The sequence below is a fragment of the Phaenicophaeus curvirostris genome, chromosome 7 (assembly GCF_032191515.1).
Source record: "Phaenicophaeus curvirostris isolate KB17595 chromosome 7, BPBGC_Pcur_1.0, whole genome shotgun sequence".
In the NCBI taxonomy this organism is placed as follows: domain Eukaryota; kingdom Metazoa; phylum Chordata; class Aves; order Cuculiformes; family Cuculidae; genus Phaenicophaeus; species Phaenicophaeus curvirostris.
The window spans coordinates 20,623,265-20,695,353 of NC_091398.1; the positions used below are offsets into that span (position 1 = coordinate 20,623,265).

The following is a 72,089-nucleotide window of genomic DNA, read 5'->3' on the forward strand; positions in this document are numbered from 1 at the left end:
CTGCTGTGACCCAAAGCAGATGTGAGACAGCACCCTCAGAAGACAACTAGTGGGACCTGCAGGATGGAAATCTCTCCTGGCTGTAGCTGTCCTTCCACAGGACTGAAGGGGGCCAGTGAGGCTGTGAAAACTGCCTAGCATGACTGGGTTTCACTGAACGTTTCTAAAATAATTTTATTTTATTACTGACTTGGGGGAAGAAAATAAAAGCACGAACACAAAGCAATTAATTACTGACTTGCACAGAAGATAGGCATCGAATCACATATGAAAAGATTTGAAATTATCATATTCCATTTATCACTGTGACAGTAACTTAGTAGACAGAGGATTATTGAATCTTCATTTTGTTCCACTACTCTGCTAGCATTATGGAGTTTTCCACTCGCTTTTATTGATTATCAAATGATTAAAACCGAACAAGCTGCAGATGACTCTGGTGTCTATACTTTGAAGTTTAGCCAGCTGAAGTTGTTGTGACAAGCCATCTGTATTTAAAGATTCTGAGATGATTTTTGGTTTTATTTATCTTATAAGCTCCAAATACGTAGCAAATTCCATTTCACTAGAAGAATGATGCTGGTTAAAACTCCCACAGAAATGCTATAGACCTTCAGGAATCTTCCCACGGAATTTACTTAAAATGGTCATAGAGTTTAGTCCTGAAATACAACTCAATAACAGGGGCCTTGGTTAGTAACCAACATTCACTATAAAAGCATTCAAAACACTGAACAGACAGTCTGACATTACAATAAATAAAATGGAAAATTCTTATAGATTAAAGGGATCTCATCATTTGACAGTCTATACACAATGTCAGAATTTCTTATATTCTGTAAGTTATTATTTTAAGGGCACTAGGATTTAAATGGAAGTGTCAACTAATATTTTCGTATTTTTTCTTTGGCTCACAAAGACACTAAAATACCATAAACATTATTTAGAACTTCAATAATATATAAATAGGATACATTACAAATGGAAGAAAATACAAGACAATTCTTCAGCATGGTAAATCTCTGCATATAAATAAGCAAATATTTCATATACCTACAATTCAACAGTTATTTTGCTGTAAAACTATTACATTTAAATCCTTTTACACAAAGTCATTTAACAATAATATACACAATCTACACAAATTAACTTCTAAAAATACAGCAATAATGTACCTGTTACAATGACTCTGCTACTATTATCCCCTGATGTGACACTAAAGAGGAAATACAACTATTTTACTCGAAGGTGCTGTTAGAGGTTGCTGTTTTGTATGTGAGAGAAGCACCAACAATAAAATTTAATACTGTTATACATTTTCTTTAGCTCCTAAGAATCTACATTTTAGAAATGTTTCTATATGCCTATTTTTACTGGGCAGAAAAATCTGTAGCACATTATCCACGTCATTAGTTGTTGAAGGAAAAGTTAATTCTCTTAAAGTGGAAAACATGCTGTGGCTTAGATCTAGGTTCATAACCACTTTATATATATATGTATGTATATATATATCATTATATATATTTATTTATACTGTACATATATACTGTGTAGAGTTCTTAACTTGCTATTTTAGTACTTACTAATTTCCTGCTGATTAGAATGAACAAGACCAACATAAGAGTCGATAGTACTTCAACTTCAAGATAATACGTTTTCCCTCAGTAATATGATCTACCAACACATAGTTCAGTAACCTATAGTTGTTTTTCTTAAGGATGTCTTAGGAGACTGGAACTTACAGAAAGAGAATTTCCTTAAAACACGTTCTGCAGAACTGGTTTGAAAAAATAGCCAGTGCTGGAAAACTGAATTAGAGAAATAAATTATCCAACCACTGTACTACAGCTCCTGCCCTAATCTCTCTATTTCCTCAATGAGGAAGTCAATGTCAGATTTAGTTGCTGCTGGGTTTGAGATGACCATTCGGAAGAAGTTGACTTTATCACCCTGAGGCTGATATCCAACCATGGTAGTACCTGACTCCATCATCAGTGCTTTGATTTTCGGTGCCACCTTTATCATTAAGAAGAAAAGAGAGAGAGAAGAGTAATTAAAAAATTATATTTTCTATGTATGTCGCATTTCTTAATTTGGAAAAAAATAAATGGACAGTTCAGAAGGGCGCTAGATTTTATAAAAAGATCTATAAGAGAAAAACCTTGAAAAACTAAATATGTATATTGGATATTTAAAGAAAAATTGACATTTATCCATCTTTTTTATTAGGAGACTAATAGCATCCTAGAGTATTCACTATGTAATAATTTTATACATTATGTGTACATGTCATTTCTCTGTGCTGCAGATTTTTGTAATGAAGAAATGTTTTCTGTGTTTTCATGAAAACCTACTCCAGAACCATGTTTTTAAGACTAATGAACGTTTAGAATATTATACGCTCTCAAAGTTGTTTTTGAGGGGTGGACAACAGAAATTTTTCAATGAGATCTATGTCATAAAAGAATATTTTCTCTTAGCATAAGCCATGGAAACTTTGCAGTAGCTTTGCGGCACTGTGCATTTAGTGCAATCTCACTTCCTCGGTTTAATTGACAAGGAATAATGTTCTGACAATCTTGGTATTTGGTATTGACTGAGCCCAGTTCTGCCATCCAGACCTTTCTGCTGCTTTACTCTCCGATTGCCAGAGTCAGATGTCCAGCTCTTTTACTGTTTTGTAGGATGCTTTATAATGTCCTCTGACATTTAACAATGTCAAGTCAAAGATTTTGTCCTTCCCAGTCTTATCTATCTTCCTCATCTCTCTTTTGTTGGCAGTTTCTTTGTCTAACTGGGTTGATCAAGGAATTTCTGTTCTCCTTCTCCAATGCAACACAGACATAAAATGTTCTACAAAATCCCAGGTTTGCCCATTCTCCTTTCTTCTCAATTAAAAAAAAAATCACAATTAAATTTGACAACTATAAAATAATTCTTTGGTCTCCTGAATGTATTTCCTCTTCTGATTGTCTAAAATGCTACTAGAAAATTAACATATTTCTCTTCCCTCAAGTCCTAAGTAACATGATACTTTCCCTGGTGGTGCCTCTACAATGCCTTCACTTCCCTGCACTATTTCTTCAAATAAATTCATCCCAAAGTCTTCCAAAGGGTATTAATTTTCACTGAACTGCATTAATGCATGACTAACCAAGCACATTTAAAATAAAAATAAAGACCTGAGGACTTACAGATTTCCATATCCTTTACCTGTCCCAGCATTTTCAAATAATTACCCTTCCATTTCTCTTGCTGTTATGCTGTCCTTTTCAAACAACACTGTGACATCTTTGTGCCTTGCTACTTTTTAAAGATTCGTAACACATTTGGGGCCATAGAAGGTATACAAACCAAAGAACAACTGACTAAGTTCTGCATCTGGTTCTAAAGGGGAAATGTGACTTCAGCCTCAGTACAAATAGGAGACAAAGCTCAATAAATATCAAGGTCATAAGAAGCAAACGGAGAACTGATGTCTCAGAATTTGCAATGTGTCAACACACAGACATATTACCTTTGATAAACAGAATACTTTGGGTTGAAAGAGTAGACTATATTTTTACATTTAACATAAGGCACATACCCTGTGTAACTTTTCTCTTCGCTCATCACAGTCCGGCATGCCCCTGAGACTTGGTGGAATAAACCAAAAACATACATTTGTATGCTCTGGCTGCAAAAAGAACCAAACACATACATCAATAAACGAAACGATACAGATCAATCACAAACCAAAGACTAGACAGTAGCATATTTTAGCACAGGTATGGAAGACAAAACATAGTATTAAATTTCCTAGTTCTGCATGTTAAGATAAATGGATTACAGTTCTGCTGGTTGCTTCTGCTGTCTTAGATTCCTTATACATTGTTCCATTTACTATGTTTTAGGGTGCTAGTGAAGTGAAAGTGCTTTTCACCTTCATGCAGTTTTAGGAGGAACTGTTTTCCAGCATCACAGCAAGGGCAATACAATTTTCTTTTTCTTAGTAAATACAAAGTATATTTGTTACACTACCAACCAAGAGCTTATGCAATGGCACTAGCAACAGAACATACATCAAAAATAACATTTCCTCAGCTATATATGTGATACTGTGGGATTTAAGCATGAGTAGATTGTATTAAAGTAGTCTTCACGCCCTGAACTGAGAAGTCCTGTGCAGAAGAGGAGGAGATAAATCTGACATTTGTTGTAAAAGAACACATGCATTTGGCCAAAAAAAAAATTGCCTAGATGCCAATAGTCACATAGGTCCCAGAAAATAAGAGCACTTTTGCATAGCTGACTCGAAGAATTATAAGAAGCGTATAGACTGTTTTGGAAATTCCATACAGATTTGTCTCCTACATGCAGGTTAAATGAAAGAAAACTTACCTCTCCTTCAAAAACCATCTCAAATTCTTCTCTATTTTTTATTTTAGTGTAGAGATATTCTGCCAGCTCCAGGCATTTGTTGATCTGATTTTCAAATCCTACTGTACCCTGTTTAAAAAGAAAATAAGTATTAATTATATGTAATTTTTCCTTTCTGAATACATTCATCTTTTCAGATAGGCTTCACTCTTAAATGTTTTCCATCGGACAACATTTAGTAGTATTATTTCTTGTAACTTAAAATTAAAGTGAATCAGCACTACAGAGGTGGCTAAATGTGGGTTAACCGTAATAATTTTTTGGCTTCGGTCTCGTTTTAAGATAATTTATTGTGATAGCAACAAGGGCTTTTGATGGATTATTTTTAGGGGTTTTTTTTTTTCAAATTCAAAAAATATTATGAATATTAATTCTTGACTTCTCAGCTCTTGCTGAAAGACTAGGAACATAGAATGGAAACTCGGTTGAAAGGGTAAGAGTTTGGAAGTAATTTATTTCATCTTGACAGTTTGCTAGAAACTTCCATTTAAAAAAGTCAGCAAACAAAAGCTTGATATATGTTTCCTAAAAGTCAGCTGTCCACCCACTTATCTTCTGTCCTATCTGATTTGTTTTGAAAGATCTTAATCTCAGGAAAAGGAGATGTATGTTGTCAATAAATAAAATCAGAAAAAAATGTTGTGGGGTTAGTTTTTTTTTAAAGAACACTTTTGTACATGAATGAAGAAGACAGACAGACAAGTATAGTCTTAAACTGCTGCATGTTTGGAGTAGGTTCTTTGTACTGAATAAACCGGCTGAAGGTAAAGTCACAAGAATGCTTCTGGATTTAGGCTGTATATTTCCACTATGAGGATGAGATTACGATCATTTGTGGTGGCTAATGCTGAAGGAAAAATCTACATAGCTGCTAATATTTTATTTTCTTAATATTTTTTTAAATATAATCGTGCAATATGCTAGAAAAAGATTCTGTGCAATATCTCAGAGAACTCAGGTCCAAGAAATCTTAGTCTGTCTCAAGACCCAAGAGAAATCCAAAGTAACCAATTTCTGTAGAAATTTAAATTCCAGATATACAAATCAACCTAGCAATGTAGTCTATACTATTTTTAAAAAAATCACATCCACAAATAACCAATTTCTGAATTTTAAAAATTATCCATGTCCGTTCTTGTTTCCACTGTATTGTTTTTCTTTATTGTGAAGTGTTCTTTAATGGATCAGCTTAGCAGGTGAATGTAACAGCAGAGGTGGAACCAGCATGGCAGTTTGGCTGAAATTTAGAGAAACATTCAGTCCATTCTTTAATGTCTGTAGTCAGTGCTTGGTAATTAGAACCATAAACAACACACTTCAAAGTTACTAGTCATAATCTGATTCTAATGTGTCATAAGCACTTTCAACATACTAGATTATGGTACCAAAATGACTTATTTTGGAGCAATAACCGAGTCTGAACCGAACTGTACTTAGCCTGGTAATCAAATACATCCTATTGCAAAAATAATTGTTACAAGTATTTTGTGTTGAAGTGTTGTTTTTTTTTCCTTTTCTAAAGAACTTTTTAAAATAAGCAATGACGACTCTACAATCTGTGTAAAAGTAATTTTATATCTAATGTTACTTTCTTCCCTTGGCCTTCAATATTGAGGAAATCTGCATGAAAACATCTTTAATCATCACAGATCATTTACTATTGCTGTCTAATGCTCTCCTAAAGTGAAAACTGTTTGATGAGTGTACATTTCACCATTAGATTTCATCACAGTTTTATAAAGAATAATGTATATTAGCTAGGGGACAGGTTACCCGACGGAATTCCCATTTGGTCAGCAGAAGAACAACAATAAGATGACTTGATAAAGAAATAAAAAAAAAAAATGTGTTTTCTTGACTAAATGGACCCTCATCTTTTGAACACGTGAGCTTGTATGTAAGCCCATGCTTAAATTCAGCCATCCAGGCAAACCATAATAGCACCAGGGGATCAACTGTTAAATCATCAGTTGAGCAAAGCTTCTTAAGAAAAAGGCTTTGTTTCTGAAGTTGCTTATAAAATCTATGCATTGAAACATGATGTTCAGAGGACACAATGTCCACTTTGCAGCTACTACAAGTAATCTGCCATGAAATACATATGGAAGTGTATAGAGTCACAACAAAAGACTATTTCTGCATTCTACCCCCACTGGTTTTACTGCAGGGCTCATCTAGTGACTCTACCTTTCTTCTGATTTCCAGCTGTATTTACTGGTGGCTAAAATTGTTCTACAATTCAGATGGATCATTTCTGACTTAATACTCAGATAACTGTGTGTTTAGAAATGGCAATTACACAAACATTAATGTCAAAAAAAGAGTGTTCTATTACACGAGACCTATAAATTAAATAAATGCATCTTTGATTTCTGAGGAAGTTTTATAATTTACCTTTGCCTTCCACATCAACCAGAATTTAAAAATGTCCACGTGCCGACCACACTGGATTGCTTTGTCTCCAGTGTCATAGGATACATCATACTGTTTGTCTTGCTGGAACAGGTAGCCTGCACACATTTGATTGCAGCCTTGAAGTATACCCTGTGATGAAAAGCACATACTTCAATGACTTATACGGCATATGTGCATCTGAAACTGTATGCATCAGTAATGTATTTCAAATATATATAGAAGAATTGTTCTTTAATTCATCAAATTATAAAATAATGACCTTGTTTTGTAAACCTGAGCCACAAAAATAATTTCATATCCTAAGATGGCTCTCTTAGAAGTCCCTGAGTACTCATACAGTTTTACACACCCACACCTGAAAAAACATTCTCAGATTAATTCATATTCTTAGTTTTTTATGCTAACTTTGTCCACTTCACTTTATAAGGCTATGTTTTTAAGACTTAAATTTTTGATGTATTACACACTAGAATAAAGCTGTGGTCTTTCAATGCGGCAGGTGGCTACAGCAAAGGAAGAAACAAAAAAGTAATTGAAGGTTTCAACTTTATCTATTATCCAGCTTTATAACACTTAACATTAGTCACAAATATAAGTTCTGATTACCTAAACCAGACGTTTTTTGCTTACAAATATACGTGGTCCACAGATCAATAGAAACTAACAAATTGCTGATAAACATCTCTAAAAGAAACACAGAGGAGCAAATTCCTGTCTGTTACACAGAAGTCTTGTGTGTGTGACATTTCCAAAATGGTTTGCATCTTCCTTAGAGTTTATTAGTGGTTCTTTGAAGAAGCTCAAAGACACTGGTGTATATGATAAATACAAAAACACCTATCAAAGTTACCATATAGAGAATAAAAAAATTGCCAAAATCCGGCAATTATTAGCAACTATTCCTTCCAAAAGAAGTTTTGAAATTAAATGGATTTTGCACTACCCTCTTAAAAAGTAGGGTGTGATATTTACATCTTTTTAAACTGCTTAGTTATTAAATACAAGGCAGACCTTCTCCCGGACAAGAATGGCAGAACATTGTAACAACACTCCCATCATCTTGTGTGGATTCCAAGTGACTGAGTTGGCTCTGCAAAAAAATTACACATTCAGATATGTCTGGAAGACAGAAACTTAACCTGAAGCAGACACCTTTGTTTTCTACTTTCAGCTGGAAACATGGCGTTTTGAGTATGATGATTTCACTATGTCTTTTTCCCCAGGATTTTTCATGTGTTGACACTGCAGTGTCAGACTTCTGATTAGTTTGTATTATTACTAATACCAGCTAGTTAGTATCAGACTACATTGATTAGCTGATATAGTAACTTCATCCCCCAAAGACTCCACTTCTAGAAATAGCACTAATAAAACTAACAAAATCAGCGTGACATGTCATATCAATTCACGGTACTGACTTGGGGAAGGGGGTGTCAGAGAATTAAGGAAATAATATGAATTCTGGGAGAATACAGTTCTTTAATGAACAGCCACTGGAAAAGCAGAAAGCAAAGGAAAAGACACTCCTCAGGCTTATCTGCTTTTCCAGTTAAAGCTACAAGAGACCTTTTCTGTACTAGCTTGTCAAGCCCATGGATGATTAAAAGGCCATAAAACTTTATATCACAATCCTACGATTCTGTATGTAAAGCTTAAAATTTTTTATGCGAAGAACAGGTGAATGTACAAGATCACCTAATTTACTAGCCAAACAGATGAGATATTCTGTATTTTTAACATATTATCCCAGACAGTAATAAATGTGCCAATGTTTCACATCTATTGTCCTTTTCACTCTTAGTAATTAATTACCAAATATCCTCTTGCTTTACTGTGTGTTCCAGAGGAGGAAAATGTATATTCATATTTCACAGACCATGCAGGTGTTCTGAGAATGCGACTGAAAAAGTTCAAAGATATTTCCTCTTCTTCCACATCCTACTCTCAGAGGACAAAGATACAACCACAGTTCCTCTGTTTTGAGCAGCATAATGACTCCTTCACCCCAGCCTGAGGACCACTAATTTCATAATGATTCCAGATAAATTCCAGCCTCTGTCTGCGCTAGGTTGGACCGTAGCAGCCCCAGACAAAAAACCAGCACAGCCTGTGCTGTACCTGTGGAACTCACCAGCCCTCTAAAATACCCTGCTTAAGCAGTGCAAAGCAGCAGGTAAATAGCTCAGACTTGGGAGGCAATTATCTTTTAAAAAAAAGTCACCAATATTTCAGATGGAGTAGTAAAGAAACAGGAATTTATGTCACAGCTAATTTCCTTTTGAGAGCACTAAGTTTAGCACATAACGATGACAATTTCAAGCACTTTCAGAAGGAGCACTAGGTTTATTTTGACACGGAGGTGTCACAGCCAGCCAGCCAGTGCCAGCGCTCACACTCACGCGTCACCAGGCAGTCCAAGTGTGACCCGAGTGTCAGCAACAGACCCCAGCTGGGGCCCGTGACACGCAGTTGCACAGGACACATGGGCTCCCTCTCAGGTTTGAAAAAACATATAGCTGATGAGAAAAGAAATAGTGTCACGCTTCGTGTCCTGCTGCTTTCTCTATTTGCTTAAGTTTACAGCCTTAATTAGCATCTCTTGGTTGACCTCAGGTCAAAAGAGGAGAGCCAGGCTGCTGCCATCAAACCTGTGTAGCTTAAGGAAATTATTTTACAATGCTGACCTCCTATTAGACATATTATCATCATGTGACTGACTTGCAGATTGGACTGGGCAGAGGTTGGTACAATTCTGCTGCCTCAGATTCTCCCACACCACACACTGTGGTAGAAGGGGACGCATGGTTTTCCCACCAGTCTTTCTGTACATTCCTCTTTATCTTGTACTTATTCTTCACGTACTGTGTGAGATGCCCACCCCTAGGAAGCTTTATTTTCCCTAAGAAAAATCACTGCCCACTGTTCTCATTTTACACATGTACACAGTGCCCACTTCCAGTGCAGTTGGCTCAAGTAAGCAGTTTTGTGCTAATTTGAGAGTACATGGGTGGAGCTTGTTTCAAATCTGTTTTGCTTCCCTGGAGGCTGATATCTGCAGTGATGGGAAAGATCACGTGTTTCTGGTTCTTCATTGTTTTTCTGATTTTTATTCAGACAGGCAGCCTTTTACAACAGAGCGTTTTCAGAGGAAATCTAGAAAAAACGCACCCACGGGGTTATAAAGCCAGCATCTTCTACAGACTACAGCCTTGTCTTTGTTGGATATGGGAAGGTCTGTGCCAAAGACTACACATGGGACGCCCGAGTCTGAATTGGAAGGGGTGGGGGCATGGTCGTGCTCTCACTCGGCTATCACTTCCAACATAAATGCTTCACCTTTTTAAATTTGATTCAGTTGATTGTTCAGTAAAGGCTGTCTTTTCATTTCAGTGGGTATCTTGGTAATGTGGGTTATGTGCCTGGGTGTAGGCACGTACTCTTTTCTGCTGACTGCACTCTAGCCTCTACAAGAGCTTTCTGCTTGCTTCGTATAATCTCTCCATGGCATGAACTCATAAGCCCCTTTACCCTGAGGCATGCTGAGTATCTGTGACTATTTCTGGCCTCCCTGTAAGTTCCCTCTGTCTGGCACTGTAGAACCATACCAGCTCTTTGTTACAATAGTCATAGAATCATAGAATGACCAGGTTGGAAGAGACCCACCGGATCATTTAGTCCAACCATTCCTATCAAACACTAAACCATGCCCCTTAGCACCTCGTCCACCCGTGCCTTAAACACCTCCAGGGAAGGTGACTCAAACCCCTCCCTGGGCAGCCTGTTCCAGTGCCCAATGACCCTTTCCGTGAAAAATTTTTTCCTAATGTCCAGCCTAAACCTCCCCTGGTGGAGCTTGAGGCCATTCCCTCTTGTCCTGTCCCCTGTCACTTGGGAGAAGAGGCCAGCTCCCTCCTCTCTACAACCTCCTTTCAGGTAGTTATAGAGAACAATGAGGTCTCCCCTCAGCCTCCTCTTCTCCAGGCTAAACAACCCCAGCTCTCTCAGCCGTTCCTCATAAGGCCTGTTCTCCAGCCCCTTCACCAGCTTCGTTGCTTTTCTCTGGACTCACTCCAGAGCCTCCACAACCTTCTTGTGGTGAGGGGCCCAGAACTGAACACAGTACTCGAGGAGCGGTCTCACCAGTGCCGAGTACAGGGGGAGAATAACCTCCCTGGACCTGCTGGTCACGCTGTTTCTGTTACAAGCCAAGATGCCATTGGCCTTCTTGGCCACCTGGGCACACTGCTGGCTTGTTCAGTTGCTGTCAACCAACACCCCCAGGACTTTCTCCTTCCAGTGTTACAGATACTCAAATTTGCCCTACAAAATGCTGTTAATTCAATATCTACCATGTGTTCCTCTCTTTGTTGTATACAAAGATACACACAGAGAGAGACACGAAAGTATGTAAGTAATACAAAAGCAAGCATGTATATATATAAAATTTCATTTACGTGAATACTCATTTTCAGGCAGAACATATGCTCATTATTTTCTGGAAATATATGTGAATACATTTCAGGAGAGAATTTCTACAAATTTCCACCATGTCACGGCTTCCCATCACAGACATTCATGCTCGAACGCCTTCGCTGGATTCATTTCACTCTGCTATTCTCAATCCTACGTTTCAGAGATTGTCTAGCTCACACAGTTCATTTTTTCCTCAAATCCTCCTTTACCCATTCCCAGACTTATGATCCCTTCAAAGCTATGCATAGAACAATCTCCCTTCCTTTTTGCCAAGCAATATCCTTGTCCACCTTCAAATCTGCTGAAAACTTACCTTTCACTCAGCTGTATGCCACTGTGTTCTTCTGTAGTATTGTTTTAGTCTTCCTAGGGTAAACCTTTCCTGTCTAGCTTGCTTTTGTTTAATTTAGTGTTTAAACTCCTTAACGCAGAAAATTTGTCTTTTCATGAGTTTGAGAAGTGTCATGTACCTTATGAAAGCACTTGAATAACAATATTACAAATAAGAACTGCGTAGTACCTTTCTATTCCATTCAATTTATGACGATGCTTTCGGGACATGAGGAGTCCACCGCCCCAGGCAGCCTGAAAGAGACAGAAAGAAGAGGAAGACTTGTTGTTTTGGGAAAGCCTAACATATTTTAATTTACCCGGGATCTAGTAATAAATATTTTAATCCAAGACAAAACACATGTAAACAAGAACGCTCTTTTGCCTGAGTAATAGCACTTCCTTTAGTTACTTACATCTACATGGAGCCAGAGGTTGTATTTTTCGCATATATCTGCAATCTCCTGTATTGGATCAAAGGCTCCATATACTGTTGTGCCTGCAGTTGCATTTACAAAAAGAGGAACATATCCCTACAACAAAAATAAAAATATTAAATACAATATCTAACCTCTTTCAGAAAAAAAAATATGAAAATAATTTTTAAGATGTTGCTATGCCATTTTCCAGCCTAAAAATTTTTTTCCTTCCATATGAAAGGTATATATAAGCAGCAGTAGAGACTAATAAACTGTATACATGGTAGGAACAAACCGTGGTTTTATTGTACTGTAACTTCACAAAATTCACTAGTCATACTGTAAAGAATATTATTCTGCCTAATCTCTTTCAGTGAGGAGATTCAAATGTTCTGGTAAAAGACCAGGTAAAGTGGAGACTTTTACAACAGCCTAAAGGAAAACTAATTAAACATGATTTGTAAGTTGTGATTTGAAGGCTTAAAGTTGTTCCTTTAGTCTTTATCTACTAATAAGCAAAACAAAGCAGAACAAAGTAATCCAAAACAAAAGCAATAAACGTGGGACTGTTGGATCGAAATGAGACAATTTTGAATTAGATGAAACAAATGTGAATTGAAGTTTCATAAAGTGCCCAAATGTAATGAAGTTGAAAAATATAATAATTTTAAGTGTTCTAACTTAGGCAGTTTTATACAAAATTCATGGGTTTATCATTGCATTGATTCAAGATGTATCGATGAATGCCTGAAAAAAAACAATTTACTGGGTATATATACTATCCCTGCAGCCTTAAAATCTATGGGAATTTTTAAGATTAAACTTTAACAGAATTTTGATAGGTTTGGCTCAGCTTTATAGTTCAGATAAAAGTAGTTTTAGTCTCATGTTCTTGTACTGTGTTCCATATATTCCAGAATTATTTTTAAAATTCATAAAATACAGATATGGTTCAAGAGTTAAAAATATTTGGTTTTAAACAGTAAATGGAAAATTTAGCAAGATATATAAATAATCCGCTAAACAATAAACAAATGTATAATTATGCAGCTGAAGATATTATTATAGTATTTATAATGTTATAATGTTTTCCGTTAACGTTAACCCTCAGCCTTAAAGGGAAGAGGTAATTTTACTAAGCACTGATTTTTATAAACACAAACCTTTTGTTTTGCTTCCAAAATTTTTGCCTCCAAATCAGCTGGTATTATTTTGCCTCTGTAATTATTGTAGAAACAGAAAGACAAAGAAAATTAAAGTGTGTATACAGAAATACTAGCTACAATTGAAACTATTCAATAGATTTTCCCTCAACAGGCCATTAGCAACTTGACACACTGTACTGCACCAGCCCTTAAGCACAATACAACAAATTTAACAGATGAACACATTTAATATATCAAAAACTTAGCATCCATCTTACCTTTCATTGCATTTTATCAAAATCACATTGTCTGTTCCAAATCCAAGTGCAGCTCCAGCTTTCTTTATTGAGTAGTGACTCTACAGAAAAACATAGGTACATTTAATGGAGTGGTTGTTTAATGATGAAACATCTTCACAATATACATCAATAAATAAAGAATTAGCAGCATATTAAGCTCACATGTTCCGAGGTAAAAAGAACCAGTTTAGGGACTGCAGCCATGCCTTTGGTTTTGACTTCAGGGAAATACTTGTAACGTGCAGCCATTATGCTATACATGTTGGAGATAGCTCCTCCTGTGAATAAATAAATGAATGAATAATAAAATAAGGATAATGAGAAAAAATGCATATTAGGCCAAAGACATACAAGCCTCATTTGCATTATGCACAGAAAGTGGCAGTGAACTATGAAAAGAAAATAAATCTCTGGAATGCACGGTCATCTGTCTAAACAACATAGGGACAGACTCCCTAGAACGTCATACCAATAGATAGAATTTCCTATCCATCACTTCTTTCAATTGCTAACCCTTTGTAACACATTCCTGAAAAAGTTCAGCTTTCAAGCATTCATTGTGCTGCTTTTGCATTAGAACTTTTTGTCAGCAAGAATAACAGGAACTTATCAAACTCTCTGAAGCTGAAGAAATGCCGTGTGCTGGATGGATTTTTCCCACCTCATTGTAGATGTAGTAGTAGATGCCTAAAAGGCAGATGAAATACTTATTCTAAGCTTCCTTATAGTCAGTTAGGGGAAGAGGCACTTTGCAGGCTATGATTCAGCTGATCTATTTTGACACTTACTCTTCAAGACTGTGAATTGAGGGAAAGCACCTATTTCTCTTGGTTTACTGCCAAAAAGAGCGCAAGGCAGTTAACTCAGGATTTAGTTATTCAAATCTCATCTACAAAGTCTAGGATAACTAATATTTCTCCATGAAACAAAACATTGAGAAACATGCGTATCTATGATTTCTTTTAGCAGATGGGACTGGAGACCAGGCAAGTGTGCATTCCCGGATTTTATGCAGGCTGTTTCAAAAGGGGATGGAGTTGTCCTTCATCCTCTGAAACAGTACAGTGCCTCCTCCACCCCAAACCCAGAAAACTGGAGTTCTGCTGGATGCCCATGTTGTCCACATGCATGTTTAGGAATTACGTGTGGTTTACCAACGTTTTCTGCCACTGCGGACTGCCTTTGTACAACCTTCATGGGAACACACTCTGTCTTGGTCTTCAGAATCGTACTTGTGAATCCAGTCAGATTATGTCCCAGAGAATATGTCCCAGAAGGCAACAAGCAGTCACAGTCTTTTTCTGACTGTGAACCCAAATCCTCAATGACAATGAAAGAAGTCAGTATATGATTCCCAAGAACTGTTGGTCAACAGGAGTTGTGGTTGCTCAGAACCTCCATAAATGAAGCATAAAAAAAAGTGTGCCTAGCAATGTACTAGACCTTTCAGCCAAGTCTCAAATTGTTGGTCAGCCATGATCCGTAGCCATACTCAAAGAGAGTTTTCTTCCCCAACTTTTTTTGTGGGATGCTTGAACAAAATGTGTTCTTCAGGTGAAAAATTCCTACTTCTAAATACCTGATGCATTATTTTGTGTTGCAGATATTGTGGGCATTCAAACACAGCTTATGTTTGTTTTAGCTTTTGAAGTTTTAGTCAAACCACCAAAACAGATAGGAAAAACTTACCAGGTGAGAATATTCCATCACCATCTTTATTTGACCATCCAATAATCTCTCTCATCTTTCGAAGTGTTATCTGTTCCATGAGGACAAAAACAGGGGCAATTTCATAGGTAAACCTGCATGGATAATGCAAACAAAACCAAACAAAAAATATTAAATAGACATTCTTAAACCCCACAATAAATTCCCAGTCTGTGATCCTTTGTGAAAATGCTTAAGATTCCTAGAAGTTTTCCTATAAAGTGAAGTTCTAATATTGTAACCTTTACCCAAGCAAAAATCCTCAGGAAGACATAACTGGAAATTTTGGTCAATAATAAAATTGCAGTATTAGCTCTTCTACAAGTTCCTATATAATCAACATCAGACCTGGTGGTCATCACCATAGTGCTACTGACTACTGTATGATAAAACCTGTGTTACCTCAAGTACTAATTTCACACTTGCAGAATAACATAATGCCAAATCCTTATGAAAACAGGGAACTTCATTGAGCTAAATGCAACCATAATTAGAAGTATTGAGCTAGGGCTTCAAAGTCTAAATACAATTAATTATGTGGATTTATTCTGTTGATGATCTCCAAGGACAACTTATTTCTACAATACCACACAATCAATAACTGTCAAGAGTAATTATAAATGATGATTTTCTAATTACCAATTACAGAAAACAAGTCAGCAGTCAACTATTTTATTCTCTTAATGACAGCAAAAAACACTGCATAGTCTGGAATGCCCTGATGTCATAGGCAGATATGTAGATGGAAAGTGACAGCCATACAACCATTTCTAGTGATCAAGGTACATGGATAAATTGCTACTGCTGTAAACAAACTGCTTGCTGTGTATGCCAAAAAAACCAAAACAAAACAAAAAAGTCAAAACGAGGGAAAAAAAGGAAGCAGGAGGAAACTAAGCTCAACCTGTGGTTTCCAAGGGAGTCTACAAGAGCATGACATCCTGACTGATGTCTTCCACTTGAATAATTTTGCCAAAACGTATGTGTTGTCTCTCTAACACCAAAATGACATTTTGAGAATAGGTGCAACAAACTTTAAAGACACATGTGGCACAAAGAGACACATGTGGAATGTGTGTCTGAAAAACTTGTCATTTATTTACAGCTACACTGATTAGTTAAGATTTTTTTACAATCCTTATGTGTTCTCAGTCCAAGTAAGAAACATCACCACTGCTTTTAAAATATCCCTTTAAGACTAAGTAGCATTTGTAATACATTTAATTGTTGTAATTGATATTTTCAGAAGCCAAAATACTGCTTTTTTTTCTTTTATTATCATTAGAACTGTCAGAGACAGACTTGATCTGAAGTTTGGGTTCTGCTAATGTTTATGGAGTTGGTGTCTGCTAACAGCGCGTGTGGGTGTCTTGTTTTTAAGCTCTGCAAGTCTAGTATATATTCCAATCTTCATTTAGACAGAATGACCAACTAAATTCAACAGGAATTCAGCAGCTACAACCTTTACAGGTATTTCTATGAGTTAACTAGAACAGTTATGAGTCTTAGCTCTTTACTAACAGAATAAATGACAAGTTGCTTTGGTAGTGGCCAGTCCTGGCTGAATTCTGCTCTCATCTTAAAGCCAGGTTACTTTATCAGGCCGAATAATTCTAACTACTGATTCTCCTGTTTGCCAGTATGTAAAAAGCATTCTGAGAATAAACATTAAGCATTCCAAGTTTTTTATTTTTGTTACATTTCCATAAGCATAAATGCATAATACTGCAAATACCAATAATTCTTTTGTCTCAGATAACTCTGGGCGTAAAGAGAATTTCCAGATAGGATTGATTTCAGATGGCTGCTGCATGGTAAATGAATGCCCCGTACTACAGATCCCTAGAGCTGTCTGAGTAACAGCAACTTCTGAAATTTCCACCCTGAAGGTCTCATGATCAGTGATTAAGCTAGGAATAGCGCATTGATACGTTACTTACAAGTCAATGTGGAAAGCTTATCATGTTTAATTTATCACCTTCACAGTGACATTTCAGTAATATTTCCTAATGACAATTTAAAATTTTAAAAGAGTACAAATGTTTTGATTACTCAAAACTCATTTGTGAAAGAAAACACGTTTGGTTAATTGTTCATAAATATTTTAAGTATTGTTTACAGGTAGAAAAGAAAAAATGGCAAATGGAAAACCATTCCTTGTTACTGTTGCTTGTGAGTTACATGTTTGCGTAGCTGAAATAGATTAGAATAGTTTCTGGGTAAAGGTCAGAACCTGCTCTTCTGTGCTGAACACTGCTGAAAACAAACAGTATGTTCTGCAGAGCTCCCATGGATGATTTGACAATTTTTAATAACCTCTGTCAGTTCTTTGAATCATATTTTACAAGCATCTTGCTTTAACCTTACTTGCAACTGCTGTGTTATTTCAAAGCATATCATGTTAACCTTGGTTTGTTGAAATAAGAGAACATTTTGTAAATAGATACCCAATTTTCATGCTTATAGAGAAGTATTTTTGAGATATGTTATTGTTTAAAGTATAAATGGATCAGAAACTAGCCTAGCTGTACAGAATCAGGTAATTAGGCAACTTTTAAAAACAAAGGCAAAAGCAACCTCATTTTATAAAAGTCATTCTTTCAGAACTAAATAAGTGCTATGTTCATAATAATGATGGCAATATTTTGTAACACTGTTGCAATCTGACAGAGAGATGAATTCTATTATGTCCTATCAGATTTGTGTAATTTCACTGGTTACAAAAGGATAACTAAGCTAGGATAACTAAGTTAGTCAAAGGAAAAGAGGTAAAAAGTGAAACTCTGAAGTATATTTTTGTCACAGAAAAATAATATTTAAGTAAAGTTTTCTTTTAGAAATGTAATCACAGTTCACTTTTAATTGTGATGTGGAGAGAAAAAAGGACTCTTTAAGGCACTTTGCACTACTTGTGTTACAACTGAAATATAGGTTGCTGGGTTTTCTTCCCAATCAATTTAAATCTGAATGTCTTATACCAGTTTTTAGCAAACACAGAACTAATTGAGAAGACAATTATTACAAAGAGCAAGCTGGTTTGGGCTGGAGCATATTACGTATCTTTATTACTAAGGTCAAAAAAAACAGGCACAGCTCATAATCTACATAGAGCTGCTCATAATCAGCTGTACTTAATGAACCATTTACTCGTGGATAGGCCACTGAAAACACGGTTCATTTTCCAATCTGCAGATATATTTCCTGTGTTCTGCCAATTAGCAACACACTAGCCAAAACAGAGGTAGCTTTAAAACACTAAACACAGGACTAAGACAGAAGGCAACCTATTACATGCCAAGCATTTGGACTCCCATCACATTTTTAAGTGTGTGTATATCAATATATAAGTAAAAACCATGGGGCAAGGGGGTTTCTGTTGTATTTTTTCCGTTGACTACGCTCTTCATTGCAGAAATTCAACATAATGCTTTACATTTACGTATAGCTTTCATTAACTTTAAGGACAAGAAAAATTAGGACAAGTTTCTTCATTAGCATGTTCTAGATGTAAAATTTTCCTTTCTATATACTTCCATTTATTTATTTACACGCTACTTTAATAAATGTTAGACCAAGTAATTCCTTCAATATCATCAAACTACTTTTCAACATTACATTTTTAAGCCACCCAGAAGCCATCTCTTTACCAGCACATGAACAGGAGAAGATGTTGCCCCAACCCTGGTACCTCTGAAGACAAGAGGAGAAAATACAATGAAGTTTTACATATCTGTATTCTGGTGTTAATAGCTGCAGAATTACTCAGTCTAGAGAAAAAGCATAAAAAAATAGGGAAAGGAAAAAGAAGACTAGCCTAAGAGAAGAAAAAATAATTTCAAGTTGCTATATTAGAATCAGCATGTTCTACTCACCATGTGCTCTGGGATATTTGCATTTATATTGATTAGAAATGTAAAATAGTAAAACTATTCTCACTGTATTACTGCCATACTAAGAAAAATATGAGGCGCTTTTATTGAAGATGCAGCAATTGCCACTTTAAGAAGAAAATTATCCCCTGCGAGCACCTGCCACAGAGGCTGAGGGCAGGACGCTGCTTACATGTTTGTATTCGCAGTTGATGTCAGCCACTCCCCAGCCAAGCCGATGATGTCCAGTCCTGTGGAGAGCTGGTTGAAAAAGCGAGGATGACCTGGAAAGAGAATTGAGAGCAACTCAGAGCATCTCCGCCACCACCTCTCAGGTTTCAATTTTAACACACACCCCCCCGCCCCCCCCTTTTTTTGCACCGTGACACACTCGACTCACGTTTTCAAAGCAAGTCGTGCCTATGGGGAGGCGGTTAAGCAACGCTCGTGGTTGTCTTATCGCAATCTGGAAAACACGCCTTGGAGAGAGCTCCTGGATGCAACTATTAGCGTTTAAATTTAAAAAAAAAAAAAAAAAAAGACCCTCAGAGCCTGTAAAACACCCCCGGAGCCTCTCCAGGGGCTCCCCCCGACCTCTGCAGTGCTGGGAGCTCGGCGGGGTGGGGTGGGGGGAGCTGGTAGGAACAACCTGCAGGTGCCGAGTCTATTTGCATTTGAATGAAGAAAGCGAGGGAGGCTCAGCCGCTCGCTGCGAGGCTGCGGGGGCAGCATCCCCCTGCGGAGGGACCCCAGGGCCATGGGCTTTCCCCACACACGGTGCAAAAAAGCCAGGATTCTCTTCATAAACAAAGGCTGTGTTATCAAACCGAAGTCAACTATATTCCTGTATTCCAGCCAAAAGCTACTGTAACATGTTTTGTAAGCCATGAGCCCGGCTGTCGAGGGTCCGCTTTTCCAGCGTGAAGAGACGGAAATTCCTAACAAACGATGACACGCTTGGGGAGGGTGGGAAGGTGTCACGATTTAGCTCTTCCCTCCGCCGTCTTGGGAAAGGACACGCGGACAAGACCCTGGGGACAGCCCAGCCCCAGGGGACCCTGTCACGTCGCATCTGGCTCCGCGCCGGCAACATCGGCATCTTTTGACATGAAGAAATAAATGCGATTCCGCTCCGAGCGATGTCAGCGGGGACCTTTGGGAGCCTGCCGGGGCTGCCACGTCTCGGCACGTCCTGAAGAGGAGGCAGCCCCGGGGATGGGGTGGGGGGACGCGGAGGAAAAGAGCCAAGCGGCTCAGGGCTGGAGCTCAGAAACACCACCGCGGCTTAGCCATTTGCTTTTCAACGTGTCGCTTCTCTCTTTTGCCGAGACACAGCTCGGGAAGTTGTTTTAAGAGGCATTACGCTGGCCTCCCAAAGCTGTCATCGAGCCTGAGGGCTTCTGAGGCTGGTTCAGCCCCGCTGGCTCCAGAGGGAGCTTCGTCGGGGGAGAGGAGGGAGCCCTCGGGGACCGGCAAGTCAGGGGCGTCCTGGGTCGTCGGGCGGCTGGAGCAGCTCCTTCTTAGAGCTGCACCGGGTACCGCTTTGAGGAGAGCTCGAATCCGATCGGATACCTGCATCTCGGCTCCCGAAGCCCCAGGGGCGGTGGGAGTGAGAGAAAGAGCTTGCTTGACATCCCGGCACCATCAACACTGGAGCAGCGGTGCGAGCGCACACACCGCAGGGACTCGGGCTTCGCTGTTCAACAACCCACGGGGTTGGGAGCGAGGTGCGTTCCCCTTCGATGAAGCGCACAAAAAAAAAAAAAAAATCAAAGCATGCCCCTTACGCTTCTGAACAAATCAAACCACCGTGTCAACAGTAGAAGACGGGAAGGCAGCCGTCACGTTTCTCGTCAAGATTTTGTTCCTCGAGGGCACTGCGCTGGGTTTTCGCAGCTGCGAAGCTACAGAGGAGAAAGTAGCGTCCAGCGCCCCGTCCCTCGGGAGCCGCCGCTCGCTGCTGCCTCGCCGAGCCCTGAACCGCTGCAGAAAGACCGGGGAGGGGAGACACGGACCTCACTCCGTTATCGCTCCGGTTCCTGACCTGCTTGGCTACCTACAGCCGTCGGGACTTGTTGCCAGCCGAGATTTCTGATGGTGCAGATGTAAAACGCCTCGGGACAGACAGCCTGGGAGAGCTCTTTGCTCTAGAGCCCGGCTACAGCTCCCCCGGTAACATAGGTGATTGTAAACGGGTATTTCTATCTGATTCAGAAGGACCTGGGCGGGCGGGACTCCTGGGTAATGAGCTGAAATCCACAGGGTTCCTTTATTGACGATTCCTAGGATTTCAGTCTCTTTTTCATTAAATGTCTGGTGAACATAAAGAAGAAAAACTGCAAATTCAGTGCCATTTATGCCCTCATTTACCTAATGATATTGCTCCCCGGAGATACAGACAGCTCGCATTTCATGAAGTGAAAGAGATTACGTCTTAAAAACTTGTTTCTGGGCACTGCGAAAAGCACCGAGACCTGCCCGCCGGGGACAGATGGACCATCAGCAACTTCAGCTGCTGAGCAGAGGCGTTTCCAGCGCCCGCAGACAGAGCTGAGCCTCACGGAGGCGAGGAGAGGGCATGAGTTTATCTCCGTGGGCTCAATCCCGCTCCCTTCACCGTGGGTCAGAGAAAAGCCCCAGGAGGTCACTCTCCAGAGCGGTGTGCGTGAACCTACCTGTCCTCACTCCGTATTTCAGCGTGTCCCGGCAGTCCACCAGGATCTGCTCCAGGGACTCGGGGTTGTCCGAGAGCTCCAGGTTGAAGCCCTCCATGCCCTCCAGGAGCTGGTGCGGGTGGTGGAAGTCCAGCACTTTGGTGGATCTGTCGAACGTCTTCTTCACGTAGTTGAGGAGGATGTCGACGACCTCCAGCAGAAACTGCATGGTCTGTTCCTCGCCATTCTTGGCGGGCAGCAGATCTGCGGGGCAAACCAGCTGTCAGTGCTGCGGGATGCGGAGATGAACCGGCCTCGGCAGCTTTCCCAGGATCTGGAAGCCACAGCTCCCCTGCCAGCCCGCTCCCTCCCCGGAGAGGGAAGCCCCTCGCCGCCTCCGGACCCCCAGCCCCTCTCGCCCGGTCGCCCACGGGAACACCGGGGGCATCTCCGGGAGCCGAGAGCTCCCCGACCCTTCCAAGGGACCCCGTGCCCTTCCCATGCCTCCTCGTCGGTGGCCCCGTGCCAGCAACCACATACGATTTCGTTGCTACTTTGCTGAGGAGGAAATAAAATCTAAAATCTCTCTCCTCCAGGGGCTGGCTCCGGAGTGACTCCGGAGGAACCGCTGGAGCCCAGCTGCACAGGATCAACCCAAAGCCCGCAATATTGCATTTCTGGGAACTTGGCCACATCGCCAGTGAGACTCTCAGCAAACACACACACAGAGCAAGGCTTCTTTCAAAAACAACTGAGAAAAGCAGGGTCTGAGCGCGGCTGCACCTGCACGGGAGGCGAGGGCAGACGGGTAAGGAACGTGCCCGAACTGGAGCAAGCAGCAGCTGTGAAGAGCGTTTACCTCTGGCATACAAATTGGAGAAATCTGTCTCGGTGCGCCGGAACCTGGATTCCTTCTCGCTGTTCTCGCACGCCAGAAGGGTCTTGGAGGACTGTCTTTCCTTCAGGGAGCTGACGATCCGGCCTTTGTCCTCCAGGCTGTTGGTCCTTTGCAGGAACCCTACATCGTTATTGCAAGGTGCACAGGTCAGAGTTTTCTCGCTTCCCAACATGTTTAGAAATAGGTAAAGCGGCTCTCTAGACAACAGTTCAAAGCGATGTTGGCTCTGGATCTGACTAATGAGGCCAGGAATAAGAGTATTTATGGGGATTATTTGCCTCCAGGAGAGAGAGCTCAAAATGCCATCAACTGCAAAAACCCAGCCATGCAAAAAACAAATTCTCGTCATTTAGTGCAGTGGTAAATTCTTATTAAGTCGATCAGACAGATTCCACTTCAGTAATCAGCCACTGGAAGAGAGTTCAGGATGAGTCAATGCTATTTCAGCCTGCAGGCGAAGTTTATGGACCTAGCAGACAGGGGCAATGATGTATGATTAAAATCGGGGCCACTTTCAGCTCTCCTCGTGGTGCTCTCACGCACGAAAGACACGAGAGCAAGCAGACATCCTGGAGCAGCCGTCCTGAGCGCACCAGACCTTCTAAGGACACCGGCGGCACCCATCAACCCACCCTCCCGCTATCGGCACCTACCAGCACGTGGCCAGGAGACGAGGACTTTCCACCTGAAAAGATGCTCCGGTCCTAAAGCTAATTACCTCGGACTGTCGAGCTCGTGCCCTGCTCCCACCAGAGACGCCACCCCGGCGCCCAGGACCTGATCCTAGCTGCCCTCGTTACCCGAGAACGGCGACGAGGGATCCCTCGCCCCGACAATCACGCCCGGGGGCGCCACGCGGGGCCCGCGGCGAGTGCCAACCCCCGTCAACTTGAACCAGGCAGGGAGAACAGTTAATTTTCGGGATTTGATCCGCTACATCCATGCCCGCTAAACCACGCGTAGCGTTGGGCTTTTCGTTACTAACGAGGGCGAGGGACTCTGACCTCCCAGGCTGCAGCGAACGTGCCCGTATGAAAAATACCCCCGTAACGGTTCCAAGCGCAGCCTGTGGCAGCTGGGAGGAATTTGCAGGGAGGAAAACCAGCGCCGTGACTTCACTCACCCAAGTCCCCCGGCGCCCTCCGCTTTCTAGCCGTGCGGCTTCGCTCTCCGGAGCCCCGACGGGGCCGCATCTCCGTGCGGAGAGGAGGCAACGGCGGCAGGAACGGCTGCCGGCCCGGTACCGGTGCCTCTCACCCTGCCGCCGGCCCGACAGCCCCGTAAGCTACCGAAAACGTAGCCCCGGGCCGACAGCCCCTTCTGCATCAGTCGGGCTTCCAAATGAGTCTCCGAGAGGGTTGTTGGCAGCCGGGTTTGTCTGGCCCATCCTTTCAGTGAATACGTTTTGCCTTTTCATACTGATCTACCCATTACTTTCTTTCTGTGATGCTTTTAGTTATACAAGAGTATCCCCAACTATTTAAAGGAATTTCTCTTCTTGCATAAGTTGAGAGCAGCCGTCCAGGATCGACGAAGTTTGGGGTTTTTTTTTTTCTTTTCTTCTTTTTTAAAAAGTTTTGTTAGTACCGCCTCTAACGGCGCTGGCAGCGCTCCCTGCTGCCGCCCGCCTGCTCGGGGTGGAGCAGCTGATCCTGAACCAGGTCCCGTCTAGACTAAATTCCGGAGCAATAATCTTTCTGCAGGTCCTGTGGCTTCGTTCTGCTTTATTTTTGCTACGTCTTTCTTCCAGGCTCTCGGTAGCGACGCTCAGAGGGAAGAGTTACCTCGAGAGGAGAGCAACCGCGCTCTGCTGGGCGTGCGGGAGCGGCCCTCGGGGGCTCCGGTGGGAGACGAGGGGGCAGAGCTCCAGTCCTCGGGAAGGGCTGCGGGCGCCTCCGGGTCGGTTCGGCTCGTCCCGGGCTCCCAGGGGCCGGGGGAGCTCCTGGCCCGTCGTCATCTCCTGGAGGCGGCGAGGAACGGGCACCGTGCCGTTCAACGGCGGAATTCCAGGGGCCGGGAGAGGCCGGGAGAGCCGCGCGGGGCAGAGGCGGCTCCCGCCGCGGGGCTGCCGGACGCTCCCGTTCCCCCCGGAGGGTGGGAGGCGCTCCCCGCCGCCGCCCCGCGTCCCGGGGAGCCCCGAGGGCTCCTTCCACGCCCCGAAGGAAGCGCGGGGCTGCAGCGAACCTACCCCCCGCACCGCGAGCGGTGGGGGGCGTCGTTGTAGTCGAGATCGTTGATCCTGCAAGTCGCAGCGCATCAAACAGCATCCGCGCCGCTTCCCTCCCGCAGGTGCTCCGCCGGCAGGTGCCATCATCCACGCCCTTTTTAAAGAGCCCGAGCTGTTAAAAGCCGAGGGAGACCAGGCCGGCGAGGGAGTCTCTCGGTCCCCAGCGCGACCACAACTCCGGAGCCGTTTCACAGCAGGGGTGGGACCCCCGCGGCATCCTCAGCTGGCGGGGACCGAGCGGCTGCAGGCGCACCTGAGCAATTCTGCTACGTCGAGTATTCCCACTGATGCCAAGCGAGCAGGATCGGTCCCAGCAGCGGTAACGATTGCCGAGGTGGCGGTGGAAGGTGCAGCGCCAAACTCCAGACACGGGGAGAAATCAGCCCTCCAGCTGCCCCCAGCTTGCCCGCGAGGAGGTGACAGCGGCAGGGCTCTTCAGGAGGCGATTTTCAACCAAAAAAGGAAAGGAGCTAATCCTTAAATCGGTCAATTGTTTCGGAGGAAGTGACATGCATCTTGGATAGGTAATTACTGAAAATGTCAAACACATGATATACAATACGCGTGGAAGAACCGGCTCGTTGTTCAAGACCTGCCTTTTCTTGGAGCTCAACCCTAATTTAAAGTTTGCATTCAAAGCGAATCGATTTCTGTTATACACACAGGAAGAACAGGTCCGAGACACCTGGTTTACTAAAGCTTTGTGACTGCACCATGTTTAGGGTCCAGAATGATGCCTTGTGAAAGGGAAGGACGAGAGGATATTGTCTGTGATAGTCAAACCTCAGCTTGTTCAGTATGTTTAATTAGGATTCTTGGCAAACTTAATACTTCGCTCTATATCTTTACCAAAGGTAACCTTCCCTCTGGCTCTGGGAAGGTGTTACCTTCGACTGGGAAGGCTCCTACGAGCAAAAACAGTGGTCGGGATTGAGTCAGAGCATTCCAAATCACCGTTACCATTCAGGATATATTTTTAATGTAAACCAGAAAAGACCCAGACAAGGGAAACCAAGCACTAAACTCGAGCCAAAACACGACAGCCCTGCTTGCTTTGAATTCCTTTCATAAAGCCTCGACTGCGCTCTCTTTTGCCTTTCTTGCATCCAAAATGGTGGGATATGTCATTTTCAGTGTATTTCATCTCATTGAGAGAAGCTGCCATGTCCCTCTGTAACCCCGGTAGTCTAGCAACACGGAGCAAGCCTAACGGTGCGTTACTTTATCAGTTCTGCTTGCAGGGCTAAATTAAAATGATGATGAAAAAGCCCATCTCTCCAGCCACCGAAGGGACTGGTAGGGGAACGGTCCATTAAACCCAGATCAGGAGCTATTTATAGAACTAAGCGACTACTCGTTAATGTCGCCTGCGGGTACCAATGAAACCTCTGATAGACACAAGGCTAAACAGTCGCACCCTGATTCCTTTCCAGCTCAGACTTCCACGTAACAAAACGTTTAGGGAACGAGCTCCGATTCGCGCAAGTAGGGCAGGAGGTTTAAATATAACTTTGCTTCGAAAAAAAGGTCCATTTCTCCCACGAAATCATTTCCCATCCTCCCAAAGAGAGGTAGCTGGCGGCAATAGGAAATAATTTCTATTCATAAGGGGCGCGGGCTAAGCTGAACGATTGACCTCATCAGAAAATGAAGATTTGACTCTTCGTCTCCGAAAGCGAAGGCGCTGCTGAGAAATCCGGAGAAGGGAGGACAGCTCGTTATCTGCAAATGAATCTCTTGCTATAACGTTGCGATCTGATTGTGCATTTGTTTCCCTTCCTGCCTTTCACGTGCCTGCGCTCTGACTGGCTGCCAGCGCTATCTCACCGGCGCAGCGAGCTGACGAATCGCTCTTTAATAAGGCTCTCGTTAATCTCTTTCCCCCAGGAGATCTGTATTTTCTAGTCAGATAAGGTTGAAAAAATTTCAGACGGCGAGAGGCGGCCAAGCCGCCCCCTCGGGGCTGCTTCCCCGCCGCCAGGGGCCACCTGCACCCCGATTTATCGCAGGGGGACAGCAGTTGGGGGGGTGCGGGAGGACTCACCGCAAATCTTCAGCCCGATCTTCCTGGTGCACCCGTGAGCCACCCCGCACCACGAGTCGTAAGCTGGAAGAGAAGAAGGCAGACGCAGAAGAGGAGGCTGCCCCCAGCCCCCGGAGCCCCCAACGTCTAAGAATTGAACTGGCGGGGCTCCAAGGGAAGCGGCAGCTTCGAATAAAGCGGCGTGAAATGGGGTCACGTAGGAGCTTGGGAATTAATTGGGTGAAAAATAGGATTTGACCGGGCTGCCGGCGGCAGCGCAGGAGCCCCCAGGCCGTGTCCCCTCGCCCGAGGGGCGAAGGGTCGGGCCCGACCCTTCGGGCCCGACCTCCTTCGGGCGAGGGGACACGGCCAGGGGCTTCTGCGCTGCCGCCCCGACGGGGAGGGGACGGGCTCCTGCCCAGCGCCCGTGATCCCGGGGCTGAGGTGGAGGGGGCACAGCCGAGCCTCTCCTGCCCCTCGCCAGGCTCCGAGGGGACAAGGCAGCGGGGGAGCTGTCACTTGGGAGAAGAGGCCGGCTCCCTCCTCTCCACAACCTCCTTTCAGGTAGTTGTAGGAAGCAATGATGTGACTCTTCAGCCGAACCCATCGCCCTCGCCGGGAACAAGACCCGGGGCTGCCGTTCGCCCCCTCCCCCCGTTCCTTCCAGTTGCAGAATAATGACAATAATGACCTCGATGCTCGTGCCTCGTCGCCCTTTCAGGGTAAAAGCTATTCCCCGCCTCGCTGTGCCTGACAACCTTTCATTTCTTATTGTTGCCCGCTCTTTGTCTCTAGTGCTTTATAGCATCGAGTCTCTTTCTTATTTATTTTCGGTAGGCGACGGTCTGAATTGCCTGGCAGGGCCATAAACTGATTCTCTATCCACCTGCAGCAGCCTCCGCTTCCCACTCACACCTCAATAACTCAAGGCGAATTCAGAGCAATTAGGAATACGAGGCTTTGAAAAGCTACAATTAGCATCCAAATTTCGCTTGATTACGGGCTTCAGCTCAGGCTGAAAGGAAGCTGCAGAATTAGCATTTATAAAATGTGAAGGGGAGGGGGGAACCCGCTTTAAGCCACTGGTGTAACTTCGCCCTTTAACAGATTCGTTTTCCACACCCCTCACAACATCCCGATTTTTTTGGCCATCCAGGCGTTCAGTTCATTGTCTAAATCCCCCCAGCGTGGCGGTGAGATAAAGGCAGCGCTGGCCGCTGAGGTGGGTTTTAGCTTCCAGCATCTCAGCCGCCACGAACAAACCTCTCCCACCACGACGATGGTTTCTTTGTGTGGAGCACTTTCCGCACCTTGCTTAACGGCGCGGAACGCGGCTTCATCATAGAATCATAGAATAACCAGGTTGGAAGAGACCCACCGGATCATCGAGTCCAACCATTCCTATCAAACACTAAACCATGCCCCTTAGCACCTCGTCCACCCGTGCCTTAAACACCTCCAGGGAAGGTGAATCAACCACCTCCCTGGGCAGCCTGTTCCAGTGCCCAATGACCCTTTCTGTGAAAATTTTTTTCCTAATGTTCAGCCTAAACCTCCCCTGGTTTCGTTTCCAAATTGCCCTTTCCAAGCCTAGGCGGCGAAAGCCTCCAAAATACTTGAAACGAAGAAAATATTAAAACCTACTTGTGGGTCGGAAATTCGTTGGGGCGGGGTCCGGAGCGTCGTTGGAGGACGAGGGAGCGGAGGAAGCCATCGCTTCAGAGCAGCCCCGGTCCCCGGAGCCCGGCTCCGATATTCCTCCGTGGGGTGGGCAGGAGGGAATTTGCTGGAAGGGAGAAAAGGCGGTTTTAGGCACGACGGGTTTAGCGGAGCGTGAAGTCCGCGGCGGTGACAGCGCCGAGCAGGGCGGTCACGGCGCTTCAGCAGAGCGGGACCGGCACCGGGACGTGCTCCAGCACCGCCCCGAGCTCTCCCGGGCCGGCGCGAGGGCAGGAGGCGGTGTGTCTGTCTGGAAGGTGCTGGACCAGCCCTCTCCCCTCGCCAGGCGTTCGGCTCCTTCCTGGCGGACACGGAGCTCCGGTAACCGGTGATGGAGAATTGCCGGGTCGCTGCCCCGCTCGGCTCTTTGTCCCCACGTCTACCTGCGATTTATTTCGTTCCCCTTGTAAACGAAATGAAGGTCGCGGGAACGAGCAAACGCTTTCTTTGTTAGCCGCTTTTTCAAGTCGGTGGCTAACCGATTCATTGGATTTACACCCGCGTGTAAACGCAACGGATCGATGAATTCAACGCAAAACAGGTTTTTATCTAATTTTTTCTTTTTTTTTTTCTAAAGAGAAAAAAGATAACAACCACAAAACAGAAGAGATCCTCAAGACAATGCCTGGAAGTGAAGTAACAGGTTAACACAATATCTAAGGCTCCGGCTGTCTCAAAATACCTGTTATCCCTTTCTAGGTACGACAGCGACCAAACCCTCAAACCCGACTTTAGGGAAAAGCAGACACCCCCCCGGCAAAAGCTCCAGGTCTCGAAAGAGGTTCCCAAAGGGTCGAAAAACCAGGATGCTGTTTAGAGGAGACTTACCGAGGGGGCGAGCGGGCGGCTCTTACCGCCGGAGTCCAGGCGGGGCGACTCCAGCCGGGGAGCGACCTGCCGCTTATAAACTCCGCCAGGAACGACGTCGGAATACCAATCGCGCAGGAATTTAATGCGAGATGACCTTTTTTTTTTTTTTTTCCCCCTCGAGAAGTGCTCGGATTTGCTTTTTTAACAGCGTGAATCGCCCGTTGATCCGCTTCGACGCAGGCGTGAGTCACAGGGCTGCCGCTCCCCCGCCTCCGCTCCGCTCCCCGGGCCCGGGGCGGGGGGCTCGGGGCTGTCCCCCCTCCCCGCGCTCCCCGCCGGCCGCGCTCCCGGGCGGCGGAGCCCCAATCCCGCTCCGCTCGCCGTGCGGGACGCGAGTGAGCCCGGCGGGGTCCGCGCTCAGTGGAGCGCGGCGAATCCGCCCCCCTGGCCGCGCCGGGGGTCGCTGTGCCCTCCGCCCCGCTCTCCGCCAGAGGGTGGCAGAGCCACGGGCACCGCCGCTCTTTTTGTCTCCCCGGCCACACGGGAACACCTGCATCTCTGGGACTTGCCCTCGGTATTGCTGTTAGATTACGATTTCACCTTCTTTTCTTTTTTTGCTAAAAAGAGAAACGTTAAACCAACATTATGTATTTATTTATTTATTTATTTATTTAGTGCCCCTGACAACCTCAGACCCGTGTTTCTCCATCCCACACTCCGAACATGCTTCACCAACACCTGCCCGTGATGTTTACGCTTAAGCACGTCGCGGCAGCTACGCAGATGCCTCAACCAAACCCTTGTCACAAAGATGGCACATAAAGGGCTGGAAGGAAATCTGCAACGAGACGGGAGGAGGGGAAAACAGCCCGATGGAGCAAGCGACTTTCATCCCGGGCGGGGGCTGCTGGGCAGCGCAATGAGCAGCAGGGACGTGCCCTTCTTGAAGGACTCGAGGGAAGAGCAAAAACTTATAGGCCCTTTTTGGACAGGAGACCGACCAACCGATAGCATTAAAGAGCCAAGACGATGGTTTTGCCGTGCTCATGTGTTGCCTAGGGACAGGACATGGAGCAAAACCACCAACAGCACAAAAGCCAGCTTTTAAGTATATTTAAGTATAAACATATTAAGCATTTAAGTAGAAACGAATTAAAAGCCCTGGCTGACGTGACCTTTTGCCATCTAGTCCCAGCTATCGTTCTAAAGGTGGTTTCAACCAATCGTGCAAAATGTTTGCTCAGTGCAGAGCATGAGAAATAATAATATAACTAGAGCTAATGATCTTCGTAGACATAAACAGACATTCACAGGAAATCGTAGCAGGATCGCAGTGCAAAGAGCCAACGAAAAATCACGCAAATTGCTCCTAAGCATCAGGGACTGCAGGGCGCGACCTGGCTGGGTCTGTGCCTGGCAGGCACATGGCGTGTGCGCGCCTTCCTTCCCTTCTGGCCTTGCAGAAGTGCGCGTGTCTGAAGCGAATACACACGTTTTAACATTAAAATCTAGATCCTCGTAGAGGCCGAGGCCCGCCGAGGGGAAGGAGCCAGACAATGAAACGCAGCGGGCTTCCCGCGCCGCGCTCGAGTCTCCGGCCCCTCGGTGCCCCGGCCGGAGGCGCCGCTCCGCTCAGCACCGCGGACAGCGCCCTCCCCTCTCAGCACCGCGGACAGCGCCCTCCCCCGGCTGCCGATCCCCGCGAGGCCGGCCCCGCCCCCGCCGCACGCCCCGCGGCCCCTCTAGGTGGCGCTGTGTCTCAAGCCCAGACCCTCAGCGCAGCCGGCGCGCGGGCAGCCCCCCCCGGAGCGGCTGCGGCCGCTCCCGGCCGGGCGAGGGTCACTCCGCCGCAGCCCCGCGGGCCCCTCCTCGCCCTCCCCGCGCACCGACCCCACCGAAACCCGGACCGCTCCGGCGCCGGAGGCTCCGTTCGGTGCTCGTCCCACCAGCCGAGAACTTTGAAACGCCCTCGCCAGATGTGCGAGCCCAGGCGGGGCCGCTCGGAGGTACCGGCTGCAGTGAGAGTTCAAAGCCTTCCCCTCCAGCTGCGCCGCCTCCGGGCTTTCTGCTCAGACCCCCTTGGTTCTTTTCTCTTTCCGTGTGCCAGTCCCTTTCCGGTGGCTATTGCTCGGGTGCACCACGAGCACAGGTTACAGAGAGCCCCAGAAGACTCGCTCTTTGCTTTGAACCCAGCCCTTTATGGAGGATGCGAAACGCCCAGCGCTGGACGCTGACCCGCAGTACCGGCAAAGCCGCGGGCTGCACGCGTACGGTTCCCTTAGCTGAAGCTTGTAACCGGTGCCTTGGTTTGAACTCGCTTTAAAAAGCCGGGGTGTCTTTTAAGTTCACCTTCATCCCCTCACTGGACATGCTAAGATATAAATCTTGAGTACCCTGGGTGGGCCCAGGAATGAAAGTTACATCACAAGTATCTTCAGCAACAAACACCAGTCCATGATTATTAGGTGTTCATAACTGTGAGCACGTAAAAGATGACTGGTGAGCAAAGGAAAATTTTGTATCGCAGTCTGTGGGCTAGAAAAGTCATTGTTGCACGTGATATTGTAAGAGCTGCACGTGATATTGTAAGAGACAGGAGCACCCTCTGCCCACAGGGTAAGGAGCGCATGATGTAACTACACAGCAACGGAAAAGCAAATAGGGGAAAGGCACCATACCAGAATGTTCCTTGTTTCTTCATATTCTGAACTATTCAGATTGTGAATGTTGTAGCTGGCTAGGATCAGGCACGCCCTTTCCTTCAAAACACATACAACAGTACGTACACCGAGGATCTGTCATGATCCTGAAACTGTTAGTTTGTATTTTTATCTTTGCAGACTATGATTATTTCTTTTTCAATCACAGTTATACTAATTTGTAATCCAGTACATAATCGCAAAATATATGCACCAGGTATCCGTTTCTTTTCCCACCATCTTTGGTACCCAATTAAGTCTTATTTACCTGTGCCTTTGACATAATGGAATAATTTAAATGGCAAATTTCCTTAAATTTTGACAAAGGAAAATTGGAAACCTGTCTAAAACTAAGTATTTCAGAACTATACTCAGTGCTAAAATTACAGATATAAACAACTGTATATCTGTAACAGAAAAACCTCAAGCCAGAACATGTCAAGAAAAAAATAACAATTGCTCTAATTATTTGGCCCTGTCAGAATATTCTACAAACGGAAACTGGGTGAAGACTACAGATTCATACTCCTATTCTACAGAAAACTTTTGCTGTTTTATGGCAATTAATAAAAACGTCTTGATGGTGAGCGATATGTTTGCTTTGGGTTTTATGATCAGTCAGTCACTGATCTATCCAGCTGTCCCATATTTAAGGATCAGGTCCATCACTTGAATTTCAAAGACGGCTTGAGATGAATTGCCAGCTAGCATATTTGGCACTGCTGTGATAAAGAGTGTTTAGAAAAGTCTAATCTGAAGCACATTGTTTTACATACTCGGTAGCTTCTTGTTTCAGGATGTCCCCTTCCTGATCCATGCTGGCATGTGTTGCTGTCGGTTTTGATCTGCTTCATCTGAAAAACATCCCAAAGAGCAACCCACATCCTGAAACAACAGCAGCAGCAAATCCCAGTTTTCAATACCCCCTAGCAAAGATGGAAGAGTAAGCAAAGGATCCTCTTGCTTCCAAGTCGCAACAAAATACAATCCAACAGAAAACCTTATTTATCTAGATGGATCAAACAAACTTATGTTGCGGATGTGATTGCAGCATGGAAGAATGATAACAAAAGTGATTGTATGCCTGGTAAGTCTACTTTCTACCATTTTTATGGAATTGCAACTGTTTACCTTGTGTTTGAACTAAAATTTTTCTTGCCTCCCCAATAACCCTGTAGAGCCAAGACAGCTAAACGCCTGGATTTTCCCTTTGTGATGTGTTGTTATAATTGTTACATGTCTCACTGAATTTTATCTTTTTATCCCATAGGAGGGCATCAGTTTACAACGAGAACACTCAGTAATTTCAGTAATGCTGCTGCAGGAGATAATGCAGTGTGACTCTCCAGTCTCAGAATGGATTTGGAAAGCTGGACTCTGGGATTTTTCAACATATGATTTATTTAAATTAAGCATATTTCACAAAGAATCCTCAGGAAACAAGAAACATGGGCTTTTCCATTGCATTTGAAAACACTTCTAAAATCATCTCAGACATGGCCTTTCATAAATCTCAAAAGTTTTCAGGACCATTATGGTTGTGAGCTTTATTTCTTCTTTTTCTTTTCCCTCTTTTCTCTATGGTGTATAAGTCAGGTTTTGCCTTAATGAATTTGCCAGTTCTCTCTGAATAGTCATCAGTACTAGTAAAACAGTAGGCCTTAGGCAGCACCGAACTTGAACCCTTTCACACTTCTGGTATCTTTTTAGCTACAATATTACAGAAATTGAAATAAAAAACTTCTCCAAAAAGCAAGGTTTAATACACGCAATTGAGATGAGTTTAAGTTGATTGGTTTAAACAGGAAACCAACACCTAAATTTTATAACAAAATGCAAACTTAGCACAGAAACACAATCAGGATTACTTGAACAGCTACAAAAAGTACAATTGGCACAATGTTCTCTCAGAAATCAGATGCTAAGTTTGCCCATCAGGGAATACAGCTGGGCAGGTAAGAAAAAACTTATTTCTCTCTGCTTGACTCATTAATTCATATTCCCTTATCTTAGTGGACTTAATCACCACTGTTACGATAAACAAGTTGCTTTTTGAGGAGGAGTGCAAAGCAATCAGCTGTTACACATAGCTCTCTTTGATTATCAGTATAGAAGATTAAGAGAGTATTGTGCAATTTTAAGAAAAAAAATCCTTCTCCCAGATCAAGAGATTGATCAAGAGGTGATTCAAACTGAAAATATCAGGTCCTAGGCAGAAAATCAGATGAGAGTCGTCATGTTACAGACACATATTTGGATATATTTATGTAATAAATTCCTGTCCTCTACTTCGGTCCTTTGGAACTTCTCTGCAAGCCTGCATTTACCTAACGCTCTTGACTCCTCTTGCTGGCATTTTGATAGATATACCAGAAGAAGATGACCACAGGAAAAAGCAGAGCTGCTGTCATCTGAGACAGTGTTAGCAATTCAGCACTAGTAGAAGAGACTCAACTTAGCCGTGCTATCTTTAACAGTTCATGCTCAGCCATAATGAAAGTTTTCTAAAGTTTATGCTTATTGGATAAAGAGCAGTGCTGCTCTGAACAATCAGTCAAGCCTAACTACTCTATTTATAATCCTAAGACATATTTAATGTTTGCAAGGGTTAAAAGCCAATGTCTGGGGAGGGATTCAAGAGAGCATAATGGATAGTGCTCTGGTTTCTGATAGCTGTGTTCTCTGCAGGATGGGTGACAAGCTACTTGCACTCTCTATTTACGATGACAGAACATCGACCTGGGGCGTCACCCCTCAGCATTCTACTACCAGTTGTCTTTTGCCTTCAGAGATTAGTAGTATCTTTAAACATAAGTCTAAACTAAACTACACTGATGGTAATGTGATGACAAAAATTCTGAAAGATTTGACAGACATTCAGGCTTATGCTATGCAGAAAAGCTTAAAGTTCGAGATGTAGTCCCACTGGCCTCTTTCTTCACGGAAAATTCTGTGCAAAGGCTTTAGGGATCTTAAGACTGGAAAAATACCAACACGCAGCTTTTCTAGTATGTGAAAGAGTCCAAAATCTCCCTCTTGGTATCTGAAATGTTAGACCTGGAATCCGGCTTTTGTATTGGTGCAAATTACCCCCCAATGCCTTTAGATATTGTGTCCATTGCTTGCTAGAGACAGGCTATATAAAGTGTTGCAACAGACTGCACTCTATTGTAACCAAGACTGGCATCACTGCATTCTGGTTACTGTTTTTTAACATGTTAAAAAAATTATTTGCAAGTGAACACGTTCTTCCTCAAGACACATACGACACGGAATCTAGGTGAGTAAGAAAGAACTGTCGAGAGTTTTAAGAAATTCTTGTTCAAGTAAAGGCATTACAGATCTATCTGCTACTTTAAATTACTTCTTGGTCAACAGTCAGTTTTAAAATGCAAATTTGAAAAGAAAAAAACTCCAAAAAACGCTACCAAAGATGCAAGGGCCTTTCAGAAACTATTTGACCAATTTGAACCACACAAAATATCAAGAAACAAATGCTTACCAATGAGGTCTAACCTTCCTCCCTGCCATTTAGTAGAGAGTCATAATTAATTTTATGTTCTACAGTTATGCATATAACTTGTGTCATTAGACATAAGAAGTGGGACCTAAGATATTTCATTAAATACTTAATTTCCTTAAGAATGTATGTAAAGACAAACTGTTTTTTTTTAAAAAAGTCTACTTCTGAGGCAGTCCTGAAAAGCATCATGAAAAGCCTTCAACACTTTGAGCTGAAGAGGTAAAAATCCTCTTACTATACTTTGTATATTCAGTTTTAGTTACTCAAAATAACCTCTATCATAATTGGAGTCACTAGGTTGATCCTCCCTACAGGTTCCTAATTTTGATTAGCCAGACTGAATTAGTTTCTGTAAAATTCCAGAGGCCTTCAGAGATCCTCCATATTAGTCCATTTGTCTTTGCTCATCCTTTCTCTCCAGCTCCTCAGTAACAGTATGTGAGTGTCTCCTAGTCTCACTTATGGACACTGTACAAAGATAACAAAAAAATAGCTACGGCAATCATTCAGACTTCAGAGCACCTTAAGCACTCCCCACTCCCAGAGCGCCACTTTATGGATATTTGAAATTTACCTCATTTTTTTCATGAGCATGGGCCTGTGAGAGCAGATCATATGCCCATTGTGAAGGCAATTTAAACAAACACACACCCACCGACAATTATTCTTCTCTTTCACTTTGCAGTAATTCCCTTACAAGAAACATGAAGAAGAAGAATACAATGGCAATGACAGGGACTCCAGGAATGACCTGAGATGCCACTGAGATACAGAGACACTGTACTTTGTACCAAGATGAAGTACTGGAGAACTACAAAGGCACCTCTGCAACAGGAAGATCTCTTCAAGTAAAATAAATTATCTAAAAATCTGTGGTTTCATGTAATTTATGCTGCTAAGGTTAAACAGAGAAAATGGACACTGTAAAGCTAGGCCATATTTGACAAGTATTTGATCTTCTTTGTCATATTTACCCAAACAGACCTGCATCAGGAATTACTAGAACAAAAATAATGTAAACAATAATTAGCTGAAAGCAATAAGAAACCAATGGAATATGCATCTATTCTGATATAGGCACAACTATCTAAGCCTGAGAATATTAACCAGTTATCTCTCCAAGATTTATAGACTTAGATAGTCTCATCATTACTTGAGTATTTATCTTTCACATGAAAAAGAATACATAAAGTACAAGAACATTTCGACACATTACTGGTAGAGACTTTTTTCTTACACTGAGGTAAAAGCAAAATATACCGTTAAAATTTTAGCATGAAATTTCTACTATACATTCTTAAATATTAATAACAGGCCTTAGAATTTCTTTAGTGAAAAGCAATATTAAACTTTAATATACTCATGTGTTTAACAAATTATGTTTACTGTATCTTTTCTTCTGACTATCCCAGTACAGCATACTAGTGTTTGGTTTTCATTATTTGACTTTACTGAATGTGATTACACTTAGTCCAATTCTCCATCCTCATATAACTTCAGGTTTTGTACAGTAAAATTCTTACTATTTTAAACAAATAAACTGTAAATACAGTAAGAGTTGGGTACAAACCTTACCTGCAATAGCACAACTTAATCAAAGTATTTTTTCATCATTTTAAAGCAAGAAAGTTGCACTGTCAAGTTAGATGCGTGTGTTTTTACAGGCATGCCTGTCAATTTATATCCAAGGTTTTAAAAAATTTAACTGATTATCTATTTCTTTCAGCATTGTAACACAGTTCACTTAGTCTTCACCATGTGGACACCAACTGATTTGAGGTAATACATATGGCAGACATCCCACATAGATGTTTGCATTAAAAATGGCAGAAGATATTAGCACAAAATGTAAACCATCTTGAGTTTATATATCCGATCTATTCTTGAGATACTCTGCTTAAAGGGAATTTGACTCAAGAGCATATTTGAATAATTTTAAAGTATTAATGCCAGTCCAGAAAAATTGGCACATTTATAAAGTAGAAAGAATGACTCTCAGTCTGAGATTTTTCCACGTTTATTTTCAAAAGCATGAATATGAATTTACGTAGGTCTTGAGCAAATTGTTCCCGCTTATAAAAATCTCCAAATTAAAAAACAAGCAACAGGAACTAAATGATGTAGACACTCAAATGTATATTAGCAATGCAGGAACCACAACCTCAAAGAGGTTGACTATTTTCATTCCTTTCAACTTAAGTGAGAAGGGAGGTGCTCCACTTCTCTCTGAAAAGCAGCTGGCTTACTTATCTTTTTTTCCATTTCTAGAAGTAAACTTCTGCTCTTTCTACAGTCCTGCTGTGGCCAGAGAAACAGCTGAGTATCTGCAGTAAATCTACTCAAGAGTTTCAATCCTACAAACTCTTTATGCAGACAAACTCACCAGGAGTGTGAATTCAGACTTCCCCAAATGAGTATCAGTATTTCACGCCACAGTGACAGCTAGCATTGCTACTGTAGTTCATGCCATCTCACTCTAGAGCTTCTATAAATGTTAGCAATAAATGAACACTAAATTGGTGCAAGTGCAATCTTATCAGTTATGTAGATTTTCTGATCAATTTTACAACTGGCATTTATTCAACAGTACTTTAAGGTTTATCTCCAAATCTGGACAAGAGACTTTCACTGAAGCTATACGTTTTTACAAAGAACTCAGGTAAGGATTTTCCATCAAAATATTCTTAACAGCTATTTATGCCAAAGCTATAAAAACCACAACAATTTTCATCAAGCAGTGGTTTTAAAGCAGCATTTCCATCTCTTGAAACTACATCAACATTTTGCAGAATAGAGAATTTCATATAATCATGCTGGAAGGTTCAAGATGCGTGAAGGAACGTAGCAAGTCTAATATTCCTAAAATACTATGTTTTGCTCAAGTGACAATCTATATCATGGTTTCCACATGACTTGTTGTTCCAGTGGGAACATTGCTTCTGCATATGTCAAGTTTGCATGTGTCATCAAGTTTCAGAACAAGGCAATTTTTGCAGGTATAAGTTTGAAAACACTACAAGGTCTACAAAAATTCTAAGATCTGATATTAATGTGTTAATAAAGATTACTGAACTTCTGTAAGAAAAATGATTAAACGGTATACTTCAACATGCCTGTTGGATAATCAAAATCATCAACTGAAATATTGTAGTATTGCCTAATTAATTTTCCTCAGAACTTCCTTAATTTTCTTCATCATTGCTATATGAACAGCTAGTGCTTTTTGTGTTGCTATTGCTGCTATCATCACTTGTTTATTCATCAACTTCACTCTCCCCACTGGCAAGTTTCCATACTACTTCTGCCATAAAAATATACAAGTTTGCTCATTGCACTGCATTTTTATATTAAAAAGAAATTTTTTAAAAAAAAGCAAATAGGGCAATTAGTTTAATGTATTTTCAACTAAATAATTAAATACTGATTAATCCTTTCCTGCAAGTGAAGAAACCCCTCTAACGATTCTGTGGCAGACTGTAGAGTTAAAACTATGAAGCCAGCTTGCATCCTGAAATGTGCTGTGATCACTTTGCACTTGGAATTGACTCAAAATAGCTCTAAAACCAGCACAGCTGGTCACCAGAAAAATCGGTCTTTTATGGGAGAATGCTCAGATGAATTAAGCCACTGTTAAAACTTCTTTGTTCCCGTGTCCTGTAGCTACACAGCAGCAAGAGAACGGAGGATCCACCCCCCTCTTCCCATCACCCGCCTCAGGTATCTTTCTACCCTAACTGATACAGGACTAGAAACTCTTGATCACAAATAAGTGGAGTAAGCTAAAGTTAATAAGTGAGAGAAGAAAATGTGCATCTAAACCAGGTTTGCAAGCATCCAAAAATGGATTAAACTGATTTCTTTAATTCTTTCCTTCTCACGTAACAGAATTCAAAGGGACTTCTTGAAGTTAACATCCTTTAGCCTAATTCACATTCAATAACAGATGTGGCTTACATTTTTGCACGATTCAACTGCCTTGATCACAGGTAACATCTCAGAGCATCATTAGATGTCTTTTTGTGAATCTCTCTGGGCTAGTTTAAAAACTGATTTGCTTGACTAATTTTTACATATTCTCTGCTGGAAGATTCCTACCTAAGAACTCAAAAATGTTTCTTGACTACCTCACAAAGTTATCAATATAATCAGAATTTTAGACTCTCCAGCTTCAGAAACTACAAACTTTATTTTGGAGCGACTATCTGTAGTGCGTCTGCTATCAGGTGTCAGTTCCACGCCAGTCTAGCCAGAGGGCATCCACCATGTATTTATTGAACTCTGTAACACACTGTTAAAAGCCAAATGTTTTCTTTTTGTTACTACATAAAAAGGCTATTCTCTACAGAGCTATATTCAGAAGATAACAACTAAAATCACAGTTCCCATAGCCCGAGGTATGTTTACAGGCAAATGCTTTACAGAGATAAGCTCTCATCCCATGGGTGAAGCTTTTTTTTCATAAAGCCAGACAAAACCAGGTGCCAAGACAGCATGTTCAGACCTGAAGGGAAAAAATTCTTTTGCACAACTAAGCTGCAGAACTAGAAGTTGCTTCTAACACCTACTACAAATCAACCCATCAAAAGGTCTCAGTTGAACAGTCACACCACAAACCACAGACAACATCAAGTAAACACGAATTACACCTGTATTTTCTTATATCATCTGGGAAAGAATGCTGCTGAATTCTTATTTTTTTTTACACAAATGCCCCAAATGTACATTGAAAGAAATTTTCCAGTAATGGAGTAAAAAAATAAAAAAAAAGAAAGAACCAAGCACATAAACATGAGAAATATTAAAAATTGTATCATTATTCACCAAACTAATCTCTAATGATGTTTTACAGCCACAGTGAAATAAAATACTGATCTGTGATAACCTTATACTGAATGTTAATTCTCTACAGAAAAATGGGTTTATTGAAAAATGAACAGATGTGAAAATGAAGGACACAATAGTTCTAGGCATAATATTACACATTAGTAACTTACTCTTGAAGATGAAAATTCTTCATTTATAAGGTAACAGAAAAGAACAGTCATTCAGCATGCTACCTTTCTCCTTTCCACAAAGGAAAAGATACTTTATCTCACACTCTAACAAGCTTTCCATTATCTAATCTTTTTGAGGAGTACGATGAGTAATGATTATTTTTCTTTGCAATTAATTTCAAGGCAATTCAAGTCAAAACTGGGTTCACTGAGGAAAAAACTATTTTACAGTATCTCCAAATTTTAAATATGTTTATTTTAAAGTGATGTCCAGCAGACAAAACCATGCAGCTCAGACCTTGTTTTCTCTGGCTGCCCGAGATACTGTTTTTCACCTCTCTGTTAGTGATCACTCTAGGCAGTGGTAGATCACGCTGACTGCAGGTGCCTCAAGCTGTGCCACCAGCCTCTTTGGGACATCTACTGTGCATCAGAAAGACAAGCCAGGATAGAAAATACATAGGTCCTCTCACATCTTGCTAACCTGCAGTTTAAGACTGTGATTATTAACAGGCAAGGGTTGATGTTGGAACAGGCTACAGAGGTTGGTGTGGTAAGATTTCTTGCTGAGCATTTCCTCCCAATGGGCATTAGACACCTCCTGCTGCCAGCCTTCCCACTGACCAACCATTAAAAGAACTGGATTCTATCTAGATTTTTCAGAGGATTTAACACCGATTAAAAAACCTTCCCGGTAATATTACACAGCACTTACTATTCAAAAGTACATAAAAAGTCAAAATCAGTCCTATCTTTCAACAGGTATTTTAGAGATTTGTTTTGCAGGGGAGACACTATTGCTTACTACTTGTGGTCCAAATCCTAAACTGCATAAAAATCAGTGATTTTCCACACAGAGAAAACAAAATAGATTATCCTCCAAAATTACGATAGTCCAATAAAAATACAGTGTTTTTCAGCTGTTGCTGAACAAAGCTAGTGAGCTTCTAGTCTGTACCATGGCACAAAAAGGCTGTGAGCTGAACGTGAGTTGCAAGAGAAGGTTCTTTTGCATATTTATTTTTCACTTATCTATAATCTGTAACACAGAAAGCTCCCACACAATAAGTACTCAGCTGGGGTCAACAGCATCTTTCTGTTCTTTGATACATATTAACGATGGTAACAATGGAAATCACATTTATGGACTCTGCATCTCTCAGCAGTCCCACTTGCTTTCCTGAACTGTTCTGTTTACAACTCAGACATTTGCCTCCCTTTTAAAATGATTTTTGTTTTTTTTTTTTGGTTTTTTTTTTTAAGGATGACACTGAAAACATATTTAAGCAATTGGAAGTGCTCCAAACAATGGGAGTATGAAGTAGTTATGTGAAGTGTCAGGGCCTGATCAACAGGCCTAAAACAATATAGGTGACCCATGGATGATTCCAATTGCGTTGCTATGTGTACTGTTTAACCTACAACTCCTCACATTGCTATTATCAGTGGAATCGTGCTGTGTCATTCTAGGTGCAGAGTGTGTGAGAAAGAGAGGCAGGAAACAGCTAGGGCCAGAGACTGTGTTTTTGGGGTGATGCAATGTGTTTATTCAACATTATAGAAGCTGGACCCTTTGCCGAGATGGTTGGAGACCTCACCTACAAGTGAGTGCACTACACAGGACTTTCCAATTGTCACGCTCTCCAAAAAAAAAAAAGGATTTCCCCAGTGACTCTGGATCTGGATGATGATAATGGATCAACTGGTGATGTATCTTTCTTAATTACTTTATGCATTCTCTTGTCATAATGATTAGACACACTGCCTTGAAACTTGTTACTGTTAACTTGTTGATCATTACTAATAATTTGTTACCTTTCTTGTTGTTATAAGTTGAGTAAAACTTGATTTCACAGAGTATTCGGGAATTTGGGCTTCTATGCTTATCACAATTTGTGCTTAGCAACCTTGGGGTAAAACATTACCTTAAAGCATGGGGAAAACTTATTTTTGCTTATTGAACCTTCAAATCCCCTCAATTATTTGTCATTGGAGGTCTTATAAACAAATCAGTGTTATCAGTATCTTCCACAAACACCAAATCACCAATAGCATGATCAAGTATTTATGTTGTTAGTTATAAGAGTGGAAACAGTACTCCAAGAAATAAACTCAGAGACAGAAGATGCAAATGTTCATGATACAGCTACAAAACTCACAGAGTATTTTTCTAGTATTCCACAAGGTTTCCCTTCATTATTCAATTTCAAACCAATAATTTTTAAATCCTGTTCTAATAGTATAGGGACCTGACAGAAACAAGTCTTTTTAAACAGAGTTTAATAACCATCTTCAGAGTTTCTGCATGATGGTGGCCACTTCAGAAACATGTACTACTTCCAAATGACACACATAAGCATTTGAAATGCCATTCATGGCCACGTGAGGTATTGTCTGAGTAGTTATCAGTCTCGTTCAGTGCCACGTGCAGCCCCAAGCACAGCTGGGAGCTGCTGCTACCTTTGCCTACATGAGAGAGAAAACAGCAGCATTGGAGGTTTGCCTTCTCCTGGACATGTTCCTGGCACTGCTTTGTTACATGTTTAGTATCTTTAATGTGGTACCTGTACAAACTCAAGCTTCGGCACCTTCGAGCAGTGAAAGGTAGCAGGTCTGATAAATCTAAACGCAGCGGTCATTACGTGTCACGTTAGTAAACCGCACATTTTGTTTCACATTGCACTACAAGCAAACTCTGTTTTTTAATTCCAGAACATTCTCATCTAGGGCAAGTATTCTTTTTGAGACAGCCCACCTGGAAAGCCATACAAATGTAATAAGCAATAGTAGGTCTATAGTCCTAAGGGATACGTAAAATCCTTGACCGAGTAAACAATTTTAAACTTCAGCAGAAGTACAGAGGTAATGCAATAACTACTTAATAGTGGCATGTGTTAACCTAGTTAACATTACAGTCAAATAATCTTCCTGTACCTGAGTGGAATGATAAAGAATAACTTAATTTTCTTCTACCTGTCTAGAGCTAATGTTCCTAGCACGTATGTACACAAAATTATGTGAGACTATTTCTTTGCAGAAAGAAAAGGCTTCCATTGAAGATGTGGCAGAAAGTCACACTTCTGATCAGCATTACACCAGAATAAATCTAGATGCTTGCCCCTGGAGCCCTCAGCATTACCCCAGAATAAATCTAGATGCTTGCCCCTGGAGCCCTCAGCATTACCCCGAGTTTACATTTGCACAAATAAGTTGCCAATCTGGCAACTCAGGATGAGTTTACAAATACAACCTACAAATGCAAAATAAACTTTTTTTAAAGTCACAGATCAAGAAGGTGAAAAATACAAAGTTTCCAGATTATCTGAAGCAAGACAACACATACTTACATTGAAGAGATATTTAGGTTAGATATCAGGAAAATAATCCATGCAACTTCATTATGAGGGTAGTCAAACATTGGAATAGACTGCTCAGAGAGGCTGTGAAATTTCCAGCCTTGGAGGTACTTGCTTCTTCACTAGATGAAGCCTGAGCAACATAATTATGCCCTGCACTAAGTAGGGCATTGGACCAGATGACCTCCAAAGGTCTCTTGCAATATGTATTATTCCACGATTTGCACACCTCTTTTCAAGAATTCAAAAATCTGAGTTAGCATTTGTTATACATACAAGTTTGGTGCAGAAATTCTAGAAATTTCCATACTGAAATTACCTTTACGCTGCTTCTCCAGGGGAGGTGCAGAATTGTGTCCTGGAACATAATTCTGATGCATAGAAATAACAGAGTATTGTGAATTCAAGACCAGAAGTATTAAAAAAACATAAGAACAGGTTTATTTTATATGCTCATAGCTTTATCCTATCATTATAAAAACTTCAGCTTCAGTGCTTAAGGTTTTTAAAATTGTGAAAGTGATACAGGATAGAAGCCTGCACATTAATGCCCTTGATAAAGTTTCTGTTGATATCAGAGTAAAGAGTTAGCCCTGGAAAAATATTTCACAATATTTTTTTCAATTTTTTTTTCTAATTGTAATGAATTTTGTCTAATTTGTTTTAACTTGTAATGTATTTACATATTCTATACAAACCAATAAATACTAGATTTAGCTATATGTTTATCTGTAGTAATAACAGAAGTATTTTAAAACCCAAATTACAAGAACATTGAGATGTTGATTTATTATTATGTAGCTTACACAATACTAAGAATATTTTTTTAATTTGATCTAGATAACAATGTTGCCAAGTGAACCACAGGTTAAAGAGTTCATTCATATATTTCCAGTCTCACAAAATTAATTGGGTGACAAATGATTATGTTATTGAGCTCTAATTGCTTAAAAAAGCGTGTAATTGATCAGCTGCAAAACCAAAGACATCTTGCCATGGTACTGCTTGAATTGATTCAATAGCCACTCTGAAAAGCAAATACAAACCAGCTGTTTCACATTTTTGGTTCACTGGATGCAAATCTTATTCCTCGACTCTAAGATTTCTGTAACTTCAAGCTAGATGATAATCTTTTCAAATGTTCCACTTCAAATATGTGCTACTGAATTTCTAAGCCCCATGCTTACTTAGATTTTCCTGTTTAAGTAACATGTATTTTAAAGCAAGTATAATTTAAAAAGTTAGCTATTGTTAAGTAATTCAATTTTTGGTCCTGAAATATTTAAATTTTCATTTTGTCTGATTGTTTGCTCCCAAAATAGAAACAATAACTTTAAAAAGCATTAATTTTGTATTTGTTATGTGGTAGTACTAAATTCCTGAAGCAGTGAAAATTTTCAGCAATTTCAACACGAATCTACACAAAAATATAAACTGAATCTTTGGCATCATATAATCTGCTGCATGAATAGTCACAGCAGTAGAATTAAAAACATCCTTCAACAGAATATCTATATAAGAAATGAAACTAACCTATTGCCATAAAGAAGTGTATACATAAGTTCTGGAGTAAGCTGATGCTTACTTTCATGGTCTCTGTCCTTATAAAAAAAAATTGTACTTAACAGAAAATTAAAGACAAAAATATAAAAACATTTTTCAAAACCATGCATTTTTTCATTTTTTTATAGTAGAGTTTCAGAATTTGTCCAAATAGAGATGTAGCATTAAAACAAATTAACACTTTTTTTTTTTTTTAATCTTGGGGCTGAATGTCTTTACTTACCTTCAGTTACTGAAGAAATCAATTCATATTGACTTAACATAGAACTCGAAAAAAGTAAATATACAACAAAGAAAAAAAAACCAGCCAGAACTTTCCCAGGGTTTTCTAGAAGCTCTTGAGGTGGGCTTCTTCCCTGGGTTCTCCATCTCAGCAAAGCATTCACACAGGCTCATGCTTTACCTGATTATATAAACAATCACAATTTGTTCTTATGCCCTATTGAGACCACTGAAACTTAAATGAGTGCTTAAATGAATTTCTCTGTGGATTCCTTAGTAAGCAAACCATATGAATGCTGTCATTACACTCTTTGGCATTTATGAGATGCTAGAAATTGTAATTTCCAATGGCCTTGATTTTCCACTGTTAGCAAACCTTCATCAATACAGGCTGATTATGTAGTACCAGAGCAATACTGAAGAAACAAAGATTTAAAAAAATGTGTCTCAGGTATACTCTTTGTCATTAGAGAAACAAAAAATTAAGTTTCTGTGTTCCTTCCACGTATCTTACTCGAGAATCATCTGAAGATCTTATTTGCTTCATCTTATCAAAATCACATTTGAGCTGACAGCAGTGATTTCACACCTTGCATAAGACAGGTAACCTTGGCCCATCACTTGGATAACATCAGTTTAAAACTTACCTGGGAGAGAACAGACAGTAAACAGCCCCTGCTGATCCACTGAGCTCTGGCTGCCATTCAAGGAGAGCAAGTGGGAACAAGACGGCTCTAGAAACAGAATAAAACTGTAGGCCATGCAGTTCCTCTTCTTCTGTCTGGCAGATACCTAACCAAGTAACTAGGGAGGACTGTTTGACAGTAGGAAGGGCTGTTTAGCTTTTTATGACTGTAAAATGGTGAACTTCTTCAGCATGAGGAGCAATGGTAGGATCTAGAGTTGTACAGCAGAGACACCCAGAAATCACTGTTAATTCAAAATGAAAAAGATTTATTGCACTTTCACAATTACCTGACCTAAAAAAAGCCTCCAGCAGCTACAAAAACCTAGCTTTTTCCTCAGCTGTAACAACAGCATCACTTACATAATTACATAAAATCAAAATACAGAATTTGAACGTAAAAGTTTGAACGATAATTTATGAAAAAAACCTTTAAATTGGACACATCACAAAAATTATGCCAAGTGCAGTAAGTACCTATTTAACCTACTCTGCCCTTCAGAATGTGCACTTTTTATTATAACTCTAATTTGGTCCACTGGGTGGATTGCTCCTCTTTTATCCCCTAGGCTTGATCAAATCAGTGCAATAGAAGAACTGCTGATGCATGAAATGATAGGTCAATGTAACCTTGTCATGGAGTAATACCTCTGCAAATCACAGCAAACAAATAAAACAATTCATTTTGTATGCTCTAGGTATTAGGCATAAATGACTCAAACCTAAAGCAGGAACATTTTTACTTCAAATATAATCTATTGATGGATACTACTAAATGAAATAACTTCTTAACATACAATAAGGGGAAAAATATTTACAAATACATGGTGGTTGTAGTGACCGCTACCAAATCTCCTTGACCCACCAGATCAGTATAACTGATTTCTTCTTATGGCCTTTATACAGTAAAGGCTTTCTAAAAACTTTCAGCATTAAGGTGTGTCTTTATTTTCCTTGCCTTGTCCATTACAGATATCTCTAGAGTAAATACATCTAAAGAGCAGGCAAAGAACCATTACCAGAGTTTTTTACATGTAAGGGTTCTTTTTTTTTTTTCATTTTTAATTAGTTTACGACAATAAAGGTAGCACTACCTTGTTAAAGTTTCCATGTACTTAGAAAGATATTTGTCTGAGGTGATTCATGATCAAATAAGAAAACACTTTGTGAGACAAGTGTAAAGGTAGTAAAAAACTGAACTACCACCCCGGCAGTTGCATGCTAAGACATCATCCTTTAGGGTATGCTAGAAATATTAATGGGTGATTTTATTTTTAAGCTCATAAGACAATACCTCTGGACTGATCACTTCTGGCATTGCAAAAACTTGAAAAACAAAATAAAACATGGAGAAATAATTTTTAAACAAGTTTGGTGACCATACCCGCTATAGAATCTAGCAGAGTTATCTGAAGGCTCCTATAAACAGAATCCACCGGTTTTCCTTTAATCTTAGGCTGAAAGGACCTATGACACAGTAACCATATGTCAAATAAAATATTAAGAACATTCAACAAAAGGATCTGCTGCATCTCTGGATCAAAATTTAAGCTATTTGGTGCTCAGTGTTTAGGATACATGCATTTTCCTACAACATGCAGATCAGAAGTTGAGAAGCTCAATAACAAAAAGCAGAATTCCTCAATACGCAGTAGCTGTGGATCCTTGAAAGCAATAAAGTCTCTGCTCTCCATGTGATCGCTGGCATTTATAAACGTCTTCCCCTTGCCACTATCTCACTTTGAAGCAGCCAAAGCAAGCTGTATTTTGTTGCTGGGTTTTGGCCTCTCCTCACAGAAGGCACACAGCTGTCAGGGAAGCATGATACTTTAAGTTTGAATTCCATTGAAGGGCCAGACCCTCCTCCCTTAAAAGCCAGAGAAAGTTTCCTTCTGATTTAATTAGGAGCAGAAAGTGGTCTTGAATAGCAAGTTTCTTCAGTATTGTGTGTATTTCAATGGAGTAAAGTGACAGGCAAAACCCGTGCTACCACCTGAGGAAGTGGCTGAAACTCAGACATCTCATCAACACCCCCGACAGGATCCTGCTTACCCTTCTTACAACAGACGGGAAAGGCCGCTGAAATAACCACAGAGGCATAGGACAGGTAATTAGCAGATTTCCCTATGGGTGCCTGTAACTATATCTATACTTATGAGCTACTCTGCATACTACAAATCCTCTCTGCCTGCATCAAACACTGACAGCAACGTAAGCATGTGCTTAGCCTGGTGCCGCAGATTTGAACATTTCCTTTGCATCGAAGCCCAGAGCCCCAAGCGTGGGCAGCATCACTGCACAGCTGCCACTCTTACCCTTGTCTCATTCCCACCTGTTGTTATTTTTTGTACTCTGGAAGCTGATGAGACCCAGTCATCCCTCAGGTATGTTATTTTTCAGCAGCTGCGTGTGTGATTCCGCAGGTTTAAGGGACATCCAGGGAAAACAGAAGTAGGTATAAAGCCATCATGCTCTTTCTTTTCAGAAAAACTATAATCCAGCTACACAAACAACTATTGAAAGATGTTGTGGACCCACAAAGCGTAAATCCAGTCATAAAGGGATGAGATAAATCTGTGATGGATTGGCTTACCTGTGACTATTAAACACAACAAATGGAATGCGATTCCAGCTCAGGAAGTTTCTGAAGCACTGTTCCCCAGAAGCTGAGAGGCTGTGCCAAGGGGAATATCTGTTTTATACATGCCTTGTTTTTAATCCACTTTTCTTAAGCATCTGTTACTGGAAAACAGGCTGTAGGTTAAACAGACCTTTGGTCTGGCTCGTGATAGTTATGCATCTCAATTACGTTCACCATTTCCCCTGAGAAAAGCATTTCAAGCTTCTCCATTCCTGATTACCAAAGGAAAGCACATGTAGCAGGGACTCTTTCTGCATTCTGTGACTCTCTAATGATTATTTGGTTGGCTCCCAGGGCATGTGCAGTTCTGCAGCTTCCTGAAGGTCTTACACACACATGGCCCTGAAGGCACTGAAATGATTTTGAACGGCTACAGCTGGGATACTGTTAGGTCTTTCCCAAGAGCACTACAATGGAGCGGGTAAAATACCGTGACCCCAGAGGCATGAATCAGAGCCCTCATAATTACTTAGACAGTGCTGCATGTTGGTTGTAGAGGTGTTAATAAAAACCAAATCACCAAGGCCTGAGAATTGAAGATAGCAAGGTGTGAGTCTAGCTACACTGTTCTGTTGCCACAAAAGCTTATAGTACTGGCTGTATCAGCTCACGTGCCACTTATTCCTGGGCAGATCTTTAAGGCCGACCCAATAATTTGGTAAACATTTTCAGCTGAAGCATTGCTTATTGCAGTCTAGTCTGAAGTGATTTTCTAATGACTTATTTTAAATGAAAATAAGTGTGACAAAAGTAAAAATGTGAGAAAAGTGTTACTTTACACACACAAATGTTAGAATTTATTTGTAGAATTCAGATTGAAAAAATCCTTGATATTAATCATAATTAATAGAGCTCTAGCTGCATCTCACATTAATAGGCATTAGTGATATATTCAGATTACCTGGAGAGGATTAATAGAGGATTGACTTACTGATCAGTAATTAAAAAAAGTCACACCTTTCTAAAAACAAGTACTCCTTGTGTCAGCTGAGCTGCTGAAGGCAAATATTTTCTTTCTAAAAGTTCTGATCTTGATACTGGATTGTAACCTGTGTGTAAGGAATTTCTATACAGTGAAAAAAAGAAAACAGAAATTCAGGTCATCCATTTAGTTTGTCTCTGACTGATGTAAGACTACAGCTTAACCAACGAGAAGGACATCTCCTGCGGGCGAGAAATCAGATGAGACTGTTTCATGCTTTTGATTTACCTTTTTGAATAAATGATGATAGATAAAAGTGATACCATTTTTAAAAAGTGCTGTGGAATCAGCAGCAAGTCAAGAGGTTTGGTTGCTTTGATTAAGGTTTTGCACGTGGCATTGAGATGGTAGGAACTCAGTAATTTCTGCAGCAAGATTTCATGAGAGAGACTGCTCTTACTGCTTTTGAGATCAAGAGCAACACATGCAGGACATGCTAAGGATAGTATATCACACAGTCTACTAGTTTTAAGGGGGTGAGGCACGCCTGTAATTGGAGGTTTTCTTGGTTGGATCATTTATCTTATTCTATGTCATAAAACGCGCTTTGTTGTACACTATGTTTTCCTCTTAGGCCTTTTAAATAGGAAGGATTGTATTCTAAACTGAAGCAAATAATTAACACATAATTGGCATATGTTCCATTGATACAGGCTTTAGTGGTCTAGCCATGGGAGCAGGATGAGGACTGCAGCAGCCCTAGAATACTGTGCCCAGAAGGAATTATAGAGAGAGGAGCAACTCTTTACTCAGAAGCAATGGAAAAGAGTGGCAGTTCCCTTGAAGTGTAAAATTCCTTTTTTTTTCAGCGTACCCAATCAGCTCAGGGTAAAAAGAGGCATGTCTCAGAGTATCCCACCTGCTCCAGAGCGGCTCATGTCACTGTAGGGCACCCAAGTACTGCAGCTGTTTCTGGACCTTGTGCAGAGAAGGCAAATTCCATGTGCTCATACCCCACGCTGGCCCACAGATCTGCACAAAAACCACAGGGAATCTGAGCCTACATCATCATTCTAATTGTTTTTACCAACATCTAAGTTTTTCATCTTTGATAGTGTGCGTATAATAATTAGGAGCTGGTTCTCAAGTGTATTGAAAAGCAACCGAACAAACCAAATAATTGTATAATTCTAATACATCATTCTGAGTATTCAAAATATCTAATTGCTGTAGCTTATTAAAAATGGGCCTAAACTTGCCCTCCTCCTTCCCTTTCTTGAACATGCTAAGAGGCAAAGGTTCTAACATCTATATGAGAATCCAGATCTGAGTGTTACAGCTGATAGCTGACACCTATTTTAAACTAAGTCTAGGATGAAGAATGCATATAATAAAAAGACAAATGAGATTCTAATGTACTTAGGCACTGTATAAAGAATTATTTTAATGTAACATACTATTCAGCTTTACTGGCTGTATAATATTTAATGTTTCTTACTTAGCTGATTAAAACTGTGGTTCTAATGAGAAAAATAATTGAATGGTAAAACTAGAAGGTAATTCCCACATTTAAACCTCCGTGATTTCAGTACTCTCTAATCACTGTACTTAGCTTAGGAAACTTTCTTCATGTGTACCGAGGTATTTCAAAATGGAGTGATTATATCCAATGATTTGTTTTTTTAGGGGCAGGGGAGAGAGCAAACTTCCTGACAGCAACACAACAGCTGCATCCTGGACCAGCCTATAAGGAACTTCGAGGCTGTACCACAAACTCTTATGAGTTGTGTGGGAAAACTGGGAGGGGGTGGGGGGATGGAGGGTGAATCAGCTAAAGGCTTGTAAAAATTCTTTGCTCTTGTGTCGCTTCTCTGTGTTTAGAGGGCAGAGAAAGGACCAGGACTCTTTCTTAGTGTTAGTATTTGTGAGCATAAGCAAATGTGGCCCGTGACAAGGAAAGGTTCCCTAGCCATTTTCTCTTCTCTTTCACCCTCCTGATTGATAGAAGACTAATGATCTTCAGCTCCATGAACCCTTTTTCTCCTTTTGGGAAAAACTTTTATGAGCTCTTCTTCGAATGAGAAAAAAAAAAAATCCCACTTCCCTGTAGACAGCCAGGGTGTGCTAAGCATGTTTAGTGTTGTCATTCTTTGTATAGCAAAGATCCCATTGGGGTAGCAAAGTCACAGTTCCACTGTTCATGTACATTAACTGAGCTGCTCTGGCCAGTTTAAAATAGTGTTACAGAGAACATACTTCCCCTAACATGATTGCTCACGGTTCTGGTCTCTCTTAACTTAACTATTCAAGCACCCAATACAGCCTTGATTACAGTACTTTGCAAGCAGCTCCTCAGCATCATTATACAATTTATTCAAGCATTTTATTAAGAAGCTCAGACATAGCCTTAGGTCCTATGTAGGCACATAAGAAGATTTGGTTAACATTTTGGAAAATGTAGAAGTGTAATCTTTCCCTGCTTAAAACTATTTCTTTCAGAGCAAATTAGCAGAAAGAAGTCAGTGGAGCCACACTGCTGAAGGATCAGGTAATGCTGAGAAGAACAGGACTCCTGTCTTGGGCTACTAAGGTGAACGAGTGATGTTTTATAACATGCAAAGTAAGCAGATGTCAAGTGTTTGGCTCTTCTTCGCAAGGCTCAGCAAAAGCGAAGCAATAGCACTGTTCCTGGTCAGAAGGAAAACAAATAATTTAGATGTGAAGGGAAGAAGTGAAGCTGTTTCCACACCCCTTTGGGATTAACATATGGTATTGGAGAATACCTGACATTCTCAGGCTGAGTTCTTTCCTGTCTAACCTTTAATGAGTGAGTAGCATGCATTTTCCTTTCTCTTCTTCACATGTGCATCCTAGGCTTGTGGAGAGCTGTCTAAAATAAGGGGGAATGCGGCAGTGTAGCTGACATCTCCTTTCCACCCAGATGAGAGATCTGCACGTGGAGATCACAGGCATGCCATCTGATCCTGAATAAAGCATGTGGGATATGACCCACATTAGAGCCTGTTTTAAAAGTGTGCCCTGTGATGGCTGTTTTGAGTTAAATAGGAAAATGAAAAATGTTTTTGAGTAGTATATAGGTTAATACTGGAACTTTGTTTAGATGGCTCAGTGTTGCTATAAGAACCAGGACTTACAGATAATACGGATATATTGTTTCTGCAGCTAACCCCACCTTTTAAAAGTACAAAAACATCGGCACACACTATTGTTTACGATTAAGCTGATGATGTGGATGTTTGTAGACATAATCTTCAACTTGTGAAAAATATCACGTATTATCACATTCAACTATTATTTTTCATTTCAAAATAAGTACCCCCCCCCAAAAAAAAGTGTTTTTCTTATTTTTCATTTTCCCCTTGTGGTTCTTCATTCATCCATGCTAAATTCTACAGTGATGTAACACTCAGTTCAAGACATCTCAGTCACTGTCATGGTAAAAGTCTATGATTCAGTGCCAACAGGAAATTACAAATGTAAAAAAAATATTGCCTATTATGATGGGACAGGTTGACTGGACAGGCAAATGATGATGTTGCCTGAAGTGAGTTACCTGCTCAGCACTGAAACCAATGGCAAACAAAAGCCAGTGACCGATACTCTAGAACAGGAGGATTAAGATGAGCTAGGTAGAGGTTCCTGCCTTAAGGCAGAGGTTATATTATATTGTTAGGCTAGAGAGAGCAATTAAATCTACAGCATAGAAAGTCTGTGCTCGAGTACAAGGTAAAGTAGTCGTCTGCCACGTGCTACAGCAAGACCAATTGTGCCAGCCACGGGGAAATAAAAACCATAACCCTTGACTGGATACGTGCACCAGCAGGAGGCTCTGCTGTAAGTGCAGCAAGTCAGACCAGACAGCACTTTTGCTGCTACAGTTTCTTTTCCGCTTTGAAGGGGGAGAGGCAAAATCCAAGAGAGGAAGGGTTGCTACAGCGATGCAGACATGCAAATGGCTTCTAGCATACAATATTCCTACACTGGCAAACTGTCCCTTGCTTAGGCAGAGTGAAAAGGGGATTGGATAACAAACTGGATTATTTTTTCTTTGGTATTTCAATTAGATGAAAGGAAATTATATCCATAGTACCACTAAAGGAGAAATCCGTAAGGGGGAAGATTTAGATCAGATATTAGGAAGAAATTCTTCATGACGAAGGCGGTGAGGCACTGGCACAGGCTGCCCAGGAAGGCTGTGGATGTCCCATCCCTGGAGACGTTCAAGGCCAGGTTGGATGGGGCCTTGGGCAGCCTGATGTAGTGGGAGGTGTCCCTGCCAACGGCAGGGGGGTGGAACTGGATGATCTTTAAGGTCTCTTCCAACTCAAACCACCCTATGATTCTGTGATTCTATAGAGCGGTCCTGTACAAGCCTCTGCACCATGAAAGAGTTCAGTGAGCAGTGACTCTGTTCACACCTCAGTACAAACTCACCACTTCAAGAGTGCCTGGCCGCTGACTCCAGTAGCTCACAGCAAGGGATGCCCAGCACAGCCACCTGCAGAGGAGACGGCCCTCGGCTGGGTATCTGCAACCTCTCTTGGTGAGCATACAGGATTTGTACACGGCCTCAGGCCAGGGTCTCGTTAACACGGCTAAGCAGTGATGTCCTCGCCAGGCCTGGGTCAGGGAGGTGCTGGGATTCTGCGTGTGCTCAAGTGAACAGTCACAGTCACAAGGTCATGGGTTTGGTTTTTTTTGTTTTCATTATCCATAACAAAATATCTATATGATTTCAAGTCACCTGGAAGTAAAAATTAACAGGGACTAAAACTCAAAAGACCCTTTGAATTGCATACACTTCTGACAGTTTTTCTTTGATCAAGGCTATTCACTCCATCTGCCAGGGCCTTGGAGCCTTCTCGGTGATGCTGCAGATTAACACTTACCTGACAACTGTGAGTCTTGCTGGTTTGTGAGCACTTTCCCATCATTGGTAGCTAGGATACCGTTTAAATGCAAAGTTACTAAAGACACCTGCTAGGCAGTCCCTTTGGAGGAGAGCTGTGCTGCCAAGCTCAGGAGTGTCAAAGACCTCGGGAGCCCGTTTGGTAAGTATTTTTATAAAGTATGGCAGGAAAACCTAAAAGGTGTCTGAGCTGACTTCGTGTGCCAGAGCGGCAGACCCCACAGCTTTACCAGAAGATTCACAAGAATCTCAGGAAAAGTGTAAAATAATCGGAGAAACTATGAAATAGAAAATAAAGATTCTATAGATTATAGCAAACCATAAGATCTGATAATAAGCTGGGCATTACACTTTCGTTACTTACCACTTAGTACAGGGATGAGATCGCGAGACCTATGAAATGTTACAAGGCTCATTTGAAAGTGCCTAGATAATTGTACAACTGCTTGCACGGAGATATAGATTTACCCTATTTATGAACTTTTAAATTGTCTGCTAAAATCCTATAACGCCACTGAACAGTAAAGTGTCTCTGTAGTCTAACACTTCCAAGACATCAGCATTTTATATTCCCTATTTCTCCAGTATTCAAGACTAATATCAGAGTTGAGAATTTTAGTACTGAAACAGATAAGTTGTACTTTCTTTAAAACTTAATGCAATCTCTCAAAAGCTGCAAAAAAAGATTAAATCTTTCTTTCATAGTTTTCATCTACGATTTAGCATGGGAGCAAGAATTACATGGTGATAGTTTTAGGAAGGATGTCTCCCAATATAGTTTAAAAAAAAACTATCCTACTTCTTCTGTAATAGCAGTTGAGGAGGTATGACACGTAACTTTATAAAGTTGTTGTATTATTGCAGTGAGAATCTGGCTAGTCAGGACCAAAAAGTGAATCCTGTAAACTTCTCCCAGGTGAAAGTCTTATTCAAATCAATATAAAACTTTATTATGGAAAACCCCCAAATCTGGATGGCACGATTTGGCCCTTAACTAAAACTAATGTGATTAAACAACATGTTAAATAAAACTATTTGAAGAACAATGTTGAGGGTTTTATATATTCTCTACTTAAAAGTTTGCCCAAGTGTGAAAGTCACTTTCCAATACGGGAAACATGCCAAATCTCAAGTTCTTAAACCATTTCCTGATTTTTTGGTAGAAATTAATTAATTTGAATTAACTACAAGATGAAATAGTTCATATGATGTTGTCTATTACATCAATGACATTTAAGACTTAAAATTCAGAAATGAGTTGACCTTGAACAGCATATGTACTCAAATTGTATAATTAAAAAGAATATTAATCATTTAATTTTATAAAATGAACAGCTGTTCTACTTGATTGGAAACAGCTAAATGTGTAAAACGTATTTTGTGAATGCAAAATTAAAAGTTAATTTTATTATAGAATGTAATTTGCCAACTAGAAATAAATTCTTGAGATGTAAGCAATATATTTTTGTAACGCTTTACCCATACATCAGAAAGGTCACATGTATATTTAAATGCCATATTACTATAAAAGTTCAACGATTTCAATTGAAAAGCTATCATATGATTTTGCTATTTAGAGATGAATATGAAACAGCTATGATGGATATGCCCTCTTTTTCCAATGAACTATTTAAAAGCTCTAGACAGAAATATTTAATTAAATATTTTCTATATCCTAAACTGTTACTTACTTTCTGTCATAGATCCTGAATTTTCTGCCTTTATTTTTCCCCTGTTTTCACAGATCAAGGTTTTCATTAGCATTTGACATTGTGGGTTTTCACTTAAATGCGTCTCTCTCTCATGACAGGTATTAACTAATTTTGACTGTAAATTTTTTTCACCTATGCACTTTCATGCTTTTAATGTAGTCGTTACACAGGTGTTATACAAGGTACACATGCCTTTTTTTCTTTTTTTCAAACCAGATAACCATCACCCCCTCAGCATGGTGCTGGCACTGCCCAGGCTATGGTCTTTTGCTTGAAACTTTAATTATTTTCAGTCTTAAACTTAAGTGAGTGGTAAAACTTTCAGCATTTCAGTACAAGTTGTGTCTTGAGGAGTAAGAGCTCAAAATAATCTGGCTAGACCAGGCAACATAGATGATGGCTAAATTCAGTGTGTTCCCCAGCTCAAGAAAAACCTTTCCATAATGGTCCAGCTTGGAAATCCAAGTCTATGAGTATCAGATGGTTTCCTGCTATTTACATCTGCTCTAATAGGAATTCAGGCTAAACTTTTGCCAGAAACCATCTAATACATCAGTTCAGCTCATGTTAATACTTCATCTTGATCTTGGCACTTACCTGGCAGTGAAAGGACACTGCTGTGTGACAACACCCCAGTACATTATTCTGCCCTCTAAGTGGACCTTTCCTACCCTGGGATACTGTAATTTCCACTCTAGTGCTACCAACAAAAGCACTTTCCACTACTCTCTGTTGTGGGTAGGTCCGATCTGCACACAGAACTGGAAAACTATTTGGTGAAACAAACTCTCTTTGGAAGCAGTCCTGAATTCCGTAACACTACATTCTTAGTGTAACTTAATATCAAAGAAAGGAAGCAGGTTGCCACTGTATGCCATGAAACGTTTTAAAAAGCAGAAACACTATGTTATTCCTGACGACACGTTTAAATCATATGTCAGTAGTAAATAAGGATGTGCTTTTGTCTCAAAGACTTTTTGACTAATCAATTCTGGATCAAGTCCATCAGTTATTTCCTCCACCGCTGTCACTCATTCTGTAATGCTAAAGGTATCTTTCACTTAATACCCTCCAACATTATGCTTCTAGAGCCTATATTTTTGGCAAAAGAACGCTAACCAATGAAGCAAAACCTATTTCTCGCAAGCCTTTCTGTAACAGGGCAGGTTATAAAAGATTCTTCAGCAGTAAAGATGATAACTGCTTGGTTATTAATTTAATAAGTGGACCCTAAGAATATGGTGTAGAAAATTAATTCAGAATCATAAAAATTAAAATATTGTTAAGGAGCTGTACCACGGTAACTGTCCATTAAGTTCTCATTATTTCAGATGTGAGGGTTCTGGTGGTATTGTCTCATCTCATTATTTCCTGGGAGAACAGATTTTCTGCAGTATTCGACAAACATACCAGCACATCGGTTTTACATGTTCTGTCAATTACAAGCAGTTATCGAGCTGCTGCTTTTCTTGATTCAGAAGTCCATGGCAAAGCATATCTCTGTCATCACAGTTGTGATGGAGCTTGTTTGACAGCTGCCACCAGAGGAACCCGTCTGAGGCTGAATGGTTCCAGATTGGTCCCCGTGAAGTTTTGACAGCACTTCGTATTCGGCTGTCTCTTTATGCAACAAGAAAATAAAGCTGACTTTGTAAAAAGTTAAGGAGCAAACAACACATCCTGTATGTTAAAATGCAAAATTTAGCAAATCACTAATCAGGTTACTCATTTGATTGTTCTACACAAATTTCAGTCGAAGAAGGAAAGAGGGAACTGGCCACACTGAGAAGGGTCATTACTTTAAAAGAAATTTCCCAAAACAAACTTGTACTTACGTGATGCCCAATGAGACACTAGGAACCGTACAGGCTTCCACTGTCTACCGAGCACTTTGAAACAGTTTAGGGCCAAGTATCTCGCCCCGCGCAGTAGGGTGACTGCCGTTTTATCACACCGAGGGGATAACAAGCCTCTTGCCCTCGGATCCTGCTCTGTTAGGCAGAGTTTGCACCCAGACAGCACGTTGTGGTTGTGCTGCCACAGGCCCCACGGTGGCTCCTCCGCAAGAAGGGGCATCGCTGACCTCGACTGCTGCCCAGCTCCGCTCCAGCGCGTATCCCAGCCCGACCCGCGCGCTCGCTCCCAGCACCGGCACCGGGCGCTTCTCTTTCTCTCACGGCTTCGTGCGCAGGAAACGAATGTCAATAATTAAAAAACCCGAACCCAAACAACCCCAGCGGGCCAGGCCGCGCCAGCCCGAGGAAGGTTGGGGCTCTCGAGGCGTTTACCCCGAGCAGCCCCCGGGGCCCCGCGCTGAGCTCCCGGAGCGGCCGGAGGGCCCCGCGGGGACCGAACGGAACCGAGTCGGCGGGACCTTCCCCGCGTCACCCCAGAGTTCAACGCGTTTATTTCACGCTGCGGGCGCTTTACAGAAACATCTCATGCCGGAGCCCCGCACGGGGCCGAGAAACACGGGTACGGGAAGGGAACCATTAAATAACCTGTACAGAAAGCCGCGGTCCTTTCCCCGGGGAGCCCCGGGCGCCCCTCGAGCCCCGCCCCGCCGGGTCCCGCTCGCCCCCCGGGGCCGGTCCCGGTGCCGCCCGGCGGTCACGGGTCGCGGGGCTCCTCCCGCTTGACGCCGTCCGCCGCCGCCTTCAGCTTCTTGTTCTGGTGGGTCTTGACGTGCTTGGCCAGGTGGTCGCTGCGCATGAAGCGCTTCCCGCACTCGGGGCAGACGAAGCGCTTCTCGCCCGTGTGAGTCCGCAGGTGCCGCTGCAGCTCGTCGGAGCGGGTGAAGCTCTTGCCGCAGAAGAGCCAGTTGCAGACGAAGGGCCGCTCGCCCGTGTGCCAGCGCAGGTGCGCCTTCAGGTGCGAGGTCTTGCCGTACACCTTGCCGCAGCCGGGGACGTGGCAGACGTGCTGCTTCTTCTTGCCCGGCTCCGCCTCGGGGGCGCTGCCCGCGGCCGCCTGGCAGTTGGGGCAGCGGCAGCGGCGGCACCTCCTGGCCGTGGCCGCCAGGGGAGACTTGGTGTGCAGCAGGGCGGCGATCTGCGTCTGGTACTGCGCCAGGTCCGAGCGCCCCAGCACGAGCCCCCGCGGCAGCGCCGCCGGGAAGCGGTGCCCGCAGGCCGGGCCGCCCGCCGCGGGGACGCTCCACCAGGGCACGTCCTCGGGCGGCGGGTTGGGCGAGAGCTGCCGGCAGGGCTGCGCGGGCGGCGGCGGCGGCAGCAGGTTGGAGTAGCCGGGCGGCAGCGCGGCCTGCGCGGCGTACGGGACGTAGGCGGCGGGGGGCGGGCAGCCCGAGGGCAGGGCGGCCACGGGGGAGGGCAGCATCTTCACCGGGGAGAACTCGTACGGGTAGGAGGGGTCGGCGGGGGGCGTGAGGGGCAGTTCGTGCGCGCCCCCGAAGGGCGGCTGCAGGTGGTTCTTCTGCGGGGTCAGCCCCAGGCTGGGGTGCGGCGGCGGCAGCGCCCCCGGGGAGTGCGCCGGCATCTCGCCGCTCCACGGGTGGAAGATCCTGGACGGGGATCCCAGCGTCGGGTCGTAGGAGACCTGCAGGAACTCCGAGGGCGCGGCGCCGGGCTGTCCGATGCGGCTGCAGGTGGCGGCCAGCAGAGCCAGCGGCGAGCGCTTGGCCGGGTCCGGGGAGGCGCTGGGGGTGCGATCCTGCGCGGGAGGCAGAGAGGGACGTGGGGCGCGGACGGCGCGTTACCGGCCGCCCCCGCGGGGAGCTCCCGCGCCCCCACCCCCCCCCCACCCCGACCCGCCCCGCTAGACCCGCCCGCCGCCCCCCGAGCCGCGGAGCCGAGCGGGCCGAGCCGCGGGGCCCCGGACGGCGCGGCACTGACCTGCAGGAACGCCTGGAGGGAGTCGTTGCGGAGCACGGCCACCGCGGCCATGGCTACTGCGGGCCGGGGCGCGGCCGGGGCATGGAGGCGCCGCGGGGACGACGAGGAGCTGCCCGGGTCCCTTCTCGCCCGTCTCCGTCCCGCCGATCTCGCCGCCTCGGTGCCCGTCCCGCCCCCCCCCCCCCCCGCGCCGCGATCTCCGCGGACTGTCTGACTGCACCAGGATCACCTCCAAGAATTTGATAAGGACTTTGCTGGGCCGCCAGCCAGTCAGAGGGAAGATTTATGGCTTTGAAGTTTGCCGCTACCCAATCATCAAAGAATAGCGGCTCTTTCAGAAGCGAAAGCAAATCCTTTGAATCCACAAAGCTCCTATGGTGTGTTTGTTGGTCTGGATAAAAGAACTGATTATTTGGGGGGATGGGAAGGGAGGAGATAAAGGCGGGACAATTAATGAAGTAATCACTATGTGGGAAATGTATATACACAAATAATTGGATTTTCTTGATCAAAGGACCCCTTACCGCCTGGAGACCCTCGCACTGGATGTGCAAGACACTGGATCCCCCCTCCGTTTTTTTTTTTTTTTTTTTGCAATTAAGGATCTGTAGCAGCGCCCTAAAGTGACAACGTGTCTTTGTTATCGCCGGAGAGATCGGCCTCCGGGTCGCGCTGATTCGTGTTCGGTGGCTCCAAGCGGAGGCGCCCCGCGAGCTCCCCCGACGGGGGCCGCTCGGTCCCAGCCGCGCGACTTCCCCGCGGGACCGGGCGGCGGTTCCCCGGCTGCCCCGGGGCCGAGGGAGATGCCCTCGGGGTGACTCCGCCAACCGGCTCCTTCTCCCCCCCGGTAGCCGGGCCGGTTTCGCCGCCCCCGCCCGGGCACCGGGCGGAAAAGTTTCCTCTTCCCTAGCGGGAGACGCGTGTAAAAGGCGTGATTGCTTCGAACGGAGCCGGGGGGGCTCCCCGGGAGCGGGGACCCGGTCTGGCCGGTACCTGCCGCCCCCCGCTCGGCCCCGTCCCGCCGCGGGGCCGCGCTCGCTCCTCCGCCGCTGCGGGAACGGGAGCCGAGGGCCGAGCGGCTCCTTCCCCCCTCGGTCGGGGCTGGGGCCGCGCTCCCCTCCCTCCTCGCGTCGCCCTTCCCGCTGCCCCCGAGGTGCGAGGCGGCCCGGGGGGCGCCGCGTTTGCCCAGGTAACTCGATCCTCCCCGCGGTCGCGGGGTTAGATCGTATTCACACCGCCAGAGATCTTTATCTGCCTTTCCTAGGGGAAAACAATCGCTTGTCCCCTCAAAGACTTGCGAGAGTTGCAGGGCTTGAATCGCATCGGTCGCTTTGAAGGGATTAAAGCGCCGAGTCCTCTCCCAGGGCTCCGCGCCGAGTCCCGGGGAGAGGTAAAACCTCGACCCCGCTTCCCCGCACCCTGCCCTGCCCCGCACCCCGCTCCCAGCCCGCCCCTCCGGCCCCGCACCCCGAGCCGGGGGTTAGAGATCCCGCGGGCGCCGTCCCGAAACTTCAACAGCCGCAAACTTGTGCCGAGCCCGGGGTCTACGAGGCGCCCGATCTGGCTCCTGCCTCGGGGTCCGCTAATTCATTTTATCGACTGGTGGCCGGACTGATAACCTGAACGATATTTATAAACGAAAGTCGATAGGTGTTCAGGAGACGCCGAACATCCCGAGATCCCCCGAGGTACTTTATTCCCCAGAAACCTCGATGAACTGAAGAGATTCGTTGCGTTACTCAAGGGTCGGGGGAAAGCCAGGCAAGTTTCTATACAGACACCACACTACAAATGCCATAAATCTGCATCCGAAAGAGCACGTTACTTAAAAATCGAGAATAATTCCTCATTTTTGGGAGAAACCAATGGGCTGAATAATGAAACGTCGCAGTCGTAATTTTCTGTACAAATAATTAGCGTTCAAACTCAGAGCATTTCAGTCTCCTGAAATGTATTCTTAATGAAGTGATGTTCAGAGCTCTCATTAAAAATGCAGAGCTGGAAGATCAAAGTACAATATTTATTTTAGAAATTTGTTTCAGTTATCAGGAGATGCAGGTATCAAGGCCAAATGTCAGTGCAGCTGCACAAAGCACCATTTCCACGCAAAACGGGCTGCTGCTGGCCCCAGTGTCCATCGCAGGGACACGTGAGTCCCCACGGTGCAGCCCAGCGGAGAGCGGGGTTGACCCCTTGCCACGGGCCAGGAGACATGAAGCGGTCCCCTTCGTGCTCTCCTCTGTGCCTCGGACTCCCCATTCTGGATCCCACCTCAGCACCTCTCCCAGTGATGGCTCACACTGCTACAGCCTCCCATGAACTCCCCGCTCAGGTTCTCTCCTGACACCCCCAGTCCCTCACAAGAACTTAGTGGTCCCTTGCCACAAATGCCCAAGTCCCTTCTCTGACTCTCCAGTCCCTTAGCTTTTTCAGCACAGCCGTGAGTGACCCTGGGGGCCTGGATGGGCTGTGGCCACCTTCCTGCCCCCAGCTTGGGGCCACTTTAAATGGAACACTGATCATAAACAAAATTCTGTTCCTAAACAATTGTGACAGAGAATCAGAAACACAAGCATTTTTGGGCAAACAGCTGCATTAACATTCAGCCAAGCTTCCTCCTAGGCAAGTTCTCCATGAGAGCGTGGCAGGCTTTAAATCTGAACAGGCTTTAAATAAGCTTGCTTGGAAAGGCAGTGTCTTCACTCCAAGCCTCACTTAGACCCCAGGTGCCAGGTTTAAAGCCTTGCTGAAAGGCACCGTCTATCCACGAGGGCAAGAAGTTTACCAGAAGTAAGGTAAACCAATCTATGTATACAGCTCCAAGCATGCATGGCTACGCTGTCAAAGGCCGAGTTATATACCATTAATATTATTATTATTATTTACTTCAGGCTATTGACATTTTTATGCCAGGCAACATGACTGATGTAATAAGACAAGTCACCTGTTCATATTTTTAACATACTAGTGTGTATGGTTTGTTTATTGGCTTCAGATTACCAACAGTTTTAATACCATTATATCTCCTGAGTTTTAACAGAGTTTAATTTGAACATCAGTAGATGAAAATAAAAGAAAGTTTAAAAACTGCTATAGCATCTCCTGCATTTTTCTGTGCATAAAGGAAAAAACACAAACCCCTAGACAAGATCAGTGCATGCAAAGGTGTATTTTGGATTTAGAGCCTTGCCTCAACATTTCCCAGTCTAGGTGTGGATTTCACAAAGATGAATATAGGATTTCCTGAACTTCTGAAAGCTGATCTGCCCTCATAGAAAAGTAGAACAAATTTTATGCCTCACTACAGTTTTTCTGCCTGTTGTTAAAGGTTTAAATATCTTAATGTATTAATCTTCTGCTCCTTACTTGGCTGGCCCTTTGTGACTCCTCCTCCTGCCTTAGGGAACATCAGTGAAAATTTCTGGATATACTTCCTCCCTTTGCTTCCATACTTTAAAAAGGAGTCAGACTCTTAACTATATCAATATTGAAAGTGTTATTCTTGGCTCCACTTGGAATTCCTGGGACACCTTTTGGTTCAAAACGATAATTTCAAACTCTTGGGAAATGCCATCTGCCTCCGGCATACAGGGCTGCATTTTCTTCACCGCTCTAATAGCTAGAAATGGACTTGTAGAAAATGGAAAGCAAACCAAGACTCTGGTGAGCTGAAAGGGATCTGCTGTGTGCACCCTGCTTGTCCTCTAATTTTGGGAAATATTAGGTAAAAAAAAGCCTATGTATTTTTAATGGAATGCATTTGTTTGGGGAGGACTGGATGGGAACCTTTTATATTATGCGTACAGATACACACAGTCACTGTTTTCCTTGTACTATAGTTATTCAATATGGAATGAAAAGGTAATTAAACTGTTATTTGCCTCCTTGTAACTACTGGGAGTATATTATCTAAAAAACCTGGGTCTCGTGGTAATTAATTTTAGTTACATAGTATGTGTATTGACAAATTACACAGCTACCTGTGTCTATACTGTGTTGAAACTGGAAACAGTGCAAGGTTTAGACAAGGAAGATCATTGTTCAATTTACACACAAATATCGTATGATCATATGGCTGCCACATTGCTATCGATTTGACTGAATGGATTAATCCAACACTGTAGAAATATACCTGTTACTTAATGAACTTGTGTTGTAATTTTAGAACATTTTGGTACAGAAAAGATTAAGTATTTTCTAATGGCAATATTTTCCACTATTTCGAGAATCGCTTTTGAAATAACCCATTCTTCAAGGACTACTGAACAAGAATGTATAAAAAATCTATAATCTTTCTTACAAAGTGCAAGTGCTCCATACAAAGTCTGCAACAACTCCATTTTAGCTGGGAATTAAAAAAAAAAAAAGGGAGAAGGAAAAAGCCCAATAGTGGGACTGTGAGGGTCAAAACAGGGACACATGACTATGGGATTGAAGGTGTGTCAGGTAAGAGATACTGCCCTCACAGCAAGGGAAATAATGTGAAGACCCTCTTTACAGAACCTCTACGTATAATGCTCTTAAGGTACCTTGTTCCAGTAGTGCGTACATATTAGTGAATGGCAGCTGATGCTTCTGGTGCCTATCAACTACGAAATGGGTAAGTGTCCCCCAACACGGGCAGAGTTTTTGAGAGGGATGTAGAAAAAACAAATTTTTAAATTAAGAGCTGAGTTCTTAAAAACAGTCATCTTGGCTGCTGCCACAGGCCCAGGATCCCAAGGAAGATTGGGGAAAGCCTCAATTACAGCTTTGAAATTACTTATCTCTCCTTAGCTGAACATAAAGAGACTTAAAAACACTGCCCTCGTAGACTAACTGAAAAGTCTTTTTAGGAATGCAGTGCGTGGTATGTTTCTGTCACTTCATACCTTGATGCCTTAAGTGATGCAGAATAATACATAAACAGGTAAATGCCTAAGTTATGTGAACTATTAAAATATACATTTGCCCTCTTCAGTTCCAAAAATAAAAATACCATCTACAAAATGATTTCAAATGCATGCAATGCTTGTATTACGCTTTCCATCTTCACAGGGCTATAGAAATGCGAAATCACTCTCACCATGCTCTTGTGCAACAGAGTCAGCTTCCTTCTCGTTCTTTACAAAGGGAACAGCCGTGGCCAGACACACAAATGCTCCAGGCTTGGAAGAAGGTCCTGCACTTACAATACCAGACTGCTCCTTGCTGAACGCTTAAATTCTTCCAGTTCAGGTCAAACCTCAGAGCGCCAAAGTGAAGTAGCAATGACCAGGAAGCACTGGCCAAGGCAGGTACCTCCTGCTGGCTGGCTGGCCGTGCCAAGCTAAAGCAAACAATCTTAATCTGGGAATAAATCACATTTCGCTTCATTCTTCGATCAGCCCCTATTGCTCAGGGCCAAACATCCTCACCAGCTGTTTGAGAAAGCAGGACAAGAAGAGGAGAAAGGATATTCCTCTCAAAGACAAGGGATTCAGCATGACCATGACTCCTGCTCCAGTTTAATGAACAGCGTCATTTTTACCACACTTTTGGAACCACCAGGACTGGAGGCAAAAAGAAATGACCTTCAAGTGGGTACACTTTTTGGCTTTTCTCCCTCCATGAATCTCACACTTCTATTGTTCCTTCCACATGCAGGAAGCCCCCATACTCTGCTAGAATTGGGCTGAGAGAATCACATATTACTTATGAAAGAAAGAACGGTCCGTGCTGAAGGATGGATAAGGCAACAAAATGGAAATGTATTCCTAGTCTAAATTACCTATTCCTTATGCTGGGTAATGAGAGAAAGACTACGATGTTTCAGCGCCGTGACTCCAATGCCAAACGATACCATTCTACCACATGAGCCACTTTTAAACCCAAGTAAGCGGATTCAGGAGAAATATGTGATGCACAACCACCGCCTGCTTCTCAGGAGGCCTCACTAAACCACACAGAACCATTTTCCAAAATTTTCGTCTTAAAATAAGGAAGTCAGGAGAAAAAACAAGTGCAAAGGCATGAAATTTCTTCAGCGTCATCAGACTAACTTCATGAAATGCTGTCACGCTTACTGATGCACTAACGTATGGGGTTGAAAGATATTCTTTTCCTGTCAAAGTTCTTCCAGACATCACTGGAATAGATGTTCATAAAAACAGAACTGGGCTCATAATTTGCTGCTTTTTTTTCACTTCCTTCGCTACGCATGCTAAGTGTACTTGGCACATGGAGTGATTCAGAGAGAGAAGCTTCTCCATAGTGCCAATGATTCTCTTTAATGAGATATAGTTATCAGTTGATTCATGAATTTCTCCTGCCTGTTCTCATTTACTTAGCTCTAAATGAAGGATAAGATCATTTGCATTCTAGAAGTAAAACACTGTTTATAAGAGAACAGAGTAATCAAAATCACTTTTAAATTTTATAGAAATGTACACAGTGAAGTTAGAGGTAGTTCTAGCAATGTGCGTAGCCTTATCCATTAAACTCCACAGCAAAGGCTCAAGAGAAAGTATTACACTTCTAGTTTTATCTCGTTTTCCATATTAGTATAGCATTCCCTTATCTCAGGAATTTAATATAGGAAGAAACAAAAGGAGCTTTCTGCCTCAACTTTCAGGTACCCTGATGACCTCCTTCCAGGAGATCCCATGCTCTCTGTTAATTTAGATACCATATGCCTCATTGGTCATCAATGCAGTTGCCGCTCTCTAATTTATAGCCCTCACAGGGATTTTGATCACACGATCTATAAAACTAATCACTTCATCTGTTTATTGTTCTACCAGTCAGACACAGCCCAACTGATCGGTATTTTCTTATACATACTTGCAAACAGCACAATCTAGTCAGCTTTGTTCTTCCCTTTTGGTATGTGCTGCTCCACTATCATTTATTCACAATTTGCAGAGCTCAGAGCAAAGCATTGACACTAGTGGTCAGATGTCTGGAACTGGGAAGAGAGTAGCCTGGAAACCAGGACTTTCTTGTCACTTTACAGCAGAACTTTATCTCTACTGGCATTCCTGCAGTCCCTTGGTTGACCAGGATCTGAGCTCCTCTTTATGTGTGTTACAGGGTGGGCATGTTTGACCTCCTTTTCCTGTGCAAACCAGCTTTTTTTTTGGGGGGAGGGGGTCAGAAGGAAAAGGCTCACCCTCTAGGTGGAGAAGATGAAAAGGTGACCTCCAAGCAGGCACCACGTTAGTGCTGAGATGGGCTTGAGGAGCTAAGAATGAGTGTGGACTCACACACACTGGTGCTGGGGTGACTTGTAGTGAGAATACCAAGATGAATGGAGCAGTTAGTTCACTCTGCTCTGAGTGATTGATTGAAGCTGTTTTCATCTCTATGGGGTGTTCTTTTTTGGCTAAAATAACATTTCACTCAGAAGTCTCCTGTACAGGCAGATACAGCCTCCTTGGGCACTCAACCCATAGCCATATTCAGCCTAGATAAGGAGTGGAAACTTTATGTCTCCACTTTCCCGTTCTCTCCCACCACCATCGAGTAGTGTAATCATTTTTCACAGTGCACCTTTCTTCACCTTTTTGTAAACTTGCCAAGTTTACCAGTGACAGGGTATGAAAAGAAGGAGAATAGCACTCAGGGGTGTGGTGAATATTAAGGATATTTTTCTGAGTGACAGGAGTGCGGCTGTGGAGCTGGGGGCAAGTGTTGGAGTTGGATCAACAAGTAAAATATTGGGACAGCACTGAGGAAGAAGAAGGTCAAACTGTGCAGTGAGTATATTGGGAAGAGCAAAGCATCTATCTTCACAACACCTTTATAAAGAATTAGTGTGCTATTATTCTATTCTTACCAAAGGTAACACAAGGAGCCCACATACCTTGTCCTATGTAACTTATTAGCCCTGCTGAAGAGCAGGGAGTTGGACTGAACAGCTCTACTGAAGAGTGGAGGCACACAACTTGGGACCATATCGTGAAATGTTCTGCCTCATTCCTCTTACAAAATCCAAACTCTTTTCTAAATCCCTCCCATCCCCCCTTCAGATTTCATGCCAGTCTCTTCTGACACTTGTTAACTTTCTCAGCAACTCTGAATTGTGAGCAGATATCGATCTTCCTGTGGGAAAGATAGCTGTGGAGCAAAGCCCTGATAACCTTGGACAGGCAGAGAGGAACAATGAGACTGTGTGGAGACAGTCAGGAGACAAACACGCACACTATGCAAGTACAGCTATAAGCCAACATGCTCACAAAACATGTATTTCTACTTTTTCTGGTGGACAGGGATTAGATTATATGAAAAGTAAAAATACAGAGCCTAACACATTTTCTTTACAAAGAGAAAACTCATATTAGGTGGGCTGTACCAAACAGCCAAATGTGCCTTTACAACTCAAACTCTGAACATATTGAGCAGAAATAACTAGGTACTTGCTAACTTTTACATCCTGTCCTTCCTCTGCTTTAGTAATCTTCACTATAGGATTCTGTTTGAGGCTCTAGTTTCACTCACCAATTATCTAAAAAACCTCTCCCAGTGATGACAACCTCCGTTGCAGAAGGACCTGCAAGCTTTGCTATTGATACAGTTTCTGAAATTTAGTGATGCTGCCATCTATATTTCCTTGATCTCACACACAGGAGCATTCAGAAAAGCTAGTTTTCTTCTGCCTCAAGCAGACCATCTCTCTATGCCAGCTTTCTTCTCACCTTTAGTCAGTGCTCTACCAACCTTTTTTTCAGTGAATTCTTCTACCACCATGTATGATGACACACTGTTAATGTAGCTCTATGGCATGTGGTTATCTCCAGTGCTTACCACTGGCTGCAGAACAGCTGAATTATGGTAGCATTGTATGTAACACAATTTTTGGGCTTTGAGTTTTAAAAAGTGAATAGCTCTGCGGCCATCACTCTGTTTCCTGGCTAGCAAGAATGTGATGTTTTCAAATACACGAGGCACCAACACAAAGCCAGGTTTTGCGACACTGTTTTACCCCTTACCAGCTCCTTGTTGATCCATATTTGTCTGGTGTTCTGTAATGGTCTTGCTGGTCTTATTTATGTGGTAACTGCCACATTCACATCATGGAAATCTGGAGAGTTCGAAAGAGGAAGAAGAGTTTGGGGTAATTTTCATTATTGGCCATTCAGAACAGTTCAGAAGACGCAGAAAATTGTTCTATCTAATCCTTGTCCAGCACCTTTCCTACATGTCCTTAGTTTCAGCCTAGATTTTGCTGCTATTATTTACAGCTACACACTGATATACAAAGAGCTAAATGAAGACTCATAGGATATTGAGAACAAACTTGTAATCCTGCTTCTCAGAGTGTTATGTGAGTTATTCTTAAACACGATTATCCAGCTACTGAATAATTATTTTGTCATAAACACCAATAGTGTGATTTTAATGAAAATACCCATATTTAGTGTAGCTGAGCAGACAGATTATGTTCTTAATTGTAAATGGGCTGTAAACATCTCAGATCTTTGTATATGGAGAAAATAATAATATCTATATTTAGATATTTTGAGCAAAGCTTGTTTTTTTTACAGGATTGAGCTGGAAAAATTAACGTGATGTATTTTGATCTTGTGGTATTTTTCTGATATCTCTTGATCAATTTAATTTGAAGGTGAATACTTAAACATATGTTAGAGATACCCACGAGATAAATAAGGGAAAAGGTTTTTTTAGCTATGTTGTTCATACAGAAGAAAACAATCCTCCTCAGATGAGTGATCGTACTGTTTTTGCTACAGTATGCTTATAAATACAAAGGTTAGATCACATCAAATCTATTTACATCAAGCCATCTAATAGCACATTTATGGAGGTCTGTTTGCAGAGGTATTTGCTAGTTAAATATACTATTTATCAGCTAGCTCTGATTTTTATTACTTACACAGTAGGCTATGTTTCTGGAGTTTCAGCTACTACATTTCTAGAAAACCGAATAATTACCAGTTTTGAATATTAATAATCCCAACATTTTTCTTACCATTCTTTTTGTGCTGGTGTTTTCTGCAAACTCAAACTGACATTACAGGAAAGGTTCTTTCCAAAGCTTGTGGAAGATTTATAAAAGATAATGGGTTTACTTTTTTAAAAACCTGATTCTTTGCAGTACTGCAGGCCTCACAAAAAAAAAAAAAAAGTCATACTTCGAACCATCAAAACATAAGGATCTTTTTGTGATTTCTGAAAGGGGTCCTGGATCCCACGATACCAATTTCAATATCATGGCTATTTCCTATTGTAGAAAAGCTAGGAATTCAATACCGGGTACAGTTTGGAATTACTGGTCCATTTGTAATTCTACGTTCTAAAAAACTTACTTGGAGTCATGTCACTACACCACTTGCCTTCTCAAGAAGCTTCCAAATCATCTCAAAGTGGTTTTCTGCCATAGGTATTATATGTATCTCAAGATGCTCTGCAAGATGATTTAATGTTTTATTATCATAGAATCACAGAATCACTAGGTTGGAAAAGACCCCCAGGATCACCAAGTCCAACCACTCCTATCAAACACTAAACCATGCCCTTCAGCACTTCATCCACCTGTGCCTTAAACACCTCCAGGGATGGTGACTCAACCACCTCCCTGGGCAGCCTGTTCCAGGGTCCAATGGCCCTTTCTGTGAAAAATTTTTTCCTGATGTCAAGCCTGAGCCTCCCCTAGCAGAGCTTGAGGCCATTCCCTCTTGTCCTTGGGAGAAGAGGGCAGCTCCCTCCTCTCCATAACCTCCTTTCAGGTAGTTGTAGAGAGAAACAAGGTCTCCCCTCAGCCTTCTCTTCTCAAGGCTAAACAACCCCAGGTCTCTCAGTTGCTCCTTGTAAGTCTTGTTCTCCAGCCCCTTCACCAGCTTTGTTGCTTTTCTCTGAACATGCTCCAGAGCCCCAACATCCTTCTTGTAGCTAGGGGCCCGGAACCAAACACAGTATTCGAGGTGCGGTGTCACCAGTGCCAAGTACAGAGGGAGAATAACCTCCCTGGACCTGGGCCTGATAGTATATCACAAAAATAACCTTTAGAATTTACTAAAGGTTGCATCTTCCATGCAACCTAATGGTTCATGTCTTTTTATTTTCTCTCTCATGTAGCTTCCTCCCTTTTCTTCTGAGTCTCCCTCATCATAGTTTTCTACTCCTTTTTTTCCCAAGTCCATTAATTTTTCCCTTCATCAAAAATCATTAATACTTCTCTTTTCATGTCCATCGTTTAAGACTCTTCTTCCAAGAATCACCCAGAAATTGCTACAACAGCGATTAGTACGGTAGGAAGCCACAGGGTGAAACATGAAGGCTTTGCTCCCTCAGAAATAACACATTATTTGCTCTCCATTTGGTTCCGTTCAGCAGTTGGAAGAAGCAGTAAAGCTAGCACCTTGTCATTATACTGCAGCGGAGACAACGAAGAATCTGCCTCTAATTCTTTCTGACACGAAAGAAGACAGGAGAGGGAAAAACCATGACTAGCTCGGTCTTCAGTTTCTCCTTCCTGTGAGAACAGGATGACATTGAAGTTTCCTCCACATTGTGGCCGAGCAGAAGAAAAGCTATAGGTATCTGAAATATGGGACATTCCCAAGAAAATATTTAATAGTCCTCAGAATATCCTCCATAGCTGAAA

General features: G+C 42.6%; 2 protein-coding genes across 3 annotated transcripts; both read right to left on the minus strand.

Annotated features, from left to right (window-relative positions):
• Positions 1 to 657: 657 nt before the first annotated feature.
• GAD1 (glutamate decarboxylase 1) lies at positions 658 to 29,554 on the minus strand. 2 transcript variants are annotated; one of them, XM_069861128.1, is made up of 17 exons: positions 29,426 to 29,554; positions 28,523 to 28,664; positions 26,900 to 26,962; positions 22,590 to 22,748; positions 21,752 to 21,994; positions 19,270 to 19,360; positions 15,190 to 15,302; positions 13,663 to 13,778; positions 13,480 to 13,559; positions 13,220 to 13,274; positions 12,054 to 12,170; positions 11,828 to 11,892; positions 7,846 to 7,924; positions 6,814 to 6,963; positions 4,381 to 4,488; positions 3,587 to 3,676; positions 658 to 2,016 (listed from the first exon to the last, which is right to left on the minus strand). In XM_069861128.1, exons 2-17 carry the CDS (start codon positions 28,590 to 28,592, stop codon positions 1,843 to 1,845), a joined length of 1,773 nt encoding a protein of 590 aa, XP_069717229.1. In that variant the 5' UTR covers positions 28,593 to 28,664; positions 29,426 to 29,554; the 3' UTR covers positions 658 to 1,842. The 2 variants fall into 2 exon arrangements, with proteins under 2 accessions (XP_069717229.1, XP_069717228.1); XM_069861127.1 differs by lacking the exons at positions 26,900 to 26,962; positions 28,523 to 28,664; positions 29,426 to 29,554 and having other exon boundaries at positions 22,590 to 23,136.
• A 29,706-nt stretch (positions 29,555 to 59,260) lies between these two features.
• Positions 59,261 to 60,568, minus strand: SP5 (Sp5 transcription factor). The gene is made up of 2 exons (XM_069861796.1): positions 60,506 to 60,568; positions 59,261 to 60,323 (listed from the first exon to the last, which is right to left on the minus strand). The coding sequence occupies exons 1-2, from the start codon at positions 60,554 to 60,556 to the stop codon at positions 59,265 to 59,267; spliced, it is 1,110 nt and encodes a 369-aa protein (XP_069717897.1). The 5' UTR covers positions 60,557 to 60,568; the 3' UTR covers positions 59,261 to 59,264.
• Between the last annotated feature and the right edge of the window lie 11,521 nt (positions 60,569 to 72,089).

Excerpts from the sequence above, each read along its gene's own strand:
- GAD1 (XM_069861127.1), bottom strand. The coding sequence starts at position 22,977 with ATGACGAGAATTTGTTTTTTGCATGGCTGGGTTTTTGCAGTTGATGGC. Across the intron at positions 6,964-7,845 it reads CCATTCTTGTCCGGGAGAAG|GGTATACTTCAAGGCTGCAA; the intron begins GTCTGCCTTGTA and ends TTTTCATCACAG. Across the intron at positions 2,017-3,586 it reads GAAGAGAAAAGTTACACAGG|GTGGCACCGAAAATCAAAGC; the intron begins GTATGTGCCTTA and ends TTAATGATAAAG.
- SP5 (XM_069861796.1), bottom strand. The coding sequence starts at position 60,556 with ATGGCCGCGGTGGCCGTGCTCCGCAACGACTCCCTCCAGGCGTTCCTG. Across the intron at positions 60,324-60,505 it reads CCCTCCAGGCGTTCCTGCAG|GATCGCACCCCCAGCGCCTC; the intron begins GTCAGTGCCGCG and ends CCTCCCGCGCAG.